Genomic DNA, 72,089 nt, shown 5'->3' with positions numbered 1-72,089 from the left:
ACTGTTTCTAAATTAAGTGTAGGCGTGGGAGGAGGGTGCTTCCTGCGCACTAATAACAGCACGCTTGTCAATTGTGGATGCTAATCATTCGCTTCTATCTTCCTAGACACTAGCTGGTTGTGAATTATTCCACTTGCATATCAAGGTGCGCATGTAGGTGTGTTAAAAATTCTGGAGGCACTGGGTATTGATCCCAGTACCTCTCGCATACTAAACGAGCGCTCTACCATCTGAGCTACGCCCGCCCCCCCGAAGACTAATGCTGCTACATACAGCCATATAGACGACACAGACCCTTGCACTCCCATTATTCAGCAGACAAACACTACTCTCTATGTATCCGTTAGGGTGTCTTTCAGGTTTCGTGCATTCTGTATCGAATCGTAGTTGGCCAAAATGAAAGTGGCACGTATAACGTCGAAAATAGAATTCGGACACCGGTCTGAGTAAGACCAACGTGTTGTCCACCCTCTACACTTCAATGAGGTTAAGCCGCGATACCTAAGACAGATCTGCACTCGATGACACCTCGATAACAGCCGGTCCCCACACTTACATCTTGCTCTCCTTACGTCAGTATACATCATATCTGTCTGTGACGCTGGCTTTGCAACATCTTGCGTGCCTTTAGGTTCGCCGCGAGCAACACTTACCATGCACTGACCACAAAAAATGGAGGCGCCGCAGCTTGAACCCTGGACCTTTCACATGCCAAGCGAACGCTCTACCAACTGAGCTACGCCCCATGCACGAGCAAACTGCGCTATTCCCCATTCTTTGCGACTCAGATGCGCACGGACACGTTGGTTGGTTGGTTTGTAGCGGTGAAGGGAGCAGAGTACAAAGGCGCGGACCGGTTCATATACACAAAAGTTCCAAGTAGTTTCGATGCTCTGGTATTACAAATGCAAATTCCGTCTGTTTTTAACGTCTTAAATTGAAAGAGCCGTCACAAATTGCTCCGTTTTCACTCCTTGTCGACAATTATACAGCACCTGAGGTAACAAACACATCTCGAGCCCCATTGTGCACTACATTATTTATGCCAACTCAGTGCCTCGCTCTTTACTACTGTGTACCAATCTTGTCGTCCAACTGCAAAACACTGGGCCACAACAAGTTTCCGCGTCTCCATTGCACTGCGCATACTACGAAACGCTCCCCAAACTTGGCACTCACCCTCGCAGCCGACTTTTCCGACTTTCCACGACGCTCACGCTAGTGACAGCATTATTTATAGTTCGACGTCGCGCCAAAGCGAAGGAGCACAATTCGCCTACGGCTTAGGCCGCCCTCCTAGTGTGGCTGCTCCGTGTCTGCAGGCATCGAGGGTCTGCAAGCTTCCTGTGTTCGCACCTATGTCACCTGTGCTTGCTTGTAAGAGACAGACTATCGCAAAACATACAACTCACTCCATGAATTGATTGCTACGGCATCTGTTATCAGCAGTCACAACTAACAACACCAGTAGCAGCTGACTGCACGCAAAGAATAGGAATGTGCAGTGGGATTTACTTGAACTCGGCGCAAGCTTGTATCTTCCTAGACACATCTGCTGGCTGTGAAGTATTCCACTTGCATATCAAGGTGCGCATGTAGGTGTGTTAAAAATTCTGGAGGCACTGGGTATTGATCCCAGTACCTCTCGCACACTAAGCGAGCGCTCTACCATCTGAGCTACGCCCGGCCACCCCCCCCCCCCCCCCCCCCCCGAAGACTAATGGTGCTACATACAGCCATATATACGACACAGACCCTTGCACTCCCATTATTCAGCAGACAAACACTACTCTCTATGTATCCGTTAGGGTGTCTTTCAGGTTTCGTGCATTCTGTATCGAATCGTAGTTAGCCAAAATGAAAGTGGCACGTATAACGTCGAAAATAGAATTCGGACACCGCTCTGAGTAAGACCAACGTGTTGTCCACCCTCTAGACTTCTATGAGGTTAAGCGGCGATACCTAAGACAGATCTGCAGTCGATGACACCTTGATAACAGCCGGTCCCCACACTTACATCTTGCTCTCCTTACGTCAGTATACATCATATCAGACTGTGACGCTGGCTTTGCAACATCTTGCGTGCCTTTAGGTTCGCCGCGACCAACACTTACCATGCACTGACCACAAAAAATGGAGGCGCCGCAGCTTGAACCCTGGACCTTTCACATGCCTAGCGAACGCTCTACCAACTGAGCTACGCCCCATGCACGAGCAAACTGCGCTATTCCCCATTCTTTGCGACTCAGATGCGCACGGACACGTTGGTTGGTTGGTTTGTAGCGGTGAAGGGAGCAGAGTACAAAGGCGCGGACCCGTTCATATACACAAACGTTCCAAGTAGTTTCGATGCTCTGGTATTACAAATGCAAATTCCGTCTGTTTTTAACGTCTTAAATTGAAAGAGCCGTCACAAATTGCTCCGTTTTCACTCCTTGTCGACAATTATACAGCACCTGAGGTAACAGACACATCTCGAGCCCCATTGTGCACTACATTATTTATGCCAACTCAGTGCCTCGCTCTTTACTACTGTGTACCAATCTTGTAGTCCAACTGCAAAACACTGGGCCACAACATGTCCGCGTCTCCATTGCACTGCGCATACTACGAAACACTCCCCAAACTTGGCACTCACCCTCGCAGCCGACTTTTCCGACTTTGCACGACGCTCACGCTAGTGACAGCATTATTTATAGTTCGACGTCGCGCCAAAGCGAATGAGCACAATTCGCCTACGGCTTAGGCCGCCCTCCTAGTGTGGCTGCTCGGTGTCTGCAGGCAGCGAGGGTCTGCAAGCTTCCTGTGTTCGCACCTATGTCACCTGTGCTTGCTTGTAAGAGACAGACTATCGCAAAACATACAACTCACTCCATGAATTGATTGCTACGGCATCTGTTATCAGCAGTCACAACTAACAACACCAGTAGCAGCTGACTGCACGCAAAGAATAGGAATGTGCAGTGGGATTTACTTGAACTCGGCGCAAGCTTGTATCTTCCTAGACACATCTGCTGGCTGTGAAGTATTCCACTTGCATATCAAGGTGCGCATGTAGGTGTGTTAAAAATTCTGGAGGCACTGGGTATTGATCCCAGTACCTCTCGCATACTAAGCGAGCGCTCTACCATCTGAGCTACGCCCGCCCCCCCGAAGACTAATGGTGCTACATACAGCTATATAGACGACACAGACCCTTGCACTCCCATTATTCAGCAGACAAACACTACTCTCTATGTATCCGTTAGGGTGTCTTTCAGGTTTCGTGCATTCTGTATCGAATCGTAGTTGCCAAAATGAAAGTGGCACGTATAACGTCGAAAATAGAATTCGGACACCGCTCTGAGTAAGACCAACGTGTTGTCCACCCTCTAGACTTCAATGAGGTTAAGCCGCGATACCTAAGACAGATCTGCACTCGATGACACCTCGATAACAGCCGGTCCCCACACTTACATCTTGCTCTCCTTACGTCAGTATACATCACATCAGTCTGTGACGCTGGCTTTGCAACATCTTGCGTGCCTTTAGGTTCGCCGCGACCAACACTTACCATGCACTGACCACAAAAAATGGAGGCAACGCGGCTTGAACCCAGGACCTTTCACATGACAAGCGAACGCTCTACCAACTGAGCTACGCCCCATGCACCAGCAAACTGCGCTATTCCCCATTCTTTGCGACTCAGATGCGCACGGACACGATGGTTGGTTGGTTTGTAGCGGTGAAGGGAGCAGAGTACAAAGGCGCGGACCCGTTCATATACACAAACGTTCCAAGTAGTTTCGATGCTCTGGTATTACAAATGCAAATTCCGTCTGTTTTTAACGTCTTAAATTAAAAGAGCCGTCACAAATTGCTCCGTTTTCACTCATTGTAGACAATTATACAGCACCTGAGGTAACAAACACATCTCGAGAACCATTGTGCACTATATTATTTATGCCAACTCAGTGCCTCGCTCTTTACTACTGTGTACCAATCTTGTCGTCCAACTGCAAAACACTAGGCCACAACAAGTTTCCGCGTCTCCATTGCACTGCGCATACTACGAAACGCTCCCCAAACTTGGCACTCACCCTCGCAGCCGACTTTTCCGACTTTCCACGACGCTCACGCTAGTGACAGCATTATTTATAGTTCGACGTCGCGCCAAAGCGAATGAGCACAATTCGCCTACGGCTTAGGCCGCCCTCCTAGTGTGGCTGCTCGGTGTCTGCAGGCATCGAGGGTCTGCAAGCTTCCTGTGTTCGCACCTATGTCACCTGTGCTTGCTTGTCAGAGACAGACTATCGCAAAACATACAACTCACTCCATGAATTGATTGCTACGGCATCTGTTATCAGCAGTCACGACTAGCAACACCAGTAGCAGCTGACTGCACGCAAAGAATAGGAATGTGCAGTGGGATTTACGTGAACTCGGCGCAAGGCAGATCTTTCCGACATAGGCTTGAGAATCTTACGGGAACACTTGCACTGTTTCTAAATTAAGTGTAGGCGTGGGAGGAGGGTGCTTCCTGCGCACTAATAACAGCACGCTTGTCAATTGTGGATGCTAATCATTCGCTTCTATCTTCCTAGACACATCTGCTGGTTGTGAATTATTCCACTTGCATATCAAGGTGCGCATGTAGGTGTGTTAAAAATTCTGGAGGCACTGGGTATTGATCCAAGTACCTCTCGCACACTAAGCGAGCGCTCTACCATCTGAGCTACGCCCGCCCCCCCGAAGACTAATGGTGCTACATACAGCCATATATACGACACAGACCCTTGCACTCCCATTATTCAGCAGACAAACACTACTCTCTATGTATCCGTTAGGGTGTCTTTCAGGTTTCGTGCATTCTGTATCGAATCGTAGTTGGCCAAAATGAAAGTGGCACGTATAACGTCGAAAATAGAATTCGGACACCGCTCTGAGTAAGACCAACGTGTTGTCCACCCTCTACACTTCAATGAGGTTAAGCCGCGATACCTAAGACAGATCTGCACTCGATGACACCTCGATAACAGCCGGTCCCCACACTTACATCTTGCTCTCCTTACGTCAGTATACATCATATCAGTCTGTGACAATGGCTTTGCAACATCTTGCGTGCCTTTAGGTTCGCCGCGACCAACACTTACCATGCACTGACCACAAAAAATGGAGGCGCCGCAGCTTCAACCCTGGACCTTTCACATGCCTAGCGAACGCTCTACCAACTGAGCTACGCCCCATGCACGAGCAAACTGCGCTATTCCCCATTCTTTGCGACTCAGATGCGCACGGACACGTTGGTTGGTTGGTTTGTAGCGGTGAAGGGAGCAGAGTACAAAGGCGCGGACCCGTTCATATACACAAACGTTCCAAGTAGTTTCGATGCTCTGGTATTACAAATGCAATTCCGTCTGTTTTTAACGTCTTAAATTGAAAGAGCCGTAACAAATTGCTCCGTTTTCACTCCTTGTCGACAATTATACAGCACCTGAGGTAACAGACACATCTCGAGCCCCATTGTGCACTACATTATTTATGCCAACTCAGTGCCTCGCTCTTTACCACTGTGTACCAATCTTGTCGTCCAACTGCAAAACACTGGGCCACAACAAGTTTCCGCGTCTCCATTGCACTGCGCATACTACGAAACACTCCCCAAACTTGGCACTCACCCTCGCAGCCGACTTTTCCGACTTTCCACGACGCTCACGCTAGTGACAGCATTATTTATAGTTCGACGTCGCGCCAAAGCGAATGAGCACAATTCGCCTACGGCTTAGGCCGCCCTCCTAGTGTGGCTGCTCGGTGTCTGCAGGCATCGAGGGTCTGCAAGCTTCCTGTGTTCGCACCTATGTCACCTGTGCTTGGTTGTCAGAGACAGACTATCGCAAAACATACAACTCACTCCATGAATTGATTGCTACGGCATCTGTTATCAGCAGTCACAACTAGCAACACCAGTAGCAGCTGACTGCACGCAAAGAATAGGAATGTGCAGTGGGATTTACGTGAACTCGGCGCAAGGCAGATCTTTCCGACATAGGCTTGAGAATCTTACGGGAACACTTGCACTGTTTCTAAATTAAGTGTAGTCGTGGGAGGAGGGTGCTTCCTGCGCACTAATAACAGCACGCTTGTCAATTGTGGATGCTAATCATTCGCTTCTATCTTCCTAGACACATCTGCTGGTTGTGAATTATTCCACTTGCATATCAAGGTGCGCATGTAGGTGTGTTAAAAATTCTGGAGGCACTGGGTATTGATCCAAGTACCTCTTGCACACTAAGCGAGCGCTCTACCATCTGAGCTACGCCCGCCCCCCGGAAGACTAATGGTGCTACATACAGCTATATAGACGACACAGACCCTTGCACTCCCATTATTCAGCAGACAAACACTACTCTCTATGTATCCATTAGGGTGTCTTTCAGGTTTCGTGCATTCTGTATCGAATCGTAGTTGGCCAAAATGAAAGTGGCACGTATAACGTCGAAAATAGAATTCGGACACCGCTCTGAGTAAGACCAACGTGTTGTCCACCCTCTAGACTTCTATGAGGTTAAGCCGCGATACCTAAGACAGATCTGCACTCGATGACACCTCGATAACAGCCGGTCCCCACACTTACATCTTGCTCTCCTTACGTCAGTATACATCATATCAGTCTGTGACGCTGGCTTTGCAACATCTTGCGTGCCTTTAGGGTCGCCGCGACCAACACTTACCATGCGCTGACCACAAAAAATGGAGGCGCCGCAGCTTCAACCCTGGACCTTTCACATGCCTAGCGAACGCTCTACCAACTGAGCTACGCCCCATGCACGAGCAAACTGCGCTATTCCCCATTCTTTGCGACTCAGATGCGCACGGACACGTTGGTTGGTTGGTTTGTAGCGGTGAAGGGAGCAGAGTACAAAGGCGCGGACCCGTTCATATACACAAACGTTCCAAGTAGTTTCGATGCTCTGGTATTACAAATGCAATTCCGTCTGTTTTTAACGTCTTAAATTGAAAGAGCCGTAACAAATTGCTCCGTTTTCACTCCTTGTCGACAATTATACAGCAGCTGAGGTAACAGACACATCTCGAGCCCCATTGTGCACTACATTATTTATGCCAACTCAGTGCCTCGCTCTTTACTACTGTGTACCAATCTTGTCGTCCAACTGCAAAACACTGGGCCACAACAAGTTTCCGCGTCTCCATTGCACTGCGCATACTACGATACACTCCCCAAACTTGGCACTCACCCTCGCAGCCGACTTTTCCGACTTTCCACGACGCTCACGCTAGTGACAGCATTATTTATAGTTCGACGTCGCGCCAAAGCGAATGAGCACAATTCGCCTACGGCTTAGGCCGCCCTCCTAGTGTGGCTGCTCGGTGTCTGCAGGCATCGAGGGTCTGCAAGCTTCCTGTGTTCGCACCTATGTCACCTGTGCTTGGTTGTCAAAGACAGACTATCGCAAAACATACAACTCACTCCATGAATTGATTGCTACGGCATCTGTTATCAGCAGTCACAACTAGCAACACCAGTAGCAGCTGACTGCACGCAAAGAATAGGAATGTGCAGTGGGATTTACGTGAACTCGGCGCAAGGCAGATCTTTCCGACATAGGCTTGAGAATCTTACGGGAACACTTGCACTGTTTCTAAATTAAGTGTAGGCGTGGGAGGAGGGTGCTTCCTGCGCACTAATAACAGCACGCTTGTCAATTGTGGATGCTAATCATTCGCTTCTATCTTCCTAGACACATCTGCTGGTTGTGAATTATTCCACTTGCATATCAAGGTGCGCATGTAGGTGTGTTAAAAATTCTGGAGGCACTGGGTATTGATCCAAGTACCTCTCGCACACTAAGCGAGCGCTCTACCATCTGAGCTACGCCCGCCCCCCCGAAGACTAATGGTGCTACATACAGCCATATAGACGACACAGACCCTTGCACTCCCATTATTCAGCAGACAAACACTACTCTCTATGTATCCGTTAGGGTGTCTTTCAGGTTTCGTGCATTCTGTATCGAATCGTAGTTGGCCAAAATGAAAGTGGCACGTATAACGTCGAAAATAGAATTCGGACACCGCTCTGAGTAAGACCAACGTGTTGTCCACCCTCTAGACTTCTATGAGGTTAAGCCGCGATACCTAAGACAGATCTGCACTCGATGACACCTCGATAACAGCCGGTCCCCACACTTACATCTTGCTCTCCTTACGTCAGTATACATCAATTCAGGCTGTGACGCTGGCTTTGCAACATCTTGCGTGCCTTTAGGTTCGCCGCGACCAACACTTACCATGCACTGACCACAAAAATTGGAGGCGCCGCAGCTTCAACCCTGGACCTTTCACATGCCTAGCGAACGCTCTACCAACTGAGCTACGCCCCATGCACGAGCAAACTGCGCTATTCCCCATTCTTTGCGACTCAGATGCGCACGGACACGTTGGTTGGTTGGTTTGTAGCGGTGAAGGGAGCAGAGTACAAAGGCGCGGACCCGTTCATATACACAAAAGTTCCAAGTAGTTTCGATGCTCTGGTATTACAAATGCAATTCCGTCTGTTTTTAACGTCTTAAATTGAAAGAGCCGTAACAAATTGCTCCGTTTTCACTCCTTGTCGACAATTATACAGCACCTGAGGTAACAGACACATCTCGAGCCCCATTGTGCACTACATTATTTATGCCAACTCAGTGCCTCGCTCTTTACTACTGTGTACCAATCTTGTCGTCCAACTGCAAAACACTGGGCCACAACAAGTTTCTGCGTCTCCATTGCACTGCGCATACTACGAAACGCTCCCCAAACTTGGCACTTACCCTCGCAGCCGACTTTTTCGACTTTCCACGACGCTCACGCAACGCTCACGCTAGTGACAGCATTATTTATAGTTCGACGTCGCGCCAAAGCGAATGAGCACAATTCGCCTACGGCTTAGGCCGCCCTCCTAGTGTGGCTGCTCGGTGTCTGCAGGCAGCGAGGGTCTGCAAGCTTCCTGTGTTCGCACCTATGTCACCTGTGCTTGGTTGTCAGAGACAGACTATCGCAAAACATACAACTCACTCCATGAATTGATTGCTACGGCATCTGTTATCAGCAGTCACAACTAGCAACACCAGTAGCAGCTGACTGCACGCAAAGAATAGGAATGTGCAGTGGGATTTACGTGAACTCGGCGCAAGGCAGATCTTTCCGACATAGGCTTGAGAATCTTACGGGAACACTTGCACTGTTTCTAAATTAAGTGTAGGCGTGGGAGGAGGGTGCTTCCTGCGCACTAATAACAGCACGCTTGTCAATTGTGGATGCTAATCATTCGCTTCTATCTTCCTAGACACATCTGCTGGTTGTGAATTATTCCACTTGCATATCAAGGTGCGCATGTAGGTGTGTTAAAAATTCTTTAGGCACTGGGTATTGATCCAAGTACCTCTCGCACACTAAGCGAGCGCTCTACCATCTGAGCTACGCCCGCCCCCCCGAAGACTAATGGTGCTACATACAGCCATATATACGACACAGACCCTTGCACTCCCATTATTCAGCAGACAAACACTACTCTCTATGTATCCGTTAGGGTGTCTTTCAGGTTTCGTGCATTCTGTATCGAATCGTAGTTGGCCAAAATGAAAGTGGCACGTATAACGTCGAAAATAGAATTCGGACACCGCTCTGAGTAAGACCAACGTGTTGTCCACCCTCTACACTTCAATGAGGTTAAGCCGCGATACCTAAGACAGATCTGCACTCGATGACACCTCGATAACAGCCGGTCCCCACACTTACATCTTGCTCTCCTTACGTCAGTATACATCATATCAGTCTGTGACAATGGCTTTGCAACATCTTGCGTGCCTTTAGGTTCGCCGCGACCAACACTTACCATGCACTGACCACAAAAAATGGAGGCAACGCGGCTTGAACCCAGGACCTTTCACATGCCTAGCGAACGCTCTACCAACTGAGCTACGCCCCATGCACGAGCAAACTGCGCTATTCCCCAATCTTTGCGACTCAGATGCGCACGGACACGATGGTTGGTTGGTTTGTAGCGGTGAAGGGAGCAGAGTACAAAGGCGCGGACCCGTTCATATACACAAAAGTTCCAAGTAGTTTCGATGCTCTGGTATTACAAATGCAAATTCCGTCTGTTTTTAACGTCTTAAATTGAAAGAGCCGTCACAAATTGCTCCATTTTCACTCATTGTAGACAATTATACAGCACCTGAGGTAACAAACACATCTCGAGCCCCATTGTGCACTACATTATTTATGCCAACTCAGTGCCTCGCTCTTTACTACTGTGTACCAATCTTGTCGTCCAACTGCAAAACACTGGGCCACAACAAGTTTCCGCGTCTCCATTGCACTGCGCATACTACGAAACGCTCCCCAAACTTGGCACTCACCCTCGCAGCCGACTTTTCCGACTTTCCACGACGCTCACGCAACGCTCACGCTAGTGACAGCATTATTTATAGTTCGACGTCGCGCCAAAGCGAATGACCACAATTCGCCTACGGCTTAGGCCGCCCTCCTAGTGTGGCTGCTCGGTGTCTGCAGGCAGCGAGGGTCTGCAAGCTTCCTGTGTTCGCACCTATGTCACCTGTGCTTGCTTGTCAGAGACAGACTATCGCAAAACATACAACTCACTCCATGAGTTGATTGCTACGGCATCTGTTATCAGCAGTCACAACTAACAACACCAGTAGCAGCTGACTGCACGCAAAGAATAGGAATGTGCAGTGGGATTTACGTGAACTCGGCGCAAGCTTGTATCTTCCTAGACACATCTGCTGGCTGTGAAGTATTCCACTTGCATATCAAGGTGCGCATGTAGGTGTGTTAAAAATTCTGGAGGCACTGGGTATTGATCCCAGTACCTCTCGCATACTAAGCGAGCGCTCTACCATCTGAGTTACGCCCACCACCCCGAAGACTAATGGTGCTACATACAGCCATATAGACGACACAGACCCTTGCACTCCCATTATTCAGCAGACAAACACTACTCTCTATTTATCCGTTAGGGTGTCTTTCAGGTTTCGTGCATTCTGTATCGAATCGTAGTTGCCAAAATGAAAGTGGCACGTATAACGTCGAAAATAGAATTCGGACACCGCTCTGAGTAAGACCAACGTGTTGTCCACCCTCTAGACTTCAATGAGGTTAAGCCGCGATACCTAAGACAGATCTGCACTCGATGACACCTCGATAACAGCCGGTCCCCACACTTACATCTTGCTCTCCTTACGTCAGTATACATCATATCAGTCTGTGACGCTGGCTTTGCAACATCTTGCGTGCCTTTAGGTTCGCCGCGACCAACACTTACCATGCACTGACCACAAAAAATGGAGGCGCCGCAGCTTGAACCCTGGACCTTTCACATGCCAAGCGAACGCTCTACCAACTGAGCTACGCCCCATGCACGAGCAAACTGCGCTATTCCGCATTCTTTGCGACTCAGATGCGCACGGACACGTTAGTTGGTTGGTTTGTAGCGGTGAAGGGAGCAGTGTACAAAGGCGCAGACCCGTTCATATACACAAAAGTTCAAAGTAGTTTCGATGCTCTGGTATTACAAATGCAAATTCCGTCTGTTTTTAACGTCTTAAATTGAAAGAGCCGTCACAAATTGCTCCGTTTTCACTCATTGTAGACAATTATACAGCACCTGAGGTAACAAACACATCTCGAGAACCATTGTGCACTACATTATTTATGCCAACTCAGTGCCTCCCTCTTTACTACAGTGTACCAATCTTGTCGTCCAACTGCAAAACACTAGGCCACAACACGTTTCCGCGTCTCCATTGCACTGCGCATACTACGAAACGCTCCCCAAACTTGGCACTCACCCTCGCAGCCGACTTTTCCGACTTTCCACGACGCTCACGCAACGCTCACGCTAGTGACAGCATTATTTATAGTTCGACGTCGCGCCAAATCGAATGAGCACATTTCGCCTACGGCTTAGGCCGCCCTCCTAGTGTGGCTGCTCGGTGTCTGCAGGCAGCGAGGGTCTGCAAGCTTCCTGTGTTCGCACCTATGTAACCTGTGCTTGCTTGTAAGAGACAGACTATCGCAAAACATACAACTCACTCCATGAATTGATTGCTACGGCATCTGTTATCAGCAGTCACAAGTAACAACACCAGTAGCAGCTGACTGCACGCAAAGAATAGGAATGTGCAGTGGGATTTACGTGAACTCGGCGCAAGCTTGTATCTTCCTAGACACATCTGCTGGCTGTGAAGTATTCCACTTGCATATCAAGGTGCGCATGTAGGTGTGTTAAAAATTCTGGAGGCACTGGGTATTGATCCCAGTACCTCTCGCATACTAAGCGAGCGCTCTACCATCTGTGCTACGCCCGCCCCTTCCGAAGACTAATGGTGCTACATACAGCTATATAGACGACACAGACCCTTGCACTCCCATTATTCAGCAGACAAACACTACTCTCTATGTATCCGTTAGGTTGTCTTTCAGGTTTCGTGCATTCTGTATCGAATCGTAGTTGCCAAAATGAAAGTGGCACGTATAACGTCGAAAATAGAATTCGGACACCGCTCTGAGTAAGACCAACGTGTTGTCCACCCTCTAGACTTCAATGAGGTTAAGCCGCGATACCTAAGACAGATCTGCACTCGATGACACCTCGATAACAGCCGGTACCCACACTTACATCTTGCTCTCCTTACGTCAGTATACATCATATCAGTCTGTGACGCTGGCTTTGCAACATCTTGCGTGCCTTTAGGTTCGCCGCGACCAACACTTACCATGCACTGACCACAAAAAATGGTGGCAACGCGGCTTGACCCCAGGACCTTTCACATGCCAAGCGAACGCTCTACCAACTGAGCTACGCCCCATGCACCAGCAAACTGCGCTATTCCCCATTCTTTGCGACTCAGATGCGCACGGACACGATTGTTGGTTGGTTGGTAGCGGTGAAGGGAGCAGAGTACAAAGGCGCGGGCCCGTTCATATACACAAAAGTTCCAAGTAGTTTCGATGCTCTGGTATTACAAATGCAATTCCGTCTGTTTTTAACGTCTTAAATTGAAAGAGCTGTCACAAATTGCTCCGTTTTCACTCATTGTAGACAATTATACAGCACCTGAGGTAACAAACACATCTCGAGAACCATTGTGCACTACATTATTTATGCCAACTCAGTGCCTCGCTCTTTACTACTGTGTACCAATCTTGTCGTCCAACTGCAAAAAACTAGGCCACAACACGTTTCCGCGTCTCCATTGCACTGCGCATACTACGAAACGCTCCCCAAACTTGGCACTCACCCTCGCAGCCGACTTTTCCGACTTTCCACGACGCTCACGCAACGCTCACGCTAGTGACAGCATTATTTATAGTTCGACGTCGCGCCAAAGCGAATGAGCACAATTCGCCTACGGCTTAGGCCGCCCTCCTAGTGTGGCTGCTCAGTGTCTGCAGGCAGCGAGGGTCTGCAAGCTTCCTGTGTTCGCACCTATGTCACCTGTGCTTGCTTGTCAGAGACAGACTATCGCAAAACATACAACTCACTCCATGTATTGATTGCTACGGCATCTGTTATCAGCAGTCACAACTAACAACACCAGTAGCAGCTGACTGCACGCAAAGAATAGGAATGTGCAGTGGGATTTACGTGAACTCGGCGCAAGCTTGTATCTTCCTAGACACATCTGCTGGCTGTGAAGTATTCCACTTGCATATCAAGGTGCGCATGTAGGTGTGTTAAAAATTCTGGAGGCACTGGGTATTGATCCCAGTACCTCTCGCATACTAAGCGAGCGCTCTACCATCTGAGTTACGCCCACCACCCCGAAGACTAATGGTGCTACATACAGCCATATAGACGACACAGACCCTTGCACTCCCATTATTCAGCAGACAAACACTACTCTCTATTTATCCGTTAGGGTGTCTTTCAGGTTTCGTGCATTCTGTATCGAATCGTAGTTGCCAAAATGAAAGTGGCACGTATAACGTCGAAAATAGAATTCGGACACCGCTCTGAGTAAGACCAACGTGTTGTCCACCCTCTAGACTTCAATGAGGTTAAGCCGCGATACCTAAGACAGATCTGCACTCGATGACACCTCGATAACAGCCGGTACCCACACTTACATCTTGCTCTCCTTACGTCAGTATACATCATATCAGTCTGTGACGCTGGCTTTGCAACATCTTGCGTGCCTTTAGGTTCGCCGCGACCAACACTTACCATGCACTGACCACAAAAAATGGTGGCAACGCGGCTTGACCCCAGGACCTTTCACATGCCAAGCGAACGCTCTACCAACTGAGCTACGCCCCATGCACCAGCAAACTGCGCTATTCCCCATTCTTTGCGACTCAGATGCGCACGGACACGATTGTTGGTTGGTTGGTAGCGGTGAAGGGAGCAGAGTACAAAGGCGCGGGCCCGTTCATATACACAAAAGTTCCAAGTAGTTTCGATGCTCTGGTATTACAAATGCAATTCCGTCTGTTTTTAACGTCTTAAATTGAAAGAGCTGTCACAAATTGCTCCGTTTTCACTCATTGTAGACAATTATACAGCACCTGAGGTAACAAACACATCTCGAGAACCATTGTGCACTACATTATTTATGCCAACTCAGTGCCTCGCTCTTTACTACTGTGTACCAATCTTGTCGTCCAACTGCAAAAAACTAGGCCACAACACGTTTCCGCGTCTCCATTGCACTGCGCATACTACGAAACGCTCCCCAAACTTGGCACTCACCCTCGCAGCCGACTTTTCCGACTTTCCACGACGCTCACGCAACGCTCACGCTAGTGACAGCATTATTTATAGTTCGACGTCGCGCCAAAGCGAATGAGCACAATTCGCCTACGGCTTAGGCCGCCCTCCTAGTGTGGCTGCTCAGTGTCTGCAGGCAGCGAGGGTCTGCAAGCTTCCTGTGTTCGCACCTATGTCACCTGTGCTTGCTTGTCAGAGACAGACTATCGCAAAACATACAACTCACTCCATGTATTGATTGCTACGGCATCTGTTATCAGCAGTCACAACTAACAACACCAGTAGCAGCTGACTGCACGCAAAGAATAGGAATGTGCAGTGGGATTTACGTGAACTCGGCGCAAGCTTGTATCTTCCTAGACACATCTGCTGGCTGTGAAGTATTCCACTTGCATATCAAGGTGCGCATGTAGGTGTGTTAAAAATTCTGGAGGCACTGGGTATTGATCCCAGTACCTCTCGCATACTAAGCGAGCGCTCTACCATCTGAGTTACGCCCACCACCCCGAAGACTAATGGTGCTACATACAGCCATATAGACGACACAGACCCTTGCACTCCCATTATTCAGCAGACAAACACTACTCTCTATTTATCCGTTAGGGTGTCTTTCAGGTTTCGTGCATTCTGTATCGAATCGTAGTTGCCAAAATGAAAGTGGCACGTATAACGTCGAAAATAGAATTCGGACACCGCTCTGAGTAAGACCAACGTGTTGTCCACCCTCTAGACTTCAATGAGGTTAAGCCGCGATACCTAAGACAGATCTGCACTCGATGACACCTCGATAACAGCCGGTCCCCACACTTACATCTTGCTCTCCTTACGTCAGTATACATCATATCAGTCTGTGACGCTGGCTTTGCAACATCTTGCGTGCCTTTAGGTTCGCCGCGACCAACACTTACCATGCACTGACCACAAAAAATGGAGGCGCCGCAGCTTGAACCCTGGACCTTTCACATGCCAAGCGAACGCTCTACCAACTGAGCTACGCCCCATGCACGAGCAAACTGCGCTATTCCGCATTCTTTGCGACTCAGATGCGCACGGACACGTTAGTTGGTTGGTTTGTAGCGGTGAAGGGAGCAGTGTACAAAGGCGCAGACCCGTTCATATACACAAAAGTTCAAAGTAGTTTCGATGCTCTGGTATTACAAATGCAAATTCCGTCTGTTTTTAACGTCTTAAATTGAAAGAGCCGTCACAAATTGCTCCGTTTTCACTCATTGTAGACAATTATACAGCACCTGAGGTAACAAACACATCTCGAGAACCATTGTGCACTACATTATTTATGCCAACTCAGTGCCTCCCTCTTTACTACTGTGTACCAATCTTGTCGTCCAACTGCAAAACACTAGGCCACAACACGTTTCCGCGTCTCCATTGCACTGCGCATACTACGAAACGCTCCCCAAACTTGGCACTCACCCTCGCAGCCGACTTTTCCGACTTTCCACGACGCTCACGCAACGCTCACGCTAGTGACAGCATTATTTATAGTTCGACGTCGCGCCAAATCGAATGAGCACATTTCGCCTACGGCTTAGGCCGCCCTCCTAGTGTGGCTGCTCGGTGTCTGCAGGCAGCGAGGGTCTGCAAGCTTCCTGTGTTCGCACCTATGTAACCTGTGCTTGCTTGTAAGAGACAGACTATCGCAAAACATACAACTCACTCCATGAATTGATTGCTACGGCATCTGTTATCAGCAGTCACAAGTAACAACACCAGTAGCAGCTGACTGCACGCAAAGAATAGGAATGTGCAGTGGGATTTACGTGAACTCGGCGCAAGCTTGTATCTTCCTAGACACATCTGCTGGCTGTGAAGTATTCCACTTGCATATCAAGGTGCGCATGTAGGTGTGTTAAAAATTCTGGAGGCACTGGGTATTGATCCCAGTACCTCTCGCATACTAAGCGAGCGCTCTACCATCTGTGCTACGCCCGCCCCTTCCGAAGACTAATGGTGCTACATACAGCTATATAGACGACACAGACCCTTGCACTCCCATTATTCAGCAGACAAACACTACTCTCTATGTATCCGTTAGGTTGTCTTTCAGGTTTCGTGCATTCTGTATCGAATCGTAGTTGCCAAAATGAAAGTGGCACGTATAACGTCGAAAATAGAATTCGGACACCGCTCTGAGTAAGACCAACGTGTTGTCCACCCTCTAGACTTCAATGAGGTTAAGCCGCGATACCTAAGACAGATCTGCACTCGATGACACCTCGATAACAGCCGGTACCCACACTTACATCTTGCTCTCCTTACGTCAGTATACATCATATCAGTCTGTGACGCTGGCTTTGCAACATCTTGCGTGCCTTTAGGTTCGCCGCGACCAACACTTACCATGCACTGACCACAAAAAATGGTGGCAACGCGGCTTGACCCCAGGACCTTTCACATGCCAAGCGAACGCTCTACCAACTGAGCTACGCCCCATGCACCAGCAAACTGCGCTATTCCCCATTCTTTGCGACTCAGATGCGCACGGACACGATTGTTGGTTGGTTGGTAGCGGTGAAGGGAGCAGAGTACAAAGGCGCGGGCCCGTTCATATACACAAAAGTTCCAAGTAGTTTCGATGCTCTGGTATTACAAATGCAATTCCGTCTGTTTTTAACGTCTTAAATTGAAAGAGCTGTCACAAATTGCTCCGTTTTCACTCATTGTAGACAATTATACAGCACCTGAGGTAACAAACACATCTCGAGAACCATTGTGCACTACATTATTTATGCCAACTCAGTGCCTCGCTCTTTACTACTGTGTACCAATCTTGTCGTCCAACTGCAAAAAACTAGGCCACAACACGTTTCCGCGTCTCCATTGCACTGCGCATACTACGAAACGCTCCCCAAACTTGGCACTCACCCTCGCAGCCGACTTTTCCGACTTTCCACGACGCTCACGCAACGCTCACGCTAGTGACAGCATTATTTATAGTTCGACGTCGCGCCAAAGCGAATGAGCACAATTCGCCTACGGCTTAGGCCGCCCTCCTAGTGTGGCTGCTCAGTGTCTGCAGGCAGCGAGGGTCTGCAAGCTTCCTGTGTTCGCACCTATGTCACCTGTGCTTGCTTGTCAGAGACAGACTATCGCAAAACATACAACTCACTCCATGTATTGATTGCTACGGCATCTGTTATCAGCAGTCACAACTAACAACACCAGTAGCAGCTGACTGCACGCAAAGAATAGGAATGTGCAGTGGGATTTACGTGAACTCGGCGCAAGCTTGTATCTTCCTAGACACATCTGCTGGCTGTGAAGTATTCCACTTGCATATCAAGGTGCGCATGTAGGTGTGTTAAAAATTCTGGAGGCACTGGGTATTGATCCCAGTACCTCTCGCATACTAAGCGAGCGCTCTACCATCTGAGCTACGCCCGCCCCCCCGAAGACTAATGGTGCTACATACAACCATATAGACGACACAGACCCTTGCACTCCCATTATTCAGCAGACAAACACTACTCTCTATGTATCCGTTAGGGTGTCTTTCAGGTTTCGTGCATTCTGTATCGAATCGTAGTTGGCCACAATGAAAGTGGCACGTATAACGTCGAAAATAGAATTCGGACACCGCTCTGAGTAAGACCAACGTGTTGTCCACCCTTTAGACTTCAATGAGGTTAAGCCGCGATACCTAAGACAGATCTGCACTCGATGACACCTCGATAACAGCCGGTCATCAAACTTACATCTTGCTCTCCTTACGTCAGTATACATCATATCAGTCTGTGACGCTGGCTTTGCAACATCTTGCGTGACTTTAGGTTAGCCGCGACCAACACATACCATGCACTGACAACAAAAAATGGAGGCGCTGCGGCTTGAACCCTGGACATTTCACATGCCAAGCGAACGCTCTACCAACTGAGCTACGCCACATGCACGAGCAAACTGCGCTATTCCCCATTCTTTGCGACTCAGATGCGCACGGACACGATGGTTGGTTGGTTTGTAGCGGTGAAGGGAGCAGAGTACAAAGGCGCGGACCCGTTCATATACACAAAAGTTCCAAGTAGTTTCGATGCTCTGGTATTACAAATGCAAATTCCGTCTGTTTTTAACGTCTTAAATTGAAAGAGCTGTCACAAATTGCTCCGTTTTCACCCATTGTAGACAATTATACAGCACCTGAGGTAACAAACACATCTCGAGAACCATTGTGCACTACATTATTTATGCCAACTCAGTGCCTCGCTCTTTACTACTGTGTACCAATCTTGTCGTCCAACTGCAAAAAACTAGGCCACAACACGTTTCCGCGTCTCCATTGCACTGCGCATACTACGAAACGCTCCCCAAACTTGGCACTCACCCTCGCAGCCGACTTTTCCGACTTTCCACGACGCTCACGCAACGCTCACGCTAGTGACAGCATTATTTATAGTTCGACGTCGCGCCAAATCGAATGAGCACATTTCGCCTACGGCTTAGGCCGCCCTCCTAGTGTGGCTGCTCGGTGTCTGCAGGCAGCGAGGGTCTGCAAGCTTCCTGTGTTCGCACCTATGTAACCTGTGCTTGCTTGTAAGAGACAGACTATCGCAAAACATACAACTCACTCCATGAATTGATTGCTACGGCATCTGTTATCAGCAGTCACAAGTAACAACACCAGTAGCAGCTGACTGCACGCAAAGAATAGGAATGTGCAGTGGGATTTACGTGAACTCGGCGCAAGCTTGTATCTTCCTAGACACATCTGCTGGCTGTGAAGTATTCCACTTGCATATCAAGGTGCGCATGTAGGTGTGTTAAAAATTCTGGAGGCACTGGGTATTGATCCCAGTACCTCTCGCATACTAAGCGAGTGCTCTACCATCTGTGCTACGCCCGCCCCTTCCGAAGACTAATGGTGCTACATACAGCTATATAGACGACACAGACCCTTGCACTCCCATTATTCAGCAGACAAACACTACTCTCTATGTATCCGTTAGGTTGTCTTTCAGGTTTCGTGCATTCTGTATCGAATCGTAGTTGCCAAAATGAAAGTGGCACGTATAACGTCGAAAATAGAATTCGGACACCGCTCTGAGTAAGACCAACGTGTTGTCCACCCTCTAGACTTCAATGAGGTTAAGCCGCGATACCTAAGTCAGATCTGCACTCGATGACACCTCGATAACAGCCGGTACCCACACTTACATCTTGCTCTCCTTACGTCAGTATACATCATATCAGTCTGTGACGCTGGCTTTGCAACATCTTGCGTGCCTTTAGGTTCGCCGCGACCAACACTTACCATGCACTGACCACAAAAAATGGTGGCAACGCGGCTTGACCCCAGGACCTTTCACATGCCAAGCGAACGCTCTACCAACTGAGCTACGCCCCATGCACCAGCAAACTGCGCTATTCCCCATTCTTTGCGACTCAGATGCGCACGGACACGATTGTTGGTTGGTTGGTAGCGGTGAAGGGAGCAGAGTACAAAGGCGCGGGCCCGTTCATATACACAAAAGTTCCAAGTAGTTTCGATGCTCTGGCATTACAAATGCAATTCCGTCTGTTTTTAACGTCTTAAATTGAAAGAGCTGTCACAAATTGCTCCGTTTTCACTCATTGTAGACAATTATACAGCACCTGAGGTAACAAACACATCTCGAGAACCATTGTGCACTACATTATTTATGCCAACTCAGTGCCTCGCTCTTTACTACTGTGTACCAATCTTGTCGTCCAACTGCAAAAAACTAGGCCACAACACGTTTCCGCGTCTCCATTGCACTGCGCATACTACGAAACGCTCCCCAAACTTGGCACTCACCCTCGCAGCCGACTTTTCCGACTTTCCACGACGCTCACGCAACGCTCACGCTAGTGACAGCATTATTTATAGTTCGACGTCGCGCCAAAGCGAATGAGCACAATTCGCCTACGGCTTAGGCCGCCCTCCTAGTGTGGCTGCTCAGTGTCTGCAGGCAGCGAGGGTCTGCAAGCTTCCTGTGTTCGCACCTATGTCACCTGTGCTTGCTTGTCAGAGACAGACTATCGCAAAACATACAACTCACTCCATGTATTGATTGCTACTGCATCTGTTATCAGCAGTCACAACTAACAACACCAGTAGCAGCTGACTGCACGCAAAGAATAGGAATGTGCAGTGGGATTTACGTGAACTCGGCGCAAGCTTGTATCTTCCTAGACACATCTGCTGGCTGTGAAGTATTCCACTTGCATATCAAGGTGCGCATGTAGGTGTGTTAAAAATTCTGGAGGCACTGGGTATTGATCCCAGTACCTCTCGCATACTAAGCGAGCGCTCTACCATCTGAGCTACGCCCGCCCCACCGAAGACTAATGCTGCTACATACAACCATATAGACGACACAGACCCTTGCACTCCCATTATTCAGCAGACAAACACTACTCTCTATGTATCCGTTAGGGTGTCTTTCAGGTTTCGTGCATTCTGTATCGAATCGTAGTTGGCCACAATGAAAGTGGCACGTATAACGTCGAAAATAGAATTCGGACACCGCTCTGAGTAAGACCAACGTGTTGTCCACCCTCTAGACTTCAATGAGGTTAAGCCGCGATACCTAAGACAGATCTGCACTCGATGACACCTCGATAACAGCCGGTACCCACACTTACATCTTGCTCTCCTTACGTCAGTATACATCATATCAGTCTGTGACGCTGGCTTTGCAACATCTTGCGTGACTTTAGGTTAGCCGCGACCAACACATACCATGCACTGACAACAAAAAATGGTGGCAACGCGGCTTGAACCCTGGACATTTCACATGCCAAGCGAACGCTCTACCAACTGAGATACGCCACAAGCACGAGCAAACTGCGCTATTCCCCATTCTTTGCGACTCAGATGCGCACGGACACGATGGTTGGTTGGTTTGCAGCGGTGAAGGGAGCAGAGTACAAAGGCGCGGACCCGTTCTTATACACAAAAGTTCCAAGTAGTTTCGATGCTCTGGTATTACAAATGCAAATTCCGTCTGTTTTTAACGTCTTAAATTGAAAGAGCCGTCACAAATTGCTCCGTTTTCACTCATTGTAGACAATTATACAGCACCTGAGGTAACAAACACATCTCGAGAACCATTGTGCACTACATTATTTATGCCAACTCAGTGCCTCCCTCTTTACTACTGTGTACCAATCTTGTCGTCCAACTGCAAAACACTAGGCCACAACACGTTTCCGCGTCTCCATTGCACTGCGCATACTACGAAACGCTCCCCAAACTTGGCACTCACCCTCGCAGCCGACTTTTCCGACTTTCCACGACGCTCACGCAACGCTCACGCTAGTGACAGCATTATTTATAGTTCGACGTCGCGCCAAATCGAATGAGCACATTTCGCCTACGGCTTAGGCCGCCCTCCTAGTGTGGCTGCTCGGTGTCTGCAGGCAGCGAGGGTCTGCAAGCTTCCTGTGTTCGCACCTATGTAACCTGTGCTTGCTTGTAAGAGACAGACTATCGCAAAACATACAACTCACTCCATGAATTGATTGCTACAGCATCTGTTATCAGCAGTCACAAGTAACAACACCAGTAGCAGCTGACTGCACGCAAAGAATAGGAATGTGCAGTGGGATTTACGTGAACTCGGCGCAAGCTTGTATCTTCCTAGACACATCTGCTGGCTGTGAAGTATTCCACTTGCATATCAAGGTGCGCATGTAGGTGTGTTAAAAATTCTGGAGGCACTGGGTATTGATCCCAGTACCTCTCGCATACTAAGCGAGCGCTCTACCATCTGTGCTACGCCCGCCCCCCCGAAGACTAATGGTGCTACATACAGCTATATAGACGACACAGACCCTTGCACTCCCATTATTCAGCAGACAAACACTACTCTCTATGTATCCGTTAGGTTGTCTTTCAGGTTTCGTGCATTCTGTATCGAATCGTAGTTGCCAAAATGAAAGTGGCACGTATAACGTCGAAAATAGAATTCGGACACCGCTCTGAGTAAGACCAACGTGTTGTCCACCCTCTAGACTTCAATGAGGTTAAGCCGCGATACCTAAGACAGATCTGCACTCGATGACACCTCGATAACAGCCGGTCATCAAACTTACATCTTGCTCTCCTTACGTCAGTATACATCATATCAGTCTGTGACGCTGGCTTTGCAACATCTTGCGTTACTTTAGGTTAGCCGCGACCAACACTTACCATGCACTGACCACAAAAAATGGAGGCGCTGCGGCTTGAACCCTGGACATTTCACATGCCAAGCGAACGCTCTACCAACTGAGCTACGCCACATGCACGAGCAAACTGCGCTATTCCCCATTCTTTGCGACTCAGATGCGCACGGACACGATGGTTGGTTGGTTTGTAGCGGTGAAGGGAGCAGAGTACAAAGGCGCGGACCCGTTCATATACACAAAAGTTCCAAGTAGTTTCGATGCTCTGGTATTACAAATGCAAATTCCGTCTGTTTTTAACGTCTTAAATTGAAAGAGCCGTCACAAATTGCTCCGTTTTCACTCATTGTAGACAATTATACAGCACCTGAGGTAACAAACACATCTCGAGAACCATTGTGCACTACATTATTTATGCCAACTCAGTGCCTCCCTCTTTACTACTGTGTACCAATCTTGTCGTCCAACTGCAAAACACTAGGCCACAACACGTTTCCGCGTCTCCATTGCACTGCGCATACTACGAAACGCTCCCCAAACTTGGCACTCACCCTCGCAGCCGACTTTTCCGACTTTCCACGACGCTCACGCAACGCTCACGCTAGTGACAGCATTATTTATAGTTCGACGTCGCGCCAAATCGAATGAGCACATTTCGCCTACGGCTTAGGCCGCCCTCCTAGTGTGGCTGCTCGGTGTCTGCAGGCAGCGAGGGTCTGCAAGCTTCCTGTGTCCGCACCTATGTAACCTGTGCTTGCTTGTAAGAGACAGACTATCGCAAAACATACAACTCACTCCATGAATTGATTGCTACGGCATCTGTTATCAGCAGTCACAAGTAACAACACCAGTAGCAGCTGACTGCACGCAAAGAATAGGAATGTGCAGTGGGATTTACGTGAACTCGGCGCAAGCTTGTATCTTCCTAGACACATCTGCTGGCTGTGAAGTATTCCACTTGCATATCAAGGTGCGCATGTAGGTGTGTTAAAAATTCTGGAGGCACTGGGTATTGATCCCAGTACCTCTCGCATACTAAGCGAGCGCTCTACCATCTGTGCTACGCCCGCCCCCCCGAAGACTAATGGTGCTACATACAGCTATATAGACGACACAGACCCTTGCACTCCCATTATTCAGCAGACAAACACTACTCTCTATGTATCCGTTAGGTTGTCTTTCAGGTTTCGTGCATTCTGTATCGAATCGTAGTTGCCAAAATGAAAGTGGCACGTATAACGTCGAAAATAGAATTCGGATACCGCTCTGAGTAAGACCAACGTGTTGTCCACCCTCTAGACTTCAATGAGGTTAAGCCGCGATACCTAAGACAGATCTGCACTCGATGACACCTCGATAACAGCCGGTCATCACACTTACATCTTGCTCTCCTTACGTCAGTATACATCATATCAGTCTGTGATGCTGGCTTTGCAACATCTTGCGTGACTTTAGGTTAGCCGCGACCAACACTTACCATGCACTGACCACAAAAAATGGAGGCGCTGCGGCTTGAACCCTGGACCTTTCACATGCCAAGCGAACGCTCTACCAACTGAGCTACGCCACATGCACGAGCAAACTGCGCTATTCCCCATTCTTTGCGACTCAGATGCGCACGGACACGATGGTTGGTTGGTTTGTAGCGGTGAAGGGAGCAGAGTACAAAGGCGCGGACCCGTTCATATACACAAAATTTCCAAGTAGTTTCGATGCTCTGGTATTACAAATGCAAATTCCGTCTGTTTTTAACGTCTTAAATTTTAAGAGCCGTCACAAATTGCTCCGTTTTCACTCCTTGTCGACAATTATACAGCACCTGAGGTAACAAACACATCTCGAGCCCCATTGTGCACTACATTATTTATGCCAACTCAGTGCCTCGCTCTTTACTACTGTGTACCAATCTTGTCGTCCAACTGCAAAACACTGGGCCACAACAAGTTTCCGCGTCTCCATTGCACTGCGCATACTACGAAACGCTCCCCATACTTGGCACTCACCCTCGCAGCCGACTTTTCCGACTTTCCACGACGCTCACGCTAGTGACAGCATTATTTATAGTTCGACGTCGCGCCAAAGCGAATGAGCACAATTCGCCTACGGCTTAGGCCGCCCTCCTAGTGTGGCTGCTCGGTGTCTGCAGGCAGCGAGGGTCTGCAAGCTTCCTGTGTTCGCACCTATGTCACCTGTGCTTGCTTGTCAGAGACAGACTATCGCAAAACATACAACTCACTCCATGAATTGATTGCTACGGCATCTGTTATCAGCAGTCACAACTAACAACACCAGTAGCAGCTGACTGCACGCAAAGAATAGGAATGTGCAGTGGGATTTACGTGAACTCGGCGCAAGCTTGTATCTTCCTAGACACATCTGCTGGCTGTGAAGTATTCCACTTGCATATCAAGGTGCGCATGTAGGTGTGTTAAAAATTCTGGAGGCACTGGGTATTGATCCCAGTACCTCTCGCATACTAAGCGAGCGCTCTACCATCTGAGCTACGACCGCCCGCCCCCCCCGAAGACTAATGGTGCTACATACAGCCATATAGACGACACAGACCCTTGCACTCCCATTATTCAGCAGACAAACACTACTCTCTATGTATCCGTTAGGGTGTCTTTCAGGTTTCGTGCATTCTGTATCGAATCGTAGTTGCCAAAATGAAAGTGCCACGTATAACGTCGAAAATAGAATTCGGACACCGCTCTGAGTAAGACCAACGTGTTGTCCACCCTCTAGACTTCAATGAGGTTAAGCCGCGATACCTAAGACAGATCTGCACTCGATGACACCTCGATAACAGCCGGTACCCACACTTACATCTTGATCTCCTTACGTCAGTATACATCATATCAGTCTGTGACGCTGGCTTTGCAACATCTTGCGTGCCTTTAGGTTCGCCGCGACCAACACTTACCATGCACTGACCACAAAAAATGGATGCGCCGCAGCTTGAACCCTGGACATTTCACATGCCAAGCGAACGCTCTACCAACTGAGCTACGCCCCATGCACGAGCAAACTGCGCTATTCCCCATTCTTTGCGACTCAGATGCGCACGGACACGATGGTTGGTTGGTTTGTAGCGGTGAAGGGAGCAGAGTACAAAGGCGCGGAACCGTTCATATACACAAAAGTTCCAAGTAGTTTCGATGCTCTGGTATTACAAATGCAAATTCCGTCTGTTTTTAACGTCTTAAATTGAAAGAGCCGTCACAAATTGCTCCGTTTTCACTCCTTGTCGACAATTATACAGCACCTGATGTAACAAACACATCTCGAGCCCCATTGTGCACTACATTATTTATGCCAACTCAGTGCCTCGCTCTTTACTACTGTGTACCAATCTTGTCGTCCAACTGCAAAACACTGGGCCACAACAAGTTTCCGCGTCTCCATTGCACTGCGCATACTACGAAACGCTCCCCAAACTTGGCACTCACCCTCGCAGCCGACTTTTCCGACTTTCCACGACGCTCACGCTAGTGACAGCATTATTTATAGTTCGACGTCGCGCCAAAGCGAATGAGTACATTTCGCCTACGGCTTAGGCCGCCCTCCTAGTGTGGCTGCTCGGTGTCTGCAGGCAGCGAGGGTCTGCAAGCTTCCTGTGTTCGCACCTATGTCACCTGTGCTTGCTTGTCAGAGACAGACTATCGCAAAACATACAACTCACTCCATGAATTGATTGCTACGGCATCTGTTATCAGCAGTCACAACTAGCAACACCAGTAGCAGCTGACTGCACGCAAAGAATAGGAATGTGCAGTGGGATTTACGTGAACTCGGCGCAAGCTTGTATCTTCCTAGACACATCTGCTGGCTGTGAAGTATTCCACTTGCATATCAAGGTGCGCATGTAGGTGTGTTAAAAATTCTGAGGGCACTGGGTATTGATCCCAGTACCTCTCGCATACTAAGCGAGCGCTCTACCATCTGAGCTACGCCCGCCCTTCCGAAGACTAATGGCTCTACATACAGCCATATAGACGACACAGACCCTTGCACTCCCATTATTCAGCAGACAAACACTACTCTCTATGTATCCGTTAGGGTGTCTTTCAGGTTTCGTGCATTCTGTATCGAATCGTAGTTGCCAAAATGAAAGTGGCACGTATAACGTCGAAAATAGAATTCGGACACCGCTCTGAGTAAGACCAACGTGTTGTCCACCCTCTAGACTTCAATGAGGTTAAGCCGCGATACCTAAGACAGATCTGCACTCGATGACACCTCGATAACAGCCGGTACCCACACTTACATCTTGCTCTCCTTACGTCAGTATACATCATATCAGTCTGTGACGCTGGCTTTGCAACATCTTGCGTGCCTTTAGGTTCGCCGCGACCAACACTTACCATGCACTGACCACAAAAAATGGAGGCGCCGCAGCTTCAACCCTGGACCTTTCACATGCCTAGCGAACGCTCTACCAACTGAGCTACGCCCCATGCACGAGCAAACTGCGCTATTCCCCATTCTTTGCGACTCAGATGCGCACGGACACGTTGGTTGGTTGATTTGTAACGGTGAAGGGAGCAGAGTACAAAGGCGCGGACCCGTTCATATACACAAAAGTTCCAAGTAGTTTCGATGCTCTGGTATTACAAATGCAAATTCCGTCTGTTTTTAACGTCTTAAATTTTAAGAGCCGTCACAAATTGCTCCGTTTTCACTCCTTGTCGACAATTATACAGCACCTGAGGTAACAAACACATCTCGAGCCCCATTGTGCACTACATTATTTATGCCAACTCAGTGCCTCGCTCTTTACTACTGTGTACCAATCTTGTCGTCCAACTGCAAAACACTGGGCCAAAACAAGTTTCCGCGTCTCCATTGCACTGCGCATACTACGAAACGCTCCCCAAACTTGGCACTCACCCTCGCAGCCGACTTTTCCGACTTTCCTCGACGCTCACGCTAGTGACAGCATTATTTATAGTTCGACGTCGCGCCAAAGCGAATGAACACAATTCGCCTACGGCTTAGGCCGCCCTCCTAGTGTGGCTGCTCGGTGTCTGCAGGCAGCGAGGGTCTGCAAGCTTCCTGTGTTCGCACCTATGTCACCTGTGCTTGCTTGTCAGAGACAGACTATCGCAAAACATACAACTCACTCCATGTATTGATTGCTACGGCATCTGTTATCAGCAGTCACAACTAACAACACCAGTAGCAGCTGACTGCACGCAAAGAATAGGAATGTGCAGTGGGATTTACGTGAACTCGGCGCAAGCTTGTATCTTCCTAGACACATCTGCTGGCTGTGAAGTATTCCACTTGCATATCAAGGTGCGCATGTAGGTGTGTTAAAAATTCTGGAGGCACTGGGTATTGATCCCAGTACCTCTCGCATACTAAGCGAGCGCTCTACCATCTGAGCTACGCCCGCCCCCCCGAAGACTAATGGTGCTACATACAGCCATATAGACGACACAGACCCTTGCACTCCCATTAATCAGCAGACAAACACTACTCTCTATGTATCCGTTAGGGTGTCTTTCAGGTTTCGTGCATTCTGTATCGAATCGTAGTTGCCAAAATGAAAGTGGCACGTATAACGTCGAAAATAGAATTCGGACACCGCTCTGAGTAAGACCAACGTGTTGTCCACCCTCTAGACTTCAATGAGGTTAAGCCGCGATACCTAAGACAGATCTGCACTCGATGACACCTCGATAACAGCCGGTACCCACACTTACATCTTGCTCTCCTTACGTCAGTATACATCATATCAGTCTGTGACGCTGGCTTTGCAACATCTTGCGTGCCTTTAGGTTCGCCGCGACCAACACTTACCATGCACTGACCACAAAAAATGGATGCGCCGCAGCTTGAACCCTGGACCTTTCACATGCCAAGCGAACGCTCTACCAACTGAGCTACGCCCCATGCACGAGCAAACTGCGCTATTCCCCATTCTTTGCGACTCAGATGCGCACGGACACGATGGTTGGTTGGTTTGTAGCGGTGAAGGGAGCAGAGTACAAAGGCGCGGACCCGTTCATATACACAAAAGTTCCAAGTAGTTTCGATGCTCTGGTATTACAAATGCAAATTCCGTCTGTTTTTAACGTCTTAAATTGAAAGAGCCGTCACAAATTGCTCCGTTTTCACTCCTTGTCGACAATTATACAGCACCTGAGGTAACAAACACATCTCGAGCCCCATTGTGCACTACATTATTTATGCCAACTCAGTGCCTCGCTCTTTACTACTGTGTACCAATCTTGTCGTCCAACTGCAAAACACTGGGCCACAACAAGTTTCCGCGTCTCCATTGCACTGCGCATACTACGAAACGCTCCCCAAACTTGGCACTCACCCTCGCAGCCGACTTTTCCGACTTTCCACGACGCTCACGCTAGTGACAGCATTATTTATAGTTCGACGTCGCGCCAAAGCGAATGAGTACATTTCGCCTACGGCTTAGGCCGCCCTCCTAGTGTGGCTGCTCGGTGTCTGCAGGCAGCGAGGGTCTGCAAGCTTCCTGTGTTCGCACCTATGTCACCTGTGCTTGCTTGTCAGAGACAGACTATCGCAAAACATACAACTCACTCCATGAATTGATTGCTACGGCATCTGTTATCAGCAGTCACAACTAGCAACACCAGTAGCAGCTGACTGCACGCAAAGAATAGGAATGTGCAGTGGGATTTACGTGAACTCGGCGCCAGCTTGTATCTTCCTAGACACATCTGCTGGCTGTGAAGTATTCCACTTGCATATCAAGGTGCGCATGTAGGTGTGTTAAAAATTCTGGAGGCACTGGGTATTGATCCCAGTACCTCTCGCATACTAAGCGAGCGCTGTACCATCTGAGCTACGCCCGCCCCCCCGAAGACTAATGGCTCTACATACAGCCATATAGACGACACAGACCCTTGCACTCCCATTATTCAGCAGACAAACACTACTCTCTATGTATCCGTTAGGGTGTCTTTCAGGTTTCGTGCATTCTGTATCGAATCGTAGTTGCCAAAATGAAAGTGGCACGTATAACGTCGAAAATAGAATTCGGACACCGCTCTGAGTAAGACCAACGTGTTGTCCACCCTCTAGACTTCAATGAGGTTAAGCCGCGATACCTAAGACAGATCTGCACTCGATGACACCTCGATAACAGCCGGTACCCACACTTACATCTTGATCTCCTTACGTCAGTATACATCATATCAGTCTGTGACGCTGGCTTTGCAACATCTTGCGTGCCTTTAGGTTCGCCGCGACCAACACTTACCATGCACTGACCACAAAAAATGGAGGCGCCGCAGCTTGAACCCTGGACCTTTCGCATGCCAAGCGAACGCTCTACCAACTGAGCTACGCCCCATGCACGAGCAAACTGCGCTATTCCCCATTCTTTGCGACTCAGATGCGCACGGACACGTTGGTTGGTTGGTTTGTAGCGGTGAAGGGAGCAGAGTACAAAGGCGCGGACCCGTTCATATACACAAAAGTTCCAAGTAGTTTCGATGCTCTGGTATTACAAATGCAAATTCCGTCTGTTTTTAACGTCTTAAATTTTAAGAGCCGTCACAAATTGCTCCGTTTTCACTCCTTGTCGACAATTATACAGCACCTGAGGTAACAAACACATCTCGAGCCCCATTGTGCACTACATTATTTATGCCAACTCAGTGCCTCGCTCTTTACTACTGTGTACCAATCTTGTCGTCCAACTGCAAAACACTGGGCCACAACAAGTTTCCGCGTCTCCATTGCACTGCGCATACTACGAAACGCTCCCCAAACTTGGCACTCACCCTCGCAGCCGACTTTTCCGACTTTCCTCGACGCTCACGCAACGCTCACGCTAGTGACAGCATTATTTATAGTTCGACGTCGCGCCAAAGCGAATGAGCACAATTCGCCTACGGCTTAGGCCGCCCTCCTAGTGTGGCTGCTCGGTGTCTGCAGGCAGCGAGGGTCTGCAAGCCTCCTGTGTTCGCACCTATGTCACCTGTGCTTGCTTGTCAGAGACAGACTATCGCAAAACATACAACTCACTCCATGAATTGATTGCTACGGCATCTGTTATCAGCAGTCACAACTAGCAACACCAGTAGCAGCTGACTGCACGCAAAGAATAGGAATGTGCAGTGGGATTTACGTGAACTCGGCGCAAGCTTGTATCTTCCTAGACACATCTGCTGGCTGTGAAGTATTCCACTTGCATATCAAGGTGCGCATGTAGGTGTGTTAAAAATTCTGGAGGCACTGGGTATTGATCCCAGTACCTCTCGCATACTAAGCGAGCGCTCTACCATCGGAGCTACGCCCGCCCCCCCCGAAGACTAATGGTGCTACATACAGCCATATAGACGACACAGACCCTTGCACTCCCATTATTCAGCAGACAAACACTACTCTCTATGTATCCGTTAGGGTGTCTTTCAGGTTTCGTGCATTCTGTATCGAATCGTAGTTGCCATATGAAAGTGCCACGTATAACGTCGAAAATAGAATTCGGACACCGCTCTGAGTAAGACCAACGTGTTGTCCACCCTCTAGACTTCAATGAGGTTAAGCCGCGATACCTAAGACAGATCTGCACTCGATGACACCTCGATAACAGCCGGTACCCACACTTACATCTTGCTCTCCTTACGTCAGTATACATCATATCAGTCTGTGACGCTGGCTTTGCAACATCTTGCGTGCCTTTAGGTTCGCCGCGACCAACACTTACCATGCACTGACCACAAAAAATGGATGCGCCGCAGCTTGAACCCTGGACCTTTCACATGCCAAGCGAACGCTCTACCAACTGAGCTACGCCCCATGCACGAGCAAACTGCGCTATTCCCCATTCTTTGCGACTCAGATGCGCACGGACACGATGGTTGGTTGGTTTGTAGCGGTGAAGGGAGCAGAGTACAAAGGCGCGGACCCGTTCATATACACAAAAGTTCCAAGTAGTTTCGATGCTCTGGTATTACAAATGCAAATTCCGTCTGTTTTTAACGTCTTAATTTGAAAGAGCCGTCACAAATTGCTCCGTTTTCACTCCTTGTCGACAATTATACAGCACCTGAGGTAACAAACACATCTCGAGCCCCATTGTGCACTACATTATTTATGCCAACTCAGTGCCTCGCTCTTTACTACTGTGTACCAATCTTGTCGTCCAACTGCAAAACACTGGGCCACAACAAGTTTCCGCGTCTCCATTGCACTGCGCATACTACGAAACACTCCCCAAACTTGGCACTCACCCTCGCAGCCAACTTTTCCGACTTTCCACGACGCTCACGCTAGTGACAGCATTATTTATAGTTCGACGTCGCGCCAAAGCGAATGAGTACATTTCGCCTACGGCTTAGGCCGCCCTCCTAGTGTGGCTGCTCGGTGTCTGCAGGCAGCGAGGGTCTGCAAGCTTCCTGTGTTCGCACCTATGTCACCTGTGCTTGCTTGTCAGAGACAGACTATCGCAAAACATACAACTCACTCCATGAATTGATTGCTACGGCATCTGTTATCAGCAGTCACAACTAGCAACACCAGTAGCAGCTGACTGCACGCAAAGAATAGGAATGTGCAGTGGGATTTACGTGAACTCGGCGCAAGCTTGTATCTTCCTAGACACATCTGCTGGCTGTGAAGTATTCCACTTGCATATCAAGGTGCGCATGTAGGTGTGTTAAAAATTCTGGAGGCACTGGGTATTGATCCCAGTACCTCTCGCATACTAAGCGAGCGCTCTACCATCTGAGCTACGCCCGCCCCCCCCCCCGAAGACTAATGGCTCTACATACAGCCATATAGACGACACAGACCCTTGCACTCCCATTATTCAGCAGACAAACACTACTCTCTATGTATCCGTTAGGGTGTCTTTCAGGTTTCGTGCATTCTGTATCGAATCGTAGTTGCCAAAATGAAAGTGGCACGTATAACGTCGAAAATAGAATTCGGACACCGCTCTGAGTAAGACCAACGTGTTGTCCACCCTCTAGACTTCAATGAGGTTAAGCCGCGATACCTAAGACAGATCTGCACTCGATGACACCTCGATAACAGCCGGTACCCACACTTACATCTTGATCTCCTTACGTCAGTATACATCATATCAGTCTGTGACGCTGGCTTTGCAACATCTTGCGTGCCTTTAGGTTCGCCGCGACCAACACTTACCATGCACTGACCACAAAAAATGGAGGCGCCGCAGCTTGAACCCTGGACCTTTCACATGCCAAGCGAACGCTCTACCAACTGAGCTACGCCCCATGCACGAGCAAACTGCGCTATTCCCCATTCTTTGCGACTCAGATGCGCACGGACACGTTGGTTGGTTGGTTTGTAGCGGTGAAGGGAGCAGAGTTCAAAGGCGCGGACCCGTTCATATACACAAAAGTTCCAAGTAGTTTCGATGCTCTGGTATTACAAATGCAAATTCCGTCTGTTTTTAACGTCTTAAATTTTAAGAGCCGTCACAAATTGCTCCGTTTTCACTCCTTGTCGACAATTATACAGCACCTGAGGTAACAAACACATCTCGAGCCCCATTGTGCACTACATTATTTATGCCAACTCAGTGCCTCGCTCTTTACTACTGTGTACCAATCTTGTCGTCCAACTGCAAAACACTGGGCCACAACAAGTTTCCGCGTCTCCATTGCACTGCGCATACTACGAAACGCTCCCCAAACTTGGCACTCACCCTCGCAGCCGACTTTTCCGACTTTCCACGACGCTCACGCTAGTGACAGCATTATTTATAGTTCGACGTCGCGCCAAAGCGAATGAGCACAATTCGCCTACGGCTTAGGCCGCCCTCCTAGTGTGGCTGCTCGGTGTCTGCAGGCAGCGAGGGTCTGCAAGCCTCCTGTGTTCGCACCTATGTCACCTGTGCTTGCTTGTCAGAGACAGACTATCGCAAAACATACAACTCACTCCATGAATTGATTGCTACGGCATCTGTTATCAGCAGTCACAACTAGCAACACCAGTAGCAGCTGACTGCACGCAAAGAATAGGAATGTGCAGTGGGATTTACGTGAACTCGGCGCAAGCTTGTATCTTCCTAGACACATCTGCTGGCTGTGAAGTATTCCACTTGCATATCAAGGTGCGCATGTAGGTGTGTTAAAATTTCTGGAGGCACTGGGTATTGATCCCACTACCTCTCGCTTACTAGGCGAGCGCTCTACCATCTGAGCTACGCTCGCCCCACCGAAGACTAATGGTGCTACATACAGCCATATAGACGACACAGACCCTTGCACTCCCATTATTCAGCAGACAAACACTACTCTCTATGTATCCGTTAGGGTGTCTTTCAGGTTTCGTGCATTCTGTATCGAATCGTAGTTGCCAAAATGAAAGTGGCACGTATAACGTCGAAAATAGAATTCGGACACCGCTCTGAGTAAGACCAACGTGTTGTCCACCCTCTAGACTTCAATGAGGTTAAGCCGCGATACCTAAGACAGATCTGCACTCGATGACACCTCGATAACAGCCGGTCCCCACACTTACATGTTGCTCTCCTTACGTCAGTATACATCATATCAGTCTGTGACGCTGGCTTTGCAACATCTTGCGTGCCTTTAGGTTCGCCGCGACCAACACTTACCATGCACTGACCACAAAAAATGGAGGCGCCGCGGCTTGAACCCTGGACCTTTCACATGCCAAGCGAACGCTCTACCAACTGAGCTACGCCACATGCACGAGCAAACTGCGCTATTCCCCTTTCTTTGCTACTCAGATGCGCACGGACACGATGGTTGGTTGGTTTGTAGCGGTGAAGGGAGCAGAGTACAAAGGCGCGGACCCGTTCATATACACAAAAGTTCCAAGTAGTTTCCATGCTCTGGTATTACAAATGCAAATTCCGTCTGTTTTTAACGTCTTAAATTTTAAGAGCCGTCACAAATTGCTCCGTTTTCACTCCTTGTCGACAATTATACAGCACCTGAGGTAACAAACACATCTCGGGCCCCATTGTGCACTACATTATTTATGCCAACTCAGTGCCTCGCTCTTTACTACTGTGTACCAATCTTGTCGTCCAACTGCAAAACACTGGGCCACAACAAGTTTCCGCGTCTCCATTGCACTGCGCATACTACGAAACGCTCCCCAAACTTGGCACTCACCCTCGCAGCCAACTTTTCCGACTTTCCACGACGCTCACGCTAGTGACAGCATTATTTATAGTTCGACGTCGCGCCAAAGCGAATGAGTACATTTCGCCTACAGCTTAGGCCGCCCTCCTAGTGTGGCTGCTCGGTGTCTGCAGGCAGCGAGGGTCTGCAAGCTTCCTGTGTTCGCACCTATGTCACCTGTGCTTGCTTGTCAGAGACAGACTATCGCAAAACATACAACTCACTCCATGAATTGATTGCTACGGCATCTGTTATCAGCAGTCACAACTAGCAACACCAGTAGCAGCTGACTGCACGCAAAGAATAGGAATGTGCAGTGGGATTTACGTGAACTCGGCGCAAGCTTGTATCTTCCTAGACACATCTGCTGGCTGTGAAGTATTCCACTTGCATATCAAGGTGCGCATGTAGGTGTGTTAAAAATTCTGGAGGCACTGGGTATTGATCCCAGTACCTCTCGCATACTAAGCGAGCGCTCTACCATCTGAGCTACGCCCGCCCCCCCGAAGACTAATGGCTCTACATACAGCCATATAGACGACACAGACCCTTGCACTCCCATTATTCAGCAGACAAACACTACTCTCTATGTATCCGTTAGGGTGTCTTTCAGGTTTCGTGCATTCTGTATCGAATCGTAGTTGCCAAAATGAAAGTGGCACGTATAACGTCGAAAATAGAATTCGGACACCGCTCTGAGTAAGACCAACGTGTTGTCCACCCTCTAGACTTCAATGAGGTTAAGCCGCGATACCTAAGACAGATCTGCACTCGATGACACCTCGATAACAGCCGGTACCCACACTTACATCTTGATCTCCTTACGTCAGTATACATCATATCAGTCTGTGACGCTGGCTTTGCAACATCTTGCGTGCCTTTAGGTTCGCCGCGACCAACACTTACCATGCACTGACCACAAAAAATGGAGGCGCCGCAGCTTGAACCCTGCACCTTTCACATGCCAAGCGAACGCTCTACCAACTGAGCTACGCCCCATGCACGAGCAAACTGCGCTATTCCCCATTCTTTGCGACTCAGATGCGCACGGACACGTTGGTTGGTTGGTTTGTAGCGGTGAAGGGAGCAGAGTACAAAGGCGCGGACCCGTTCATATACACAAAAGTTCCAAGTAGTTTCGATGCTCTGGTATTACAAATGCAAATTCCGTCTGTTTTTAACGTCTTAAATTTTAAGAGCCGTCACAAATTGCTCCGTTTTCACTCCTTGTCGACAATTATACAGCACCTGAGGTAACAAACACATCTCGAGCCCCATTGTGCACTACATTATTTATGCCAACTCAGTGCCTCGCTCTTTACTACTGTGTACCAATCTTGTCGTCCAACTGCAAAACACTGGGCCACAACAAGTTTCCGCGTCTCCATTGCACTGCGCATACTACGAAACGCTCCCCAAACTTGGCACTCACCCTCGCAGCCGACTTTTCCGACTTTCCTCGACGCTCACGCAACGCTCACGCTAGTGACAGCATTATTTATAGTTCGACGTCGCGCCAAAGCGAATGAGCACAATTCGCCTACGGCTTAGGCCGCCCTCCTAGTGTGGCTGCTCGGTGTCTGCAGGCAGCGAGGGTCTGCAAGCCTCCTGTGTTCGCACCTATGTCACCTGTGCTTGCTTGTCAGAGACAGACTATCGCAAAACATACAACTCACTCCATGAATTGATTGCTACGGCATCTGTTATCAGCAGTCACAACTAGCAACACCAGTAGCAGCTGACTGCACGCAAAGAATAGGAATGTGCAGTGGGATTTACGTGAACTCGGCGCAAGCTTGTATCTTCCTAGACACATCTGCTGGCTGTGAAGTATTCCACTTGCATATCAAGGTGCGCATGTAGGTGTGTTAAAATTTCTGGAGGCACTGGGTATTGATCCCACTACCTCTCGCTTACTAGGCGAGCGCTCTACCATCTGAGCTACGCTCGCCCCACCGAAGACTAATGCTGCTACATACAGCCATATAGACGACACAGACCCTTGCACTCCCATTATTCAGCAGACAAACACTACTCTCTATGTATCCGTTAGGGTGTCTTTCAGGATTCGTGCATTCTGTATCGAATCGTAGTTGGCCACAATGAAAGTGGCACGTATAACGTCGAAAATAGAATTCGGACACCGCTCTGAGTAAGACCAACGTGTTGTCCTCCCTCTAGACTTCAATGAGGTTAAGCCGCGATACCTAAGACAGATCTGCACTCGATGACACCTCGATAACAGCCGGTCCCCACACTTACATGTTGCTCTCCTTACGTCAGTATACATCATATCAGTCTGTGACGCTGGCTTTGCAACATCTTGCGTGCCTTTAGGTTCGCCGCGACCAACACTTACCATGCACTGACCACAAAAAATGGAGGCGCCGCGGCTTGAACCCTGGACCTTTCACATGCCAAGCGAACGCTCTACCAACTGAGCTACGCCACATGCACGAGCAAACTGCGCTATTCCCCTTTCTTTGCGACTCAGATGCGCACGGACACGATGGTTGGTTGGTTTGTAGCGGTGAAGGGAGCAGAGTACAAAGGCGCGGACCCGTTCATATACACAAAAGTTCCAAGTAGTTTCGATGCTCTGGTATTACAAATGCAAATTCCGTCTGTTTTTAACGTCTTAAATTTTAAGAGCCGTCACAAATTGCTCCGTTTTCACTCCTTGTCGACAATTATACAGCACCTGAGGTAACAAACACATCTCGGGCCCCATTGTGCACTACATTATTTATGCCAACTCAGTGCCTCGCTCTTTACTACTGTGTACCAATCTTGTCGTCCAACTGCAAAACACTGGGCCACAACAAGTTTCCGCGTCTCCATTGCACTGCGCATACTACGAAACGCTCCCCAAACTTGGCACTCACCCTCGCAGCCAACTTTTCCGACTTTCCACGACGCTCACGCTAGTGACAGCATTATTTATAGTTCGACGTCGCGCCAAAGCGAATGAGTACATTTCGCCTACGGCTTAGGCCGCCCTCCTAGTGTGGCTGCTCGGTGTCTGCAGGCAGCGAGGGTCTGCAAGCTTCCTGTGTTCGCACCTATGTCACCTGTGCTTGCTTGTCAGAGACAGACTATCGCAAAACATACAACTCACTCCATGAATTGATTGCTACGGCATCTGTTATCAGCAGTCACAACTAGCAACACCAGTAGCAGCTGACTGCACGCAAAGAATAGGAATGTGCAGTGGGATTTACGTGAACTCGGCGCAAGCTTGTATCTTCCTAGACACATCTGCTGGCTGTGAAGTATTCCACTTGCATATCAAGGTGCGCATGTAGGTGTGTTAAAAATTCTGGAGGCACTGGGTATTGATCCCAGTACCTCTCGCATACTAAGCGAGCGCTCTACCATCTGAGCTACGCCCGCCCCCCCGAAGACTAATGGCTCTACATACAGCCATATAGACGACACAGACCCTTGCACTCCCATTATTCAGCAGACAAACACTACTCTCTATGTATCCGTTAGGGTGTCTTTCAGGTTTCGTGCATTCTGTATCGAATCGTAGTTGCCAAAATGAAAGTGGCACGTATAACGTCGAAAATAGAATTCGGACACCGCTCTGAGTAAGACCAACGTGTTGTCCACCCTCTAGACTTCAATGAGGTTAAGCCGCGATACCTAAGACAGATCTGCACTCGATGACACCTCGATAACAGCCGGTACCCACACTTACATCTTGATCTCCTTACGTCAGTATACATCATATCAGTCTGTGACGTTGGCTTTGCAACATCTTGCGTGCCTTTAGGTTCGCCGCGACCAACACTTACCATGCACTGACCACAAAAAATGGAGGCGCCGCAGCTTGAACCCTGGACCTTTCACATGCCAAGCGAACGCTCTACCAACTGAGCTACGCCCCATGCACGAGCAAACTGCGCTATTCCCCATTCTTTGCGACTCAGATGCGCACGGACACGTTGGTTGGTTGGTTTGTAGCGGTGAAGGGAGCAGAGTACAAAGGCGCGGACCCGTTCATATACACAAAAGTTCCAAGTAGTTTCGATGCTCTGGTATTACAAATGCAAATTCCGTCTGTTTTTAACGTCTTAAATTTTAAGAGCCGTCACAAATTGCTCCGTTTTCACTCCTTGTCGACAATTATACAGCACCTGAGGTAACAAACACATCTCGAGCCCCATTGTGCACTACATTATTTATGCCAACTCAGTGCCTCGCTCTTTACTACTGTGTACCAATCTTGTCGTCCAACTGCAAAACACTGGGCCACAACAAGTTTCCGCGTCTCCATTGCACTGCGCATACTACGAAACGCTCCCCAAACTTGGCACTCACACTCGCAGCCAACTTTTCCGACTTTCCACGACGCTCACGCTAGTGACAGCATTATTTATAGTTCGACGTCGCGCCAAAGCGAATGAGTACATTTCGCCTACGGCTTAGGCCGCCCTCCTAGTGTGGCTGCTCGGTGTCTGCAGGCAGCGAGGGTCTGCAAGCTTCCTGTGTTCGCACCTATGTCACCTGTGCTTGCTTGTCAGAGACAGACTATCGCAAAACATACAACTCACTCCATGAATTGATTGCTACGGCATCTGTTATCAGCAGTCACAACTAGCAACACCAGTAGCAGCTGACTGCACGCAAAGAATAGGAATGTGCAGTGGGATTTACGTGAACTCGGCGCAAGCTTGTATCTTCCTAGACACATCTGCAGGCTGTGAAGTATTCCACTTGCATATCAAGGTGCGCATGTAGGTGTGTTAAAAATTCTGGAGGCACTGGGTATTGATCCCAGTACCTCTCGCATACTAAGCGAGCGCTCTACCATCTGAGCTACGCCCGCCCCCCCGAAGACTAATGGCTCTACATACAGCCATATAGACGACACAGACCCTTGCACTCCCATTATTCAGCAGACAAACGCTACTCTCTATGTATCCGTTAGGGTGTCTTTCAGGTTTCGTGCATTCTGTATCGAATCGTAGTTGCCAAAATGAAAGTGGCACGTATAACGTCGAAAATAGAATTCGGACACCGCTCTGAGTAAGACCAACGTGTTGTCCACCCTCTAGACTTCAATGAGGTTAAGCCGCGATACCTAAGACAGATCTGCACTCGATGACACCTCGATAACAGCCGGTACCCACACTTACATCTTGATCTCCTTACGTCAGTATACATCATATCAGTCTGTGACGCTGGCTTTGCAACATCTTGCGTGCCTTTAGGTTCGCCGCGACCAACACTTACCATGCACTGACCACAAAAAATGGAGGCGCCGCAGCTTGAACCCTGGACCTTTCACATGCCAAGCGAACGCTCTACCAACTGAGCTACGCCCCATGCACGAGCAAACTGCGCTATTCCCCATTCTTTGCGACTCAGATGCGCACGGACACGTTGTTTGGTTGGTTTGTAGCGGTGAAGGGAGCAGAGTACAAAGGCGCGGACCCGTTCATATACACAAAAGTTCCAAGTAGTTTCGATGCTCTGGTATTACAAATGCAAATTCCGTCTGTTTTTAACGTCTTAAATTTTAAGAGCCGTCACAAATTGCTCCGTTTTCACTCCTTGTCGACAATTATACAGCACCTGAGGTAACAAACACATCTCGAGCCCCATTGTGCACTACATTATTTATGCCAACTCAGTGCCTCGCTCTTTACTACTGTGTACCAATCTTGTCGTCCAACTGCAAAACACTGGGCCACAACAAGTTTCCGCGTCTCCATTGCACTGCGCATACTACGAAACGCTCCCCAAACTTGGCACTCACCCTCGCAGCCGACTTTTCCGACTTTCCACGACGCTCACGCTAGTGACAGCATTATTTATAGTTCGACGTCGCGCCAAAGCGAATGAGTACATTTCGCCTACGGCTTAGGCCGCCCTCCTAGTGTGGCTGCTCGGTGTCTGCAGGCAGCGAGGGTCTGCAAGCTTCCTGTGTTCGCACCTATGTCACCTGTGCTTGCTTGTCAGAGACAGACTATCGCAAAACATACAACTCACTCCATGAATTGATTGCTACGGCATCTGTTATCAGCAGTCACAACTAGCAACACCAGTAGCAGCTGACTGCACGCAAAGAATAGTAATGTGCAGTGGGATTTACGTGAACTCGGCGCAAGCTTGTATCTTCCTAGACACATCTGCTGGCTGTGAAGTATTCCACTTGCATATCAAGGTGCGCATGTAGGTGTGTTAAAAATTCTGGAGGCACTGGGTATTGATCCCAGTACCTCTCGCATACTAAGCGAGCGCTCTACCATCTGAGCTACGCCCGCCCCCCCCGGAAGACTAATGGCTCTACATACAGCCATATAGACGACACAGACCCTTGCACTCCCATTATTCAGCAGACAAACACTACTCTCTATGTATCCGTTAGGGTGTCTTTCAGGTTTCGTGCATTCTGTATCGAATCGTAGTTGCCAAAATGAAAGTGGCACGTATAACGTCGAAAATAGAATTCGGACACCGCTCTGAGTAAGACCAACGTGTTGTCCACCCTCTAGACTTCAATGAGGTTAAGCCGCGATACCTAAGACAGATCTGCACTCGATGACACCTCGATAACAGCCGGTACCCACACTTACATCTTGATCTCCTTACGTCAGTATACATCATATCAGTCTGTGACGCTGGCTTTGCAACATCTTGCGTGCCTTTAGGTTCGCCGCGACCAACACTTACCATGCACTGACCACAAAAAATGGAGGCGCCGCAGCTTGAACCCTGGACCTTTCACATGCCAAGCGAACGCTCTACCAACTGAGCTACGCCCCATGCACGAGCAAACTGCGCTATTCCCCATTCTTTGCGACTCAGATGCGCACGGACACGTTGGTTGGTTGGTTTGTAGCGGTGAAGGGAGCAGAGTACAAAGGCGCGGACCCGTTCATATACACAAAAGTTCCAAGTAGTTTCGATGCTCTGGTATTACAAATGCAAATTCCGTCTGTTTTTAACGTCTTAAATTTTAAGAGCCGTCACAAATTGCTCCGTTTTCACTCCTTGTCGACAATTATACAGCACCTGAGGTAACAAACACATCTCGAGCCCCATTGTGCACTACATTATTTATGCCAACTCAGTGCCTCGCTCTTTACTACTGTGTACCAATCTTGTCGTCCAACTGCAAAACACTGGGCCACAACAAGTTTCCGCGTCTCCATTGCACTGCGCATACTACGAAACGCTCCCCAAACTTGGCACTCACCCTCGCAGCCGACTTTTCCGACTTTCCTCGACGCTCACGCAACGCTCACGCTAGTGACAGCATTATTTATAGTTCGACGTCGCGCCAAGGCGAATGAGCACAATTCGCCTACGGCTTAGGCCGCCCTCCTAGTGTGGCTGCTCGGTGTCTGCAGGCAGCGAGGGTCTGCAAGCCTCCTGTGTTCGCACCTATGTCACCTGTGCTTGCTTGTCAGAGACAGACTATCGCAAAACATACAACTCACTCCATGAATTGATTGCTACGGCATCTGTTATCAGCAGTCACAACTAGCAACACCAGTAGCAGCTGACTGCACGCAAAGAATAGGAATGTGCAGTGGGATTTACGTGAACTCGGCGCAAGCTTGTATCTTCCTAGACACATCTGCTGGCTGTGAAGTATTCCACTTGCATATCAAGGTGCGCATGTAGGTGTGTTAAAATTTCTGGAGGCACTGGGTATTGATCCCACTACCTCTCGCTTACTAGGCGAGCGCTCTACCATCTGAGCTACGCTCGCCCCACCGAAGACTAATGCTGCTACATACAGCCATATAGACGACACAGACCCTTGCACTCCCATTATTCAGCAGACAAACACTACTCTCTATGTATCCGTTAGGGTGTCTTTCAGGTTTCGTGCATTCTGTATCGAATCGTAGTTGGCCACAATGAAAGTGGCACGTATAACGTCGAAAATAGAATTCGGACACCGCTCTGAGTAAGACCAACGTGTTGTCCACCCTCTAGACTTCAATGAGGTTAAGCCGCGATACCTAAGACAGATCTGCACTCGATGACACCTCGATAACAGCCGGTCCCCACACTTACATGTTGCTCTCCTTACGTCAGTATACATCATATCAGTCTGTGACGCTGGCTTTGCAACATCTTGCGTGCCTTTAGGTTCGCCGCGACCAACACTTACCATGCACTGACCACAAAAAATGGAGGCGCCGCGGCTTGAACCCTGGACCTTTCACATGCCAAGCGAACGCTCTACCAACTGAGCTACGCCACATGCACGAGCAAACTGCGCTATTCCCCTTTCTTTGCGACTCAGATGCGCACGGACACGATGGTTGGTTGGTTTGTAGCGGTGAAGGGAGCAGAGTACAAAGGCGCGGACCCGTTCATATACACAAAAGTTCCAAGTAGTTTCGATGCTCTGGTATTACAAATGCAAATTCCGTCTGTTTTTAACGTCTTAAATTTTAAGAGCCGTCACAAATTGCTCCGTTTTCACTCCTTGTCGACAATTATACAGCACCTGAGGTAACAAACACATCTCGGGCCCCATTGTGCACTACATTATTTATGCCAACTCAGTGCCTCGCTCTTTACTACTGTGTACCAATCTTGTCGTCCAACTGCAAAACACTGGGCCACAACAAGTTTCCGCGTCTCCATTGCACTGCGCATACTACGAAACGCTCCCCAAACTTGGCACTCACCCTCGCAGCCAACTTTTCCGACTTTCCACGACGCTCACGCTAGTGACAGCATTATTTATAGTTCGACGTCGCGCCAAAGCGAATGAGTACATTTCGCCTACGGCTTAGGCCGCCCTCCTAGTGTGGCTGCTCGGTGTCTGCAGGCAGCGAGAGTCTGCAAGCTTCCTGTGTTCGCACCTATGTCACCTGTGCTTGCTTGTCAGAGACAGACTATCGCAAAACATACAACTCACTCCATGAATTGATTGCTACGGCATCTGTTATCAGCAGTCACAACTAGCAACACCAGTAGCAGCTGACTGCACGCAAAGAATAGGAATGTGCAGTGGGATTTACGTGAACTCGGCGCAAGCTTGTATCTTCCTAGACACATCTGCTGGCTGTGAAGTATTCCACTTGCATATCAAGGTGCGCATGTAGGTGTGTTAAAAATTCTGGAGGCACTGGGTATTGATCCCAGTACCTCTCGCATACTAAGCGAGCGCTCTACCATCTGAGCTACGCCCGCCCCCCCGAAGACTAATGGCTCTACATACAGCCATATAGACGACACAGACCCTTGCACTCCCATTATTCAGCAGACAAACACTACTCTCTATGTATCCGTTAGGGTGTCTTTCAGGTTTCGTGCATTCTGTATCGAATCGTAGTTGCCAAAATGAAAGTGGCACGTATAACGTCGAAAATAGAATTCGGACACCGCTCTGAGTAAGACCAACGTGTTGTCCACCCTCTAGACTTCAATGAGGTTAAGCCGCGATACCTAAGACAGATCTGCACTCGATGACACCTCGATAACAGCCGGTACCCACACTTACATCTTGATCTCCTTACGTCAGTATACATCATATCAGTCTGTGACGCTGGCTTTGCAACATCTTGCGTGCCTTTAGGTTCGCCGCGACCAACACTTACCATGCACTGACCACAAAAAATGGAGGCGCCGCAGCTTGGACCCTGGACCTTTCACATGCCAAGCGAACGCTCTACCAACTGAGCTACGCCCCATGCACGAGCAAACTGCGCTATTCCCCATTCTTTGCGACTCAGATGCGCACGGACACGTTGGTTGGTTGGTTTGTAGCGGTGAAGGGAGCAGAGTACAAAGGCGCGGACCCGTTCATATACACAAAAGTTCCAAGTAGTTTCGATGCTCTGGTATTACAAATGCAAATTCCGTCTGTTTTTAACGTCTTAAATTTTAAGAGCCGTCACAAATTGCTCCGTTTTCACTCCTTGTCGACAATTATACAGCACCTGAGGTAACAAACACATCTCGAGCCCCATTGTGCACTACATTATTTATGCCAACTCAGTGCCTCGCTCTTTACTACTGTGTACCAATCTTGTCGTCCAACTGCAAAACACTGGGCCACAACAAGTTTCCGCGTCTCCATTGCACTGCGCATACTACGAAACGCTCCCCAAACTTGGCACTCACCCTCGCAGCCAACTTTTCCGACTTTCCACGACGCTCACGCTAGTGACAGCATTATTTATAGTTCGACGTCGCGCCAAAGCGAATGAGTACATTTCGCCTACGGCTTAGGCCGCCCTCCTAGTGTGGCTGCTCGGTGTCTGCAGGCAGCGAGGGTCTGCAAGCTTCCTGTGTTCGCACCTATGTCACCTGTGCTTGCTTGTCAGAGACAGACTATCGCAAAACATACAACTCACTCCATGAATTGATTGCTACGGCATCTGTTATCAGCAGTCACAACTAGCAACACCAGTAGCAGCTGACTGCACGCAAAGAATAGGAATGTGCAGTGGGATTTACGTGAACTCGGCGCAAGCTTGTATCTTCCTAGACACATCTGCAGGCTGTGAAGTATTCCACTTGCATATCAAGGTGCGCATGTAGGTGTGTTAAAAATTCTGGAGGCACTGGGTATTGATCCCAGTACCTCTCGCATACTAAGCGAGCGCTGTACCATCTGAGCTACGCCCGCCCCCCCGAAGACTAATGGCTCTACATACAGCCATATAGACGACACAGACCCTTGCACTCCCATTATTCAGCAGACAAACGCTACTCTCTATGTATCCGTTAGGGTGTCTTTCAGGTTTCGTGCATTCTGTATCGAATCGTAGTTGCCAAAATGAAAGTGGCACGTATAACGTCGAAAATAGAATTCGGACACCGCTCTGAGTAAGACCAACGTGTTGTCCACCCTCTAGACTTCAATGAGGTTAAGCCGCGATACCTAAGACAGATCTGCACTCGATGACACCTCGATAACAGCTGGTCCCCACACTTACATGTTGCTCTCCTTACGTCAGTATACATCATATCAGTCTGTGACGTTGGCTTTGCAACATCTTGCGTGCCTTTAGGTTCGCCGCGACCAACACTTACCATGCACTGACCACAAAAAATGGAGGCGCCGCAGCTTGAACCCTGGACCTTTCATATGCCAAGCGAACGCTCTACCAACTGAGCTACGCCCCATGCACGAGCAAACTGCGCTATTCCCCATTCTTTGCGACTCAGATGCGCACGGACACGTTGGTTGGTTGGTTTGTAGCGGTGAAGGGAGCAGAGTACAAAGGCGCGGACCCGTTCATATACACAAAAGTTCCAAGTAGTTTCGATGCTCTGGTATTACAAATGCAAATTCCGTCTGTTTTTAACGTCTTAAATTTTAAGAGCCGTCACAAATTGCTCCGTTTTCACTCCTTGTCGACAATTATACAGCACCTGAGGTAACAAACACATCTCGAGCCCCATTGTGCACTACATTATTTATGCCAACTCAGTGCCTCGCTCTTTACTACTGTGTACCAATCTTGTCGTCCAACTGCAAAACACTGGGCCACAACAAGTTTCCGCGTCTCCATTGCACTGCGCATCCTACGAAACGCTCCCCAAACTTGGCACTCACCCTCGCAGCCGACTTTTCCGACTTTCCTCGACGCTCACGCTAGTGACAGCATTATTTATAGTTCGACGTCGCGCCAAAGCGAATGAGCACAATTCGCCTACGGCTTAGGCCGCCCTCCTAGTGTGGCTGCTCGGTGTCTGCAGGCAGCGAGGGTCTGCAAGCCTCCTGTGTTCGCACCTATGTCACCTGTGCTTGCTTGTCAGAGACAGACTATCGCAAAACATACAACTCACTCCATGAATTGATTGCTACGGCATCTGTTATCAGCAGTCACAACTAGCAACACCAGTAGCAGCTGACTGCACGCAAAGAATAGGAATGTGCAGTGGGATTTACGTGAACTCGGCGCAAGCTTGTATCTTCCTAGACACATCTGCTGGCTGTGAAGTATTCCACTTGCATATCAAGGTGCGCATGTAGGTGTGTTAAAAATTCTGGAGGCACTGGGTATTGATCCCAGTACCTCTCGCATACTAAGCGAGCGCTCTACCATCGGAGCTACGCCCGCCCCCCCCAAAGACTAATGGTGCTACATACAGCCATATAGACGACACAGACCCTTGCACTCCCATTATTCAGCAGACAAACACTACTCTCTATGTATCCGTTAGGGTGTCTTTCAGGTTTCGTGCATTCTGTATCGAATCGTAGTTGCCATATGAAAGTGCCACGTATAACGTCGAAAATAGAATTCGGACACCGCTCTGAGTAAGACCAACGTGTTGTCCACCCTCTAGACTTCAATGAGGTTAAGCCGCGATACCTAAGACAGATCTGCACTCGATGACACCTCGATAACAGCCGGTACCCACACTTACATCTTGCTCTCCTTACGTCAGTATACATCATATCAGTCTGTGACGCTGGCTTTGCAACATCTTGCGTGCCTTTAGGTTCGCCGCGACCAACACTTACCATGCACTGACCACAAAAAATGGAGGCGCCGCGGCTTGAACCCTGGACCTTTCACATGCCAAGCGAACGCTCTACCAACTGAGCTACGCCACATGCACGAGCAAACTGCGCTATTCCCCTTTCTTTGCGACTCAGATGCGCACGGACACGATGGTTGGTTGGTTTGTAGCGGTGAAGGGAGCAGAGTACAAAGGCGCGGACCCGTTCATATACACAAAAGTTCCAAGTAGTTTCGATGCTCTGGTATTACAAATGCAAATTCCGTCTGTTTTTAACGTCTTAAATTTTAAGAGCCGTCACAAATTGCTCCGTTTTCACTCCTTGTCGACAATTATACAGCACCTGAGGTAACAAACACATCTCGGGCCCCATTGTGCACTACATTATTTATGCCAACTCAGTGCCTCGCTCTTTACTACTGTGTACCAATCTTGTCGTCCAACTGCAAAACACTGGGCCACAACAAGTTTCCGCGTCTCCATTGCACTGCGCATACTACGAAACGCTCCCCAAACTTGGCACTCACCCTCGCAGCCAACTTTTCCGACTTTCCACGACGCTCACGCTAGTGACAGCATTATTTATAGTTCGACGTCGCGCCAAAGCGAATGAGTACATTTCGCCTACGGCTTAGGCCGCCCTCCTAGTGTGGCTGCTCGGTGTCTGCAGGCAGCGAGAGTCTGCAAGCTTCCTGTGTTCGCACCTATGTCACCTGTGCTTGCTTGTCAGAGACAGACTATCGCAAAACATACAACTCACTCCATGAATTGATTGCTACGGCATCTGTTATCAGCAGTCACAACTAGCAACACCATTAGCAGCTGACTGCACGCAAAGAATAGGAATGTGCAGTGGGATTTACGTGAACTCGGCGCAAGCTTGTATCTTCCTAGACACATCTGCTGGCTGTGAAGTATTCCACTTGCATATCAAGGTGCGCATGTAGGTGTGTTAAAAATTCTGGAGGCACTGGGTATTGATCCCAGTACCTCTCGCATACTAAGCGAGCGCTCTACCATCTGAGCTACGCCCGCCCCCCCCGAAGACTAATGGCTCTACATACAGCCATATAGACGACACAGACCCTTGCACTCCCATTATTCAGCAGACAAACACTACTCTCTATGTATCCGTTAGGGTGTCTTTCAGGTTTCGTGCATTCTGTATCGAATCGTAGTTGCCAAAATGAAAGTGGCACGTATAACGTCGAAAATATAATTCGGACACCGCTCTGAGTAAGACCAACGTGTTGTCCACCCTCTAGACTTCAATGAGGTTAAGCCGCGATACCTAAGACAGATCTGCACTCGATGACACCTCGATAACAGCCGGTACCCACACTTACATCTTGATCTCCTTACGTCAGTATACATCATATCAGTCTGTGACGCTGGCTTTGCAACATCTTGCGTGCCTTTAGGTTCGCCGCGACCAACACTTACCATGCACTGACCACAAAAAATGGAGGCGCCGCAGCTTGAACCCTGGACCTTTCACATGCCAAGCGAACGCTCTACCAACTGAGCTACGCCCCATGCACGAGCAAACTGCGCTATTCCCCATTCTTTGCGACTCAGATGCGCACGGACACGTTGGTTGGTTGGTTTGTAGCGGTGAAGGGAGCAGAGTACAAAGGCGCGGACCCGTTCATATACACAAAAGTTCCAAGTAGTTTCGATGCTCTGGTATTACAAATGCAAATTCCGTCTGTTTTTAACGTCTTAAATTTTAAGAGCCGTCACAAATTGCTCCGTTTTCACTCCTTGTCGACAATTATACAGCACCTGAGGTAACAAACACATCTCGAGCCCCATTGTGCACTACATTATTTATGCCAACTCAGTGCCTCGCTCTTTACTACTGTGTACCAATCTTGTCGTCCAACTGCAAAACACTGGGCCACAACAAGTTTCCGCGTCTCCATTGCACTGCGCATACTACGAAACGCTCCCCAAACTTGGCACTCACCCTCGCAGCCGACTTTTCCGACTTTCCTCGACGCTCACGCTAGTGACAGCATTATTTATAGTTCGACGTCGCGCCAAAGCGAATGAGCACAATTCGCCTACGGCTTAGGCCGCCCTCCTAGTGTGGCTGCTCGGTGTCTGCAGGCAGCGAGGGTCTGCAAGCCTCCTGTGTTCGCACCTATGTCACCTGTGCTTGCTTGTCAGAGACAGACTATCGCAAAACATACAACTCACTCCATGAATTGATTGCTACGGCATCTGTTATCAGCAGTCACAACTAGCAACACCAGTAGCAGCTGACTGCACGCAAAGAATAGGAATGTGCAGTGGGATTTACGTGAACTCGGCGCAAGCTTGTATCTTCCTAGACACATCTGCTGGCTGTGAAGTATTCCACTTGCATATCAAGATGCGCATGTAGGTGTGTTAAAAATTCTGGAGGCACTGGGTATTGATCCCAGTACCTCTCGCATACTAAGCGAGCGCTCTACCATCGGAGCTACGCCCGCCCCCCCCGAAGACTAATGGTGCTACATACAGCCATATAGACGACACAGACCCTTGCACTCCCATTATTCAGCAGACAAACACTACTCTCTATGTATCCGTTAGGGTGTCTTTCAGGTTTCGTGCATTCTGTATCGAATCGTAGTTGCCATATGAAAGTGCCACGTATAACGTCGAAAATAGAATTCGGACACCGCTCTGAGTAAGACCAACGTGTTGTCCACCCTCTAGACTTCAATGAGGTTAAGCCGCGATACCTAAGACAGATCTGCACTCGATGACACCTCGATAACAGCCGGTACCCACACTTACATCTTGCTCTCCTTACGTCAGTATACATCATATCAGTCTGTGACGCTGGCTTTGCAACATCTTGCGTGCCTTTAGGTTCGCCGCGACCAACACTTACCATGCACTGACCACAAAAAATGGATGCGCCGCAGCTTGAACCCTGGACCTTTCACATGCCAAGCGAACGCTCTACCAACTGAGCTACGCCCCATGCACGAGCAAACTGCGCTATTCCCCATTCTTTGCGACTCAGATGCGCACGGACACGATGGTTGGTTGGTTTGTAGCGGTGAAGGGAGCAGAGTACAAAGGCGCGGACCCGTTCATATACACAAAAGTTCCAAGTAGTTTCGATGCTCTGGTATTACAAATGCAAATTCCGTCTGTTTTTAACGTCTTAATTTGAAAGAGCCGTCACAAATTGCTCCGTTTTCACTCCTTGTCGACAATTATACAGCACCTGAGGTAACAAACACATCTCGAGCCCCATTGTGCACTACATTATTTATGCCAACTCAGTGCCTCGCTCTTTACTACTGTGTACCAATCTTGTCGTCCAACTGCAAAACACTGGGCCACAACAAGTTTCCGCGTCTCCATTGCACTGCGCATACTACGAAACGCTCCCCAAACTTGGCACTCACCCTCGCAGCCGACTTTTCCGACTTTCCTCGACGCTCACGCTAGTGACAGCATTATTTATAGTTCGACGTCGCGCCAAAGCGAATGAGCACAATTCGCCTACGGCTTAGGCCGCCCTCCTAGTGTGGCTGCTCGGTGTCTGCAGGCAGCGAGGGTCTGCAAGCCTCCTGTGTTCGCACCTATGTCACCTGTGCTTGCTTGTCAGAGACAGACTATCGCAAAACATACAACTCACTCCATGAATTGATTGCTACGGCATCTGTTATCAGCAGTCACAACTAGCAACACCAGTAGCAGCTGACTGCACGCAAAGAATAGGAATGTGCAGTGGGATTTACGTGAACTCGGCGCAAGCTTGTATCTTCCTAGACACATCTGCTGGCTGTGAAGTATTCCACTTGCATATCAAGATGCGCATGTAGGTGTGTTAAAAATTCTGGAGGCACTGGGTATTGATCCCAGTACCTCTCGCATACTAAGCGAGCGCTCTACCATCGGAGCTACGCCCGCCCCCCCCGAAGACTAATGGTGCTACATACAGCCATATAGACGACACAGACCCTTGCACTCCCATTATTCAGCAGACAAACACTACTCTCTATGTATCCGTTAGGGTGTCTTTCAGGTTTCGTGCATTCTGTATCGAATCGTAGTTGCCATATGAAAGTGCCACGTATAACGTCGAAAATAGAATTCGGACACCGCTCTGAGTAAGACCAACGTGTTGTCCACCCTCTAGACTTCAATGAGGTTAAGCCGCGATACCTAAGACAGATCTGCACTCGATGACACCTCGATAACAGCCGGTACCCACACTTACATCTTGCTCTCCTTACGTCAGTATACATCATATCAGTCTGTGACGCTGGCTTTGCAACATCTTGCGTGCCTTTAGGTTCGCCGCGACCAACACTTACCATGCACTGACCACAAAAAATGGATGCGCCGCAGCTTGAACCCTGGACCTTTCACATGCCAAGCGAACGCTCTACCAACTGAGCTACGCCCCATGCACGAGCAAACTGCGCTATTCCCCATTCTTTGCGACTCAGATGCGCACGGACACGATGGTTGGTTGGTTTGTAGCGGTGAAGGGAGCAGAGTACAAAGGCGCGGACCCGTTCATATACACAAAAGTTCCAAGTAGTTTCGATGCTCTGGTATTACAAATGCAAATTCCGTCTGTTTTTAACGTCTTAATTTGAAAGAGCCGTCACAAATTGCTCCGTTTTCACTCCTTGTCGACAATTATACAGCACCTGAGGTAACAAACACATCTCGAGCCCCATTGTGCACTACATTATTTATGCCAACTCAGTGCCTCGCTCTTTACTACTGTGTACCAATCTTGTCGTCCAACTGCAAAACACTGGGCCACAACAAGTTTCCGCGTCTCCATTGCACTGCGCATACTACGAAACGCTCCCCAAACTTGGCACTCACCCTCGCAGCCAACTTTTCCGACTTTCCACGACGCTCACGCTAGTGACAGCATTATTTATAGTTCGACGTCGCGCCAAAGCGAATGAGTACATTTCGCCTACGGCTTAGGCCGCCCTCCTAGTGTGGCTGCTCGGTGTCTGCAGGCAGCGAGGGTCTGCAAGCTTCCTGTGATCGCACCTATGTCACCTGTGCTTGCTTGTCAGAGACAGACTATCGCAAAACATACAACTCACTCCATGAATTGATTGCTACGGCATCTGTTATCAGCAGTCACAACTAGCAACACCAGTAGCAGCTGACTGCACGCAAAGAATAGGAATGTGCAGTGGGATTTACGTGAACTCGGCGCAAGCTTGTATCTTCCTAGACACATCTGCTGGCTGTGAAGTATTCCACTTGCATATCAAGGTGCGCATGTAGGTGTGTTAAAAATTCTGGAGGCACTGGGTATTGATCCCAGTACCTCTCGCATACTAAGCGAGCGCTCTACCATCTGAGCTACGCCCGCGCCCCCCCCCCCCCCCCCCCGAAGACTAATGGCTCTACATACAGCCATATAGACGACACAGACCCTTGCACTCCCATTATTCAGCAGACAAACACTACTCTCTATGTATCCGTTAGGGTGTCTTTCAGGTTTCGTGCATTCTGTATCGAATCGTAGTTGCCAAAATGAAAGTGGCACGTATAACGTCGAAAATAGAATTCGGACACCGCTCTGAGTAAGACCAACGTGTTGTCCACCCTCTAGACTTCAATGAGGTTAAGCCGCGATACCTAAGACAGATCTGCACTCGATGACACCTCGATAACAGCCGGTCCCCACACTTACATCTTGCTCTCCTTATGTCAGTATACATCATATCAGTCTGTGACGCTGGCTTTGCAACATCTTGCGTGCCTTTAGGTTCGCCGCGACCAACACTTACCATGCACTGACCACAAAAAATGGAGGCGCCGCGGCTTGAACCCTGGACCTTTCACATGCCAAGCGAACGCTCTACCAACTGAGCTACGCCACATGCACGAGCAAACTGCGCTATTCCCCTTTCTTTGCTACTCAGATGCGCACGGACACGATGGTTGGTTGGTTTGTAGCGGTGAAGGGAGCAGAGTACAAAGGCGCGGACCCGTTCATATACACAAAAGTTCCAAGTAGTTTCGATGCTCTGGTATTACAAATGCAAATTCCGTCTGTTTTTAACGTCTTAAATTTTAAGAGCCGTCACAAATTGCTCCGTTTTCACTCCTTGTCGACAATTATACAGCACCTGAGGTAACAAACACATCTCGGGCCCCATTGTGCACTACATTATTTATGCCAACTCAGTGCCTCGCTCTTTACTACTGTGTACCAATCTTGTCGTCCAACTGCAAAACACTGGGCCACAACAAGTTTCCGCGTCTCCATTGCACTGCGCATACTACGAAACGCTCCCCAAACTTGGCACTCACCCTCGCAGCCAACTTTTCCGACATTCCACGACGCTCACGCTAGTGACAGCATTATTTATAGTTCGACGTCGCGCCAAAGCGAATGAGTACATTTCGCCTACGGCTTAGGCCGCCCTCCTAGTGTGGCTGCTCGGTGTCTGCAGGCAGCGAGGGTCTGCAAGCTTCCTGTGTTCGCACCTATGTCACCTGTGCTTGCTTGTCAGAGACAGACTATCGCAAAACATACAACTCACTCCATGAATTGATTGCTACGGCATCTGTTATCAGCAGTCACAACTAGCAACACCAGTAGCAGCTGACTGCACGCAAAGAATAGGAATGTGCAGTGGGATTTACGTGAACTCGGCGCAAGCTTGTATCTTCCTAGACACATCTGCTGGCTGTGAAGTATTCCACTTGCATATCAAGGTGCGCATGTAGGTGTGTTAAAAATTCTGGAGGCACTGGGTATTGATCCCAGTACCTCTCGCATACTAAGCGAGCGCTCTACCATCTGAGCTACGCCCGCCCCCCCGAAGACTAATGGCTCTACATACAGCCATATAGACGACACAGACCCTTGCACTCCCATTATTCAGCAGACAAACACTACTCTCTATGTATCCGTTAGGGTGTCTTTCAGGTTTCGTGCATTCTGTATCGAATCGTAGTTGCCAAAATGAAAGTGGCACGTATAACGTCGAAAATAGAATTCGGACACCGCTCTGAGTAAGACCAACGTGTTGTCCACCCTCTAGACTTCAATGAGGTTAAGCCGCGATACCTAAGACAGATCTGCACTCGATGACACCTCGATAACAGCCGGTACCCACACTTACATCTTGATCTCCTTACGTCAGTATACATCATATCAGTCTGTGACGCTGGCTTTGCAACATCTTGCGTGCCTTTAGGTTCGCCGCGACCAACACTTACCATGCACTGACCACAAAAAATGGAGGCGCCGCAGCTTGAACCCTGGACCTTTCACATGCCAAGCGAACGCTCTACCAACTGAGCTACGCCCCATGCACGAGCAAACTGCGCTATTCCCCATTCTTTGCGACTCAGATGCGCACGGACACGTTGGTTGGTTGGTTTGTAGCGGTGAAGGGAGCAGAGTACAAAGGCGCGGACCCGTTCATATACACAAAAGTTCCAAGTAGTTTCGATGCTCTGGTATTACAAATGCAAATTCCGTCTGTTTTTAACGTCTTAAATTTTAAGAGCCGTCACAAATTGCTCCGTTTTCACTCCTTGTCGACAATTATACAGCACCTGAGGTAACAAACACATCTCGAGCCCCATTGTGCACTACATTATTTATGCCAACTCAGTGCCTCGCTCTTTACTACTGTGTACCAATCTTGTCGTCCAACTGCAAAACACTGGGCCACAACAAGTTTCCGCGTCTCCATTGCACTGCGCATACTACGAAACGCTCCCCAAACTTGGCACTCACCCTCGCAGCCGACTTTTCCGACTTTCCTCGACGCTCACGCTAGTGACAGCATTATTTATAGTTCGACGTCGCGCCAAAGCGAATGAGCACAATTCGCCTACGGCTTAGGCCGCCCTCCTAGTGTGGCTGCTCGGTGTCTGCAGGCAGCGAGGGTCTGCAAGCCTCCTGTGTTCGCACCTATGTCACCTGTGCTTGCTTGTCAGAGACAGACTATCGCAAAACATACAACTCACTCCATGAATTGATTGCTACGGCATCTGTTATCAGCAGTCACAACTAGCAACACCAGTAGCAGCTGACTGCACGCAAAGAATAGGAATGTGCAGTGGGATTTACGTGAACTCGGCGCAAGCTTGTATCTTCCTAGACACATCTGCTGGCTGTGAAGTATTCCACTTGCATATCAAGATGCGCATGTAGGTGTGTTAAAAATTCTGGAGGCACTGGGTATTGATCCCAGTACCTCTCGCATACTAAGCGAGCGCTCTACCATCGGAGCTACGCCCGCCCCCCCCGAAGACTAATGGTGCTACATACAGCCATATAGACGACACAGACCCTTGCACTCCCATTATTCAGCAGACAAACACTACTCTCTATGTATCCGTTAGGGTGTCTTTCAGGTTTCGTGCATTCTGTATCGAATCGTAGTTGCCATATGAAAGTGCCACGTATAACGTCGAAAATAGAATTCGGACACCGCTCTGAGTAAGACCAACGTGTTGTCCACCCTCTAGACTTCAATGAGGTTAAGCCGCGATACCTAAGACAGATCTGCACTCGATGACACCTCGATAACAGCCGGTACCCACACTTACATCTTGCTCTCCTTACGTCAGTATACATCATATCAGTCTGTGACGCTGGCTTTGCAACATCTTGCGTGCCTTTAGGTTCGCCGCGACCAACACTTACCATGCACTGACCACAAAAAATGGATGCGCCGCAGCTTGAACCCTGGACCTTTCACATGCCAAGCGAACGCTCTACCAACTGAGCTACGCCCCATGCACGAGCAAACTGCGCTATTCCCCATTCTTTGCGACTCAGATGCGCACGGACACGATGGTTGGTTGGTTTGTAGCGGTGAAGGGAGCAGAGTACAAAGGCGCGGACCCGTTCATATACACAAAAGTTCCAAGTAGTTTCGATGCTCTGGTATTACAAATGCAAATTCCGTCTGTTTTTAACGTCTTAATTTGAAAGAGCCGTCACAAATTGCTCCGTTTTCACTCCTTGTCGACAATTATACAGCACCTGAGGTAACAAACACATCTCGAGCCCCATTGTGCACTACATTATTTATGCCAACTCAGTGCCTCGCTCTTTACTACTGTGTACCAATCTTGTCGTCCAACTGCAAAACACTGGGCCACAACAAGTTTCCGCGTCTCCATTGCACTGCGCATACTACGAAACGCTCCCCAAACTTGGCACTCACCCTCGCAGCCAACTTTTCCGACTTTCCACGACGCTCACGCTAGTGACAGCATTATTTATAGTTCGACGTCGCGCCAAAGCGAATGAGTACATTTCGCCTACGGCTTAGGCCGCCCTCCTAGTGTGGCTGCTCGGTGTCTGCAGGCAGCGAGGGTCTGCAAGCTTCCTGTGATCGCACCTATGTCACCTGTGCTTGCTTGTCAGAGACAGACTATCGCAAAACATACAACTCACTCCATGAATTGATTGCTACGGCATCTGTTATCAGCAGTCACAACTAGCAACACCAGTAGCAGCTGACTGCACGCAAAGAATAGGAATGTGCAGTGGGATTTACGTGAACTCGGCGCAAGCTTGTATCTTCCTAGACACATCTGCTGGCTGTGAAGTATTCCACTTGCATATCAAGGTGCGCATGTAGGTGTGTTAAAAATTCTGGAGGCACTGGGTATTGATCCCAGTACCTCTCGCATACTAAGCGAGCGCTCTACCATCTGAGCTACGCCCGCGCCCCCCCCCCCCCCCCCGAAGACTAATGGCTCTACATACAGCCATATAGACGACACAGACCCTTGCACTCCCATTATTCAGCAGACAAACACTACTCTCTATGTATCCGTTAGGGTGTCTTTCAGGTTTCGTGCATTCTGTATCGAATCGTAGTTGCCAAAATGAAAGTGGCACGTATAACGTCGAAAATAGAATTCGGACACCGCTCTGAGTAAGACCAACGTGTTGTCCACCCTCTAGACTTCAATGAGGTTAAGCCGCGATACCTAAGACAGATCTGCACTCGATGACACCTCGATAACAGCCGGTCCCCACACTTACATCTTGCTCTCCTTATGTCAGTATACATCATATCAGTCTGTGACGCTGGCTTTGCAACATCTTGCGTGCCTTTAGGTTCGCCGCGACCAACACTTACCATGCACTGACCACAAAAAATGGAGGCGCCGCGGCTTGAACCCTGGACCTTTCACATGCCAAGCGAACGCTCTACCAACTGAGCTACGCCACATGCACGAGCAAACTGCGCTATTCCCCTTTCTTTGCTACTCAGATGCGCACGGACACGATGGTTGGTTGGTTTGTAGCGGTGAAGGGAGCAGAGTACAAAGGCGCGGACCCGTTCATATACACAAAAGTTCCAAGTAGTTTCGATGCTCTGGTATTACAAATGCAAATTCCGTCTGTTTTTAACGTCTTAAATTTTAAGAGCCGTCACAAATTGCTCCGTTTTCACTCCTTGTCGACAATTATACAGCACCTGAGGTAACAAACACATCTCGGGCCCCATTGTGCACTACATTATTTATGCCAACTCAGTGCCTCGCTCTTTACTACTGTGTACCAATCTTGTCGTCCAACTGCAAAACACTGGGCCACAACAAGTTTCCGCGTCTCCATTGCACTGCGCATACTACGAAACGCTCCCCAAACTTGGCACTCACCCTCGCAGCCAACTTTTCCGACATTCCACGACGCTCACGCTAGTGACAGCATTATTTATAGTTCGACGTCGCGCCAAAGCGAATGAGTACATTTCGCCTACGGCTTAGGCCGCCCTCCTAGTGTGGCTGCTCGGTGTCTGCAGGCAGCGAGGGTCTGCAAGCTTCCTGTGTTCGCACCTATGTCACCTGTGCTTGCTTGTCAGAGACAGACTATCGCAAAACATACAACTCACTCCATGAATTGATTGCTACGGCATCTGTTATCAGCAGTCACAACTAGCAACACCAGTAGCAGCTGACTGCACGCAAAGAATAGGAATGTGCAGTGGGATTTACGTGAACTCGGCGCAAGCTTGTATCTTCCTAGACACATCTGCTGGCTGTGAAGTATTCCACTTGCATATCAAGGTGCGCATGTAGGTGTGTTAAAAATTCTGGAGGCACTGGGTATTGATCCCAGTACCTCTCGCATACTAAGCGAGCGCTCTACCATCTGAGCTACGCCCGCCCCCCCGAAGACTAATGGCTCTACATACAGCCATATAGACGACACAGACCCTTGCACTCCCATTATTCAGCAGACAAACACTACTCTCTATGTATCCGTTAGGGTGTCTTTCAGGTTTCGTGCATTCTGTATCGAATCGTAGTTGCCAAAATGAAAGTGGCACGTATAACGTCGAAAATAGAATTCGGACACCGCTCTGAGTAAGACCAACGTGTTGTCCACCCTCTAGACTTCAATGAGGTTAAGCCGCGATACCTAAGACAGATCTGCACTCGATGACACCTCGATAACAGCCGGTACCCACACTTACATCTTGATCTCCTTACGTCAGTATACATCATATCAGTCTGTGACGCTGGCTTTGCAACATCTTGCGTGCCTTTAGGTTCGCCGCGACCAACACTTACCATGCACTGACCACAAAAAATGGAGGCGCCGCAGCTTGAACCCTGCACCTTTCACATGCCAAGCGAACGCTCTACCAACTGAGCTACGCCCCATGCACGAGCAAACTGCGCTATTCCCCATTCTTTGCGACTCAGATGCGCACGGACACGTTGGTTGGTTGGTTTGTAGCGGTGAAGGGAGCAGAGTACAAAGGCGCGGACCCGTTCATATACACAAAAGTTCCAAGTAGTTTCGATGCTCTGGTATTACAAATGCAAATTCCGTCTGTTTTTAACGTCTTAAATTTTAAGAGCCGTCACAAATTGCTCCGTTTTCACTCCTTGTCGACAATTATACAGCACCTGAGGTAACAAACACATCTCGAGCCCCATTGTGCACTACATTATTTATGCCAACTCAGTGCCTCGCTCTTTACTACTGTGTACCAATCTTGTCGTCCAACTGCAAAACACTGGGCCACAACAAGTTTCCGCGTCTCCATTGCACTGCGCATACTACGAAACGCTCCCCAAACTTGGCACTCACCCTCGCAGCCGACTTTTCCGACTTTCCTCGACGCTCACGCAACGCTCACGCTAGTGACAGCATTATTTATAGTTCGACGTCGCGCCAAAGCGAATGAGCACAATTCGCCTACGGCTTAGGCCGCCGTCCTAGTGTGGCTGCTCGGTGTCTGCAGGCAGCGAGGGTCTGCAAGCCTCCTGTGTTCGCACCTATGTCACCTGTGCTTGCTTGTCAGAGACAGACTATCGCAAAACATACAACTCACTCCATGAATTGATTGCTACGGCATCTGTTATCAGCAGTCACAACTAGCAACACCAGTAGCAGCTGACTGCACGCAAAGAATAGGAATGTGCAGTGGGATTTACGTGAACTCGGCGCAAGCTTGTATCTTCCTAGACACATCTGCTGGCTGTGAAGTATTCCACTTGCATATCAAGGTGCGCATGTAGGTGTGTTAAAATTTCTGGAGGCACTGGGTATTGATCCCACTACCTCTCGCTTACTAGGCGAGCGCTCTACCATCTGAGCTACGCTCGCCCCACCGAAGACTAATGCTGCTACATACAGCCATATAGACGACACAGACCCTTGCACTCCCATTATTCAGCAGACAAACACTACTCTCTATGTATCCGTTAGGGTGTCTTTCAGGTTTCGTGCATTCTGTATCGAATCGTAGTTGCCAAAATGAAAGTGGCACGTATAACGTCGAAAATAGAATTCGGACACCGCTCTGAGTAAGACCAACGTGTTGTCCACCCTCTAGACTTCAATGAGGTTAAGCCGCGATACCTAAGACAGATCTGCACTCGATGACACCTCGATAACAGCCGGTACCCACACTTACATCTTGATCTCCTTACGTCAGTATACATCATATCAGTCTGTGACGCTGGCTTTGCAACATCTTGCGTGCCTTTAGGTTCGCCGCGACCAACACTTACCATGCACTGACCACAAAAAATGGAGGCGCCGCAGCTTGAACCCTGGACCTTTCACATGCCAAGCGAACGCTCTACCAACTGAGCTACGCCCCATGCACGAGCAAACTGCGCTATTCCCCATTCTTTGCGACTCAGATGCGCACGGACACGTTGGTTGGTTGGTTTGTAGCGGTGAAGGGAGCAGAGTACAAAGGCGCGGACCCGTTCATATACACAAAAGTTCCAAGTAGTTTCGATGCTCTGGTATTACAAATGCAAATTCCGTCTGTTTTTAACGTCTTAAATTTTAAGAGCCGTCACAAATTGCTCCGTTTTCACTCCTTGTCGACAATTATACAGCACCTGAGGTAACAAACACATCTCGAGCCCCATTGTGCACTACATTATTTATGCCAACTCAGTGCCTCGCTCTTTACTACTGTGTACCAATCTTGTCGTCCAACTGCAAAACACTGGGCCACAACAAGTTTCCGCGTCTCCATTGCACTGCGCATACTACGAAACGCTCCCCAAACTTGGCACTCACCCTCGCAGCCGACTTTTCCGACTTTCCTCGACGCTCACGCAACGCTCACGCTAGTGACAGCATTATTTATAGTTCGACGTCGCGCCAAAGCGAATGAGCACAATTCGCCTACGGCTTAGGCCGCCGTCCTAGTGTGGCTGCTCGGTGTCTGCAGGCAGCGAGGGTCTGCAAGCCTCCTGTGTTCGCACCTATGTCACCTGTGCTTGCTTGTCAGAGACAGACTATCGCAAAACATACAACTCACTCCATGAATTGATTGCTACGGCATCTGTTATCAGCAGTCACAACTAGCAACACCAGTAGCAGCTGACTGCACGCAAAGAATAGGAATGTGCAGTGGGATTTACGTGAACTCGGCGCAAGCTTGTATCTTCCTAGACACATCTGCTGGCTGTGAAGTATTCCACTTGCATATCAAGGTGCGCATGTAGGTGTGTTAAAATTTCTGGAGGCACTGGGTATTGATCCCACTACCTCTCGCTTACTAGGCGAGCGCTCTACCATCTGAGCTACGCTCGCCCCACCGAAGACTAATGCTGCTACATACAGCCATATAGACGACACAGACCCTTGCACTCCCATTATTCAGCAGACAAACACTACTCTCTATGTATCCGTTAGGGTGTCTTTCAGGTTTCGTGCATTCTGTATCGAATCGTAGTTGGCCACAATGAAAGTGGCACGTATAACGTCGAAAATAGAATTCGGACACCGCTCTGAGTAAGACCAACGTGTTGTCCACCCTCTAGACTTCAATAAGGTTAAGCCGCGATACCTAAGACAGATCTGCACTCGATGACACCTCGATAACAGCCGGTCCCCACACTTACATGTTGCTCTCCTTACGTCAGTATACATCATATCAGTCTGTGACGCTGGCTTTGCAACATCTTGCGTGCCTTTAGGTTCGCCGCGACCAACACTTACCATGCACTGACCAGAAAAAATGGAGGCGCCGCGGCTTGAACCCTGGACCTTTCACATGCCAAGCGAACGCTCTACCAACTGAGCTACGCCACATGCACGAGCAAACTGCGCTATTCCCCTTTCTTTGCGACTCAGATGCGCACGGACACGATGGTTGGTTGGTTTGTAGCGGTGAAGGGAGCAGAGTACAAAGGCGCGGACCCGATCATATACACAAAAGTTCCAAGTAGTTTCGATGCTCTGGTATTACAAATGCAAATTCCGTCTGTTTTTAACGTCTTAAATTTTAAGAGCCGTCACAAATTGCTCCGTTTTCACTCCTTGTCGACAATTATACAGCACCTGAGGTAACAAACACATCTCGGGCCCCATTGTGCACTACATTATTTATGCCAACTCAGTGCCTCGCTCTTTACTACTGTGTACCAATCTTGTCGTCCAACTGCAAAACACTGGGCCACAACAAGTTTCCGCGTCTCCATTGCACTGCGCATACTACGAAACGCTCCCCAAACTTGGCACTCACCCTCGCAGCCAACTTTTCCGACTTTCCACGACGCTCACGCTAGTGACAGCATTATTTATAGTTCGACGTCGCGCCAAAGCGAATGAGTACATTTCGCCTACGGCTTAGGCCGCCCTCCTAGTGTGGCTGCTCGGTGTCTGCAGGCAGCGAGGGTCTGCAAGCTTCCTGTGTTCGCACCTATGTCACCTGTGCTTGCTTGTCAGAGACAGACTATCGCAAAACATACAACTCACTCCATGAATTGATTGCTACGGCATCTGTTATCAGCAGTCACAACTAGCAACACCAGTAGCAGCTGACTGCACGCAAAGAATAGGAATGTGCAGTGGGATTTACGTGAACTCGGCGCAAGCTTGTATCTTCCTAGACACATCTGCTGGCTGTGAAGTATTCCACTTGCATATCAAGGTGCGCATGTAGGTGTGTTAAAAATTCTGGAGGCACTGGGTATTGATCCCAGTACCTCTCGCATACTAAGCGAGCGCTCTACCATCTGAGCTACGCCCGCCCCCCCGAAGACTAATGGCTCTACATACAGCCATATAGACGACACAGACCCTTGCACTCCCATTATTCAGCAGACAAACACTACTCTCTATGTATCCGTTAGGGTGTCTTTCAGGTTTCGTGCATTCTGTATCGAATCGTAGTTGCCAAAATGAAAGTGGCACGTATAACGTCGAAAATAGAATTCGGACACCGCTCTGAGTAAGACCAACGTGTTGTCCACCCTCTAGACTTCAATGAGGTTAAGCCGCGATACCTAAGACAGATCTGCACTCGATGACACCTCGATAACAGCCGGTACCCACACTTACATCTTGATCTCCTTACGTCAGTATACATCATATCAGTCTGTGACGCTGGCTTTGCAACATCTTGCGTGCCTTTAGGTTCGCCGCGACCAACCCTTACCATGCACTGACCACAAAAAATGGAGGCGCCGCAGCTTGAACCCTGCACCTTTCACATGCCAAGCGAACGCTCTACCAACTGAGCTACGCCCCATGCACGAGCAAACTGCGCTATTCCCCATTCTTTGCGACTCAGATGCGCACGGACACGTTGGTTGGTTGGTTTGTAGCGGTGAAGGGAGCAGAGTACAAAGGCGCGGACCCGTTCATATACACAAAAGTTCCAAGTAGTTTCGATGCTCTGGTATTACAAATGCAAATTCCGTCTGTTTTTAACGTCTTAAATTTTAAGAGCCGTCACAAATTGCTCCGTTTTCACTCCTTGTCGACAATTATACAGCACCTGAGGTAACAAACACATCTCGAGCCCCATTGTGCACTACATTATTTATGCCAACTCAGTGCCTCGCTCTTTACTACTGTGTACCAATCTTGTCGTCCAACTGCAAAACACTGGGCCACAACAAGTTTCCGCGTCTCCATTGCACTGCGCATACTACGAAACGCTCCCCAAACTTGGCACTCACCCTCGCAGCCAACTTTTCCGACTTTCCACGACGCTCACGCTAGTGACAGCATTATTTATAGTTCGACGTCGCGCCAAAGCGAATGAGTACATTTCGCCTACGGCTTAGGCCGCCCTCCTAGTGTGGCTGCTCGGTGTCTGCAGGCAGCGAGGGTCTGCAAGCTTCCTGTGTTCGCACCTATGTCACCTGTGCTTGCTTGTCAGAGACAGACTATCGCAAAACATACAACTCACTCCATGAATTGATTGCTACGGCATCTGTTATCAGCAGTCACAACTAGCAACACCAGTAGCAGCTGACTGCACGCAAAGAATAGGAATGTGCAGTGGGATTTACGTGAACTCGGCGCAAGCTTGTATCTTCCTAGACACATCTGCAGGCTGTGAAGTATTCCACTTGCATATCAAGGTGCGCATGTAGGTGTGTTAAAAATTCTGGAGGCACTGGGTATTGATCCCAGTACCTCTCGCATACTAAGCGAGCGCTCTACCATCTGAGCTACGCCCGCCCCCCGAAGACTAATGGCTCTACATACAGCCATATAGACGACACAGACCCTTGCACTCCCATTATTCAGCAGACAAACGCTACTCTCTATGTATCCGTTAGGGTGTCTTTCAGGTTTCGTGCATTCTGTATCGAATCGTAGTTGCCAAAATGAAAGTGGCACGTATAACGTCGAAAATAGAATTCGGACATCGCTCTGAGTAAGACCAACGTGTTGTCCACCCTCTAGACTTCAATGAGGTTAAGCCGCGATACCTAAGACAGATCTGCACTCGATGACACCTCGATAACAGCCGGTACCCACACTTACATCTTGATCTCCTTACGTCAGTATACATCATATCAGTCTGTGACGCTGGCTTTGCAACATCTTGCGTGCCTTTAGGTTCGCCGCGACCAACACTTACCATGCACTGACCACAAAAAATGGAGGCGCCGCAGCTTGAACCCTGGACCTTTCACATGCCAAGCGAACGCTCTACCAACTGAGCTACGCCCCATGCACGAGCAAACTGCGCTATTCCCCATTCTTTGCGACTCAGATGCGCACGGACACGTTGTTTGGTTGGTTTGTAGCGGTGAAGGGAGCAGAGTACAAAGGCGCGGACCCGTTCATATACACAAAAGTTCCAAGTAGTTTCGATGCTCTGGTATTACAAATGCAAATTCCGTCTGTTTTTAACGTCTTAAATTTTAAGAGCCGTCACAAATTGCTCCGTTTTCACTCCTTGTCGACAATTATACAGCACCTGAGGTAACAAACACATCTCGAGCCCCATTGTGCACTACATTATTTATGCCAACTCAGTGCCTCGCTCTTTACTACTGTGTACCAATCTTGTCGTCCAACTGCAAAACACTGGGCCACAACAAGTTTCCGCGTCTCCATTGCACTGCGCATACTACGAAACGCTCCCCAAACTTGGCACTCACCCTCGCAGCCGACTTTTCCGACTTTCCACGACGCTCACGCTAGTGACAGCATTATTTATAGTTCGACGTCGCGCCAAAGCGAATGAGTACATTTCGCCTACGGCTTAGGCCGCCCTCCTAGTGTGGCTGCTCGGTGTCTGCAGGCAGCGAGGGTCTGCAAGCTTCCTGTGTTCGCACCTATGTCACCTGTGCTTGCTTGTCAGAGACAGACTATCGCAAAACATACAACTCACTCCATGAATTGATTGCTACGGCATCTGTTATCAGCAGTCACAACTAGCAACACCAGTAGCAGCTGACTGCACGCAAAGAATAGTAATGTGCAGTGGGATTTACGTGAACTCGGCGCAAGCTTGTATCTTCCTAGACACATCTGCTGGCTGTGAAGTATTCCACTTGCATATCAAGGTGCGCATGTAGGTGTGTTAAAAATTCTGGAGGCACTGGGTATTGATCCCAGTACCTCTCGCATACTAAGCGAGCGCGCTACCATCTGAGCTACGCCCGCCCCCCCGAAGACTAATGGCTCTACATACAGCCATATAGACGACACAGACCCTTGCACTCCCATTATTCAGCAGACAAACACTACTCTCTATGTATCCGTTAGGGTGTCTTTCAGGTTTCGTGCATTCTGTATCGAATCGTAGTTGCCAAAATGAAAGTGGCACGTATAACGTCGAAAATAGAATTCGGACACCGCTCTGAGTAAGACCAACGTGTTGTCCACCCTCTAGACTTCAATGAGGTTAAGCCGCGATACCTAAGACAGATCTGCACTCGATGACACCTCGATAACAGCCGGTACCCACACTTACATCTTGATCTCCTTACGTCAGTATACATCATATCAGTCTGTGACGCTGGCTTTGCAACATCTTGCGTGCCTTTAGGTTCGCCGCGACCAACACTTACCATGCACTGACCACAAAAAATGGAGGCGCCGCAGCTTGAACCCTGGACCTTTCACATGCCAAGCGAACGCTCTACCAACTGAGCTACGCCCCATGCACGAGCAAACTGCGCTATTCCCCATTCTTTGCGACTCAGATGCGCACGGACACGTTGGTTGGTTGGTTTGTAGCGGTGAAGGGAGCAGAGTACAAAGGCGCGGACCCGTTCATATACACAAAAGTTCCAAGTAGTTTCGATGCTCTGGTATTACAAATGCAAATTCCGTCTGTTTTTAACGTCTTAAATTTTAAGAGCCGTCACAAATTGCTCCGTTTTCACTCCTTGTCGACAATTATACAGCACCTGAGGTAACAAACACATCTCGAGCCCCATTGTGCACTACATTATTTATGCCAACTCAGTGCCTCGCTCTTTACTACTGTGTACCAATCTTGTCGTCCAACTGCAAAACACTGGGCCACAACAAGTTTCCGCGTCTCCATTGCACTGCGCATACTACGAAACGCTCCCCAAACTTGGCACTCACCCTCGCAGCCGACTTTTCCGACTTTCCTCGACGCTCACGCAACGCTCACGCTAGTGACAGCATTATTTATAGTTCGACGTCGCGCCAAAGCGAATGAGCACAATTCGCCTACGGCTTAGGCCGCCCTCCTAGTGTGGCTGCTCGGTGTCTGCAGGCAGCGAGGGTCTGCAAGCCTCCTGTGTTCGCACCTATGTCACCTGTGCTTGCTTGTCAGAGACAGACTATCGCAAAACATACAACTCACTCCATGAATTGATTGCTACGGCATCTGTTATCAGCAGTCACAACTAGCAACACCAGTAGCAGCTGACTGCACGCAAAGAATAGGAATGTGCAGTGGGATTTACGTGAACTCGGCGCAAGCTTGTATCTTCCTAGACACATCTGCTGGCTGTGAAGTATTCCACTTGCATATCAAGGTGCGCATGTAGGTGTGTTAAAATTTCTGGAGGCACTGGGTATTGATCCCACTACCTCTCGCTTACTAGGCGAGCGCTCTACCATCTGAGCTACGCTCGCCCCACCGAAGACTAATGCTGCTACATACAGCCATATAGACGACACAGACCCTTGCACTCCCATTATTCAGCAGACAAACACTACTCTCTATGTATCCGTTAGGGTGTCTTTCAGGTTTCGTGCATTCTGTATCGAATCGTAGTTGGCCACAATGAAAGTGGCACGTATAACGTCGAAAATAGAATTCGGACACCGCTCTGAGTAAGACCAACGTGTTGTCCACCCTCTAGACTTCAATGAGGTTAAGCCGCGATACCTAAGACAGATCTGCACTCGATGACACCTCGATAACAGCCGGTCCCCACACTTACATGTTGCTCTCCTTACGTCAGTATACATCATATCAGTCTGTGACGCTGGCTTTGCAACATCTTGCGTGCCTTTAGGTTCGCCGCGACCAACACTTACCATGCACTGACCACAAAAAATGGAGGCGCCGCGGCTTGAACCCTGGACCTTTCACATGCCAAGCGAACGCTCTACCAACTGAGCTACGCCACATGCACGAGCAAACTGCGCTATTCCCCTTTCTTTGCGACTCAGATGCGCACGGACACGATGGTTGGTTGGTTTGTAGCGGTGAAGGGAGCAGAGTACAAAGGCGCGGACCCGTTCATATACACAAAAGTTCCAAGTAGTTTCGATGCTCTGGTATTACAAATGCAAATTCCGTCTGTTTTTAACGTCTTAAATTTTAAGAGCCGTCACAAATTGCTCCGTTTTCACTCCTTGTCGACAATTATACAGCACCTGAGGTAACAAACACATCTCGGGCCCCATTGTGCACTACATTATTTATGCCAACTCAGTGCCTCGCTCTTTACTACTGTGTACCAATCTTGTCGTCCAACTGCAAAACACTGGGCCACAACAAGTTTCCGCGTCTCCATTGCACTGCGCATACTACGAAACGCTCCCCAAACTTGGCACTCACCCTCGCAGCCAACTTTTCCGACTTTCCACGACGCTCACGCTAGTGACAGCATTATTTATAGTTCGACGTCGCGCCAAAGCGAATGAGTACATTTCGCCTACGGCTTAGGCCGCCCTCCTAGTGTGGCTGCTCGGTGTCTGCAGGCAGCGAGGGTCTGCAAGCTTCCTGTGTTCGCACCTATGTCACCTGTGCTTGCTTGTCAGAGACAGACTATCGCAAAACATACAACTCACTCCATGAATTGATTGCTACGGCATCTGTTATCAGCAGTCACAACTAGCAACACCAGTAGCAGCTGACTGCACGCAAAGAATAGGAATGTGCAGTGGGATTTACGTGAACTCGGCGCAAGCTTGTATCTTCCTAGACACATCTGCTGGCTGTGAAGTATTCCACTTGCATATCAAGGTGCGCATGTAGGTGTGTTAAAAATTCTGGAGGCACTGGGTATTGATCCCAGTACCTCTCGCATACTAAGCGAGCGCTCTACCATCTGAGCTACGCCCGCCCCCCCGAAGACTAATGGCTCTACATACAGCCATATAGACGACACAGACCCTTGCACTCCCATTATTCAGCAGACAAACACTACTCTCTATGTATCCGTTAGGGTGTCTTTCAGGTTTCGTGCATTCTGTATCGAATCGTAGTTGCCAAAATGAAAGTGGCACGTATAACGTCGAAAATAGAATTCGGACACCGCTCTGAGTAAGACCAACGTGTTGTCCACCCTCTAGACTTCAATGAGGTTAAGCCGCGATACCTAAGACAGATCTGCACTCGATGACACCTCGATAACAGCCGGTACCCACACTTACATCTTGATCTCCTTACGTCAGTATACATCATATCAGTCTGTGACGCTGGCTTTGCAACATCTTGCGTGCCTTTAGGTTCGCCGCGACCAACACTTACCATGCACTGACCACAAAAAATGGAGGCGCCGCAGCTTGAACCCTGGAGCTTTCACATGCCAAGCGAACGCTCTACCAACTGAGCTACGCCCCATGCACGAGCAAACTGCGCTATTCCCCATTCTTTGCGACTCAGATGCGCACGGACACGTTGGTTGGTTGGTTTGTAGCGGTGAAGGGAGCAGAGTACAAAGGCGCGGACCCGTTCATATACACAAAAGTTCCAAGTAGTTTCGATGCTCTGGTATTACAAATGCAAATTCCGTCTGTTTTTAACGTCTTAAATTTTAAGAGCCGTCACAAATTGCTCCGTTTTCACTCCTTGTCGACAATTATACAGCACCTGAGGTAACAAACACATCTCGGGCCCCATTGTGCACTACATTATTTATGCCAACTCAGTGCCTCGCTCTTTACTACTGTGTACCAATCTTGTCGTCCAACTGCAAAACACTGGGCCACAACAAGTTTCCGCGTCTCCACTGCACTGCGCATACTATGAAACGCTCCCCAAACTTGGCACTCACGCTCGCAGCCGACTTTTCCGACTTTCCACGACGCTCACGCTAGTGACAGCATTATTTATAGTTCGACGTCGCGCCAAAGCGAGTGAGCACATTTCGCTAACGGCTTAGGCCGCCCTCCTAGTGTGGCTGCTCCGTGTCTGCAGGCAGCGAGGGTCTGCAAGCTTCCTGTGTTCGCACCTATGTCACCTGTGCTTGCTTGTCAGAGACAGACTATCGCAAAACATACAACTCACTCCATGAATTGATTGCTACGGCATCTGTTATCAGCAGTCACAACTAGCAACACCAGTAGCAGCTGACTGCACGCAAAGAATAGGAATGTGCAGTGGGATTTACGTGAACTCGGCGCAAGCTTGTATCTTCCTAGACACATCTGCTGGCTGTGAAGTATTCCACTTGCATATCAAGGTGCGCATGTAGGTGTGTTAAAAATTCTGGAGGCACTGGGTATTGATCCCACTACCTCTCGCATACTAGGCGAGCGCTCCACCATCTGAGCTACGCCCGCCCCACCGAAGACTAATGCTGCTACATACAGCCATATAGACGACACAGACTCTTGCACTCCCATTATTCAGCAGACAAACACTACTCTCTATGTATCCGTTAGGGTGTCTTTCAGGTTTCGTGCATTCTGTATCGAATCGTAGTTGGCCACAATGAAAGTGGCACGTATAACGTCGAAAATAGAATTTGGACACCGCTATGAGTAAGACCAACGTGTTGTCCACCCTCTAGACTTCAATGAGGTTAAGCCGCGATACCTAAGACAGATCTGCACTCGATGACACCTCGATAACAGCCGGTCCCAACACTTACATCTTGCTCTCCTTACGTCAGTATACATCATATCAGTCTGTGACGCTGGCTTTGCAACATCTTGCGTGCCTTTAGGTTCGCCGCGACCAACACTTACCATGCACTGACCACAAAAAATGGAGGCGCCGCGGCTTGAACCCTGGACCTTTCACATGCCAAGCGAACGCTCTACCAACTGAGCTACGCCCCATGCACGAGCAAACTGCGCTATTCCCCATTCTTTGCGACTCAGATGCGCACGGACACGATGGTTGGTTGGTTTGTAGCGGTGAAGGGAGCAGAGTACAAAGGCGCGGACCCGTTCATATACACAAAAGTTCCAAGTAGTTTCGATGCTCTGGTATTACAAATGCAAATTCCGTCTGTTTTTAACGTCTTAAATTGAAAGAGCCGTCACAAATTGCTCCGTTTGCACTCATTGTAGACAATTATACAGCACCTGAGGTAACAAACACATCTCGAGAACCATTGTGCACTACATTATTTATGCCAACTCAGTGCCTCGCTCTTTACTACTGTGTACCAATCTTGTCGTCCAACTCCAAAACACTGGGCCACAACAAGTTTCCGCGTCTCCACTGCACTGCGCATACTATGAAACGCTCCCCAAACTTGGCACTCACGCTCGCAGCCGACTTTTCCGACTTTCCACGACGCTCACGCAACGCTCACGCTTTTTTTTTTTTTTTTTTTTTTTTTTTTTTTTTTTTTTTTTTTTTTTTTCCTTTATTGTGATTTTAATACCTGTGACAAACAGGTAGGCCGGCAGCGGACCAAGTATGCCGCTCTTCGGCCTCAGAGTATACACAGAACAGAGATGAGTGAGATATAAAAACAATCAAGACGGCGGGGTACAAACAGTAGACAAAACAGAGTTAAAACGGAGTCGGTCACGTGCGTAGCACAATGGATAAAAGCGGAGAAACACGGTGCACAAACGCAGATGGCAGGTGGCCACACGTGAACCAGCGGAGCACAAACGACGAAACACAAACACACTGCAGGAGAGTCGAGGCACAAACACATGCGATGGTCTTCGGCGTAGGACGATGAAAGTAACTGATGGAAGACAGCAGAGTCGTGGCCTGCCAAGGGGAAAAGGTGTGGGGAAGAGGAGAGAGAGGGGGAGGGGAAGATGCCAGTGGAGGAGAGGGATGGAGGAGAAGGGGGAGGGTAGGGGGAGTGGAAGCCCAAGGAGAAAGGGGAGGGGAGGGAGGGAGAGAAGGGAGAGAGGGTGCCCACAGGAAAAGGAGAGGAGAGGGAAGGTAAGGCTCAAAGTTGGTAGGAGGGGTAGATGGAGGGGAGGAGGGCATCATCAGGGAGGGGGAGTTGACGGAAGCCACCGAGGGAGAGGGTGTGGAGGGTGTAAAGATGGAGAGCAGGTGGGATATAGGAATGCAGGCGCGGCAGCGGGTTGGGGTGGGAGAGGATGGGAGAGACAAGAGGGTGTGGAGGATCAAGCTTGCGGGAGGTGTAGAGGATCCGTAACCGTTCGAGGAAAAGGAGGAGGTGCGGGAAGGGAATCAGGTCATAGAGGATCCGCGTGGGGGAAGGGAGACGGATGCGAT

Source organism: Schistocerca gregaria, chromosome 10 (assembly GCF_023897955.1).
Source record: "Schistocerca gregaria isolate iqSchGreg1 chromosome 10, iqSchGreg1.2, whole genome shotgun sequence".
Classification (NCBI taxonomy): Eukaryota; Metazoa; Arthropoda; class Insecta; order Orthoptera; family Acrididae; genus Schistocerca; species Schistocerca gregaria.
Note: the sequence above shows the minus strand (reverse complement) of the source record.